This window comes from Capra hircus, chromosome 11, assembly GCF_001704415.2.
Source record: "Capra hircus breed San Clemente chromosome 11, ASM170441v1, whole genome shotgun sequence".
NCBI classification, from domain to species: Eukaryota; Metazoa; Chordata; class Mammalia; order Artiodactyla; family Bovidae; genus Capra; species Capra hircus.
In genome coordinates, this window is record NC_030818.1 from 73,161,239 (window position 1) to 73,232,945 (window position 71,707).

General features: G+C 46.0%; 1 protein-coding gene across 1 annotated transcript; it reads left to right on the forward strand.

Annotated features, from left to right (window-relative positions):
- KIF3C (kinesin family member 3C) lies at positions 11,488 to 47,430 on the forward strand. The gene is made up of 8 exons (XM_005686937.3): positions 11,488 to 13,707; positions 30,418 to 30,519; positions 31,140 to 31,262; positions 32,346 to 32,464; positions 32,936 to 33,052; positions 44,261 to 44,369; positions 44,529 to 44,701; positions 44,941 to 47,430. The coding sequence occupies exons 1-8, from the start codon at positions 12,169 to 12,171 to the stop codon at positions 45,035 to 45,037; spliced, it is 2,379 nt and encodes a 792-aa protein (XP_005686994.1). The 5' UTR covers positions 11,488 to 12,168; the 3' UTR covers positions 45,038 to 47,430.

A 71,707-nucleotide genomic window follows, 5' to 3' on the forward strand; every position in this document is an offset into this window, starting at 1 on the left:
GAAGAAGCTGGAGTGCCCTGGGAACCTCACAGGTAGGCAAAGCCATCGTTACAGCAGCTGAGTGAAGGCACCCCGTGGAAACTCTGTCCAAAATGTCTAGAAATGACCAGTTGGGTGACGAACAAGTCCTGGTATGGACAAGGTGTAAGGTCTGTGTTCAAGGAAAACCACAGGAAGGAGAACTTGGTTTGAGCCTGGGAAAGAAACAGCAAGGTTGAGAACAGAGGCCAGGTGTTGCTGATGCAGACAACGGTGCGAGAAAGGCCTTGTGGCCAGTGACGTTCTCTATAGGACTCGCTTCCAGCTCACACAGGCGCTCCCACCCTAGCCTGCCCACAGTTCCCCTGCGCTTCCCTTCCTTCACTTCAAACTCCTTCAAAGCTGCCTGTGCTCCCTGCTCCCCTTCTCTGCACTCCTCTACCCTCAGTCCAGGCCTACCCTGCTGGCCCTCCTAGAAGCATGCCAGCAAGGTCTCCAAGGACTTACTGGTCGCCATATCCAGGCAACAGATAATCCTCAACTCTAATCTTATTTCACTCATTCGTTGGCCATTAATTCATTTATTCAAAGAATATTTGTTAGGAGCCAACTGCTTCCCTGGTGCTGGGGATATGATATTGAGCAAGACCCATTAGGCACAATTTCCTGACAGAGAAAGTGTCTACTTCTTCCTAAGATGCCATACACTCATGCACACACACTCAGGCATACTCAGACAGGCACATGCACTTGCTTTTTCTGTTTACACCTTCCCTGGAGCCTCTACTAGGGATCCAGCTGCTAGGCATGCAGACAAATGGGAAGGAAGTTGGGCCAGTAGCCTAAGGAAGCTGGGAGGAAGAGGGCCAGACGGCCTGGAGGGGCACCCCAGGATGTTCGCATCATCACTTGGCCATTTGGTAGGGCCTGGGGAGTGTGTAACTCTGAATGGCAGGCACTCGGTGGAGAAGGGCACACAGCCAGGATCTCAGGTTCTGGCCACTTCAGGCAGTTGTCCAGGCAAGGCGCTTCCCAGAGGGCCAGAGAGGAACCCAGGGGACTGATTGCAGCCTTTGGGGAGGCAAGCCATCTGGGCACATGCCTGCTACATCATACTCCTTCACTGAGCCCTGGCTTTGCTCCTGAAGCGTGAAACTCCTAGAACTGTCCCCATGAGGAAGGGAGTCCCTCTGGGAGGGACCCTGGATTCTGGGCTGGACACTGACACCCTATAAATTCGAGGAGCCAGCCTGTCAGGGGCCTGGTTGGTTGAACACTCAAGGGTTCGGGTGATGGAAGGTCCCAGAATTTTCTGCTCTTTCTCTTCCTAGGGAATTATATAAAGTAAGTGAAGAATAAAAAGGAGAAAGAAGATGGGGGAAGGAGAAAAGGAGTAGGAAAGAAAGGAGGAGATGGAGAAGAAAAGCATTTTTAAAAACACTGCCCAAATCATAGTACTAATATTTCTCTGCTTAAAACCTTTAAATAACTTCCCATTGCTCTTTGAATAACTACACCCCTCCCCTTACCCCTCTCCCCCTCCCTCCTCACCTCTTCCAGTCATTGGAGGCCTGCTAGGATGTGTGCACACAGGTCTTATGGGAAATTCCCCCATGTGGCTGCAAGTGAAACAGAAGGAGCAGCTTAAAAGGCTCATCATAAGGAGCTACAAGTAGGGGTTTTAGGGGAACACCATGGCAGTTCAGTGGTTAGGACTTGGTTTTCACTGCCAAGGGTACATGTTCAATCCTGGGTGAGGGAACTAAGATCCCCAAAATTGTGCAGGCAAATAGGTCAGTAGCTTAGTTGTGTCCAATTCTGCAGACATCGACTATAATCCACCAGGCTCCTCTGCCCATGGGATTCCCCAAGCAAGAATACTAGAGTGGGTTGCCATTTCCTTCTCCAGGGGATCTTCCCAATCCAGGGATCAAACCTGGGCCTTGTGCATTGCAGGCAGATTTTTTACCATTTGAGCCACCAGGGAAGCCGGCAAATAAATAAATAAATACTTTTTTTGAAAAAAAAAAAAAAAAAGAAGGGCGCTTTAGTCCTAGATCTGTGACTAGAGGACTATGGCAAAGTCATGGCCTAAGCCTCCTTTTCTTTACCTGGTCAGTGATCAGGGAGGGTAAAACCTGCCCTGCTGGCCTTGCTGGGTTATTGGGAAGCTCAGGTGAGATAAAGAACCTAGAAACCTTTGTGAACTATCAAATACTAAACAAATAAAGGATTGTTCCTGCTACTGAGGAAACTACCTTGAGAAGTGTCAGGCCCACACCTCTTTCAGCTCTCAGTGCTTTCTAATAATCCTTTATCACATTATAACACCTTATGGCTTTCAAAGTACTTTAGTATATACATTGTATCATTTGTTCTGATGCCATTCCTGCACAGTGGCCAGGCAGGGCTGCCCCTTGCTGGGCATATAAGGGCACAGGCTCAGAGGGGTTGAAATCACACGTCACGGGGCATGTCGTGGCCGAGCTAGGCCTGAGCTCGGGTTTCCTGACCACAGTGCAGGGCCTGCTCCCAGGTCCTGGAGCTGCTCTGCTCCCAGCACATACTGATGTTATTCTTTTAAATTCTAAACCTTCACAGAGGGTGCAGGTAGGCTCTTCTTAGAGGATGTATTTCCCCATGGTGGTTAGCACGGCCTTTGAAAGGTAAAGTGAAAGTGTTAAGTCGCTCAGTCTTGTCCAACTCTTTGTGACCCCATGGACTGTAGCCTGCCAGCTCCTCTGTCCATAGAATTCTCCAGGCAAGAATACTGGAGTGGGTTGCCATGTCCTCCTCCAAGGGATCTTCCTGACCCAAGGATCAAACCTGGGTTTCCTGCATTGTAGGCAGATTCTTTACTGTCTGAGCCACCAGGGAAGCCCAGCATGGTAGGGCTATTTTAGGGGACACTTGAGCTTTTGCCAATGAGACAGGTTGGGTTTTGAGGATCTACTTACATGGGTCCCCTAGGAGTTTGCCCAGACTGCTTTGTCATTCCTCTGTGACAGTGGTCAGCCAGCTGTCAGGCCAGAGGTGTGCCTTTTGGACCATATTAGGATCCTCCTTCAGGTGTGATTCTAACCACAAAGGGTGCTGTTGCCTAGTGATGCACAAACACCACTCGATGGCTCATCTTCACAACCAGGGAGTGTCAGCCCCCTGTCGCCTCTGGGGTAGGGCGAGCACAGATACACAGGCCCGCTCCCTGTCCCCGAGTTCTCACAGTTGGAGACACAGCAGCGCATGGGAAAAGAACAGCAGAGGGTGGCGTGAGCATCCTCTCAAGGCAGGGACACTGTGATCCTCCCGGAGAAGACAGAATGAGCTCAGAAAGACCGAGACCTCTGGGGACTGGGAGGCTGGGAGGAAGCTTCCGGGCTCAGGACACCCGGTCCCCCTCCCCTAAGTCGGTCTCCCGGTCAGAGTGAAACATTCTTGCTGTTTGTGAATCACACCAGGAAACCGCCTCTGCAACATTCCAGGATGCGAGAGCCACGCCCTCGGTCTGACTGCTGATTGGCGGTGGCGTGAGTCAGGGGAAAGGGCACCGGACGGGCAGTCTGGAGATGCGGGACTCTGCGCCTTGATCTACAGCAGAGCCAGATCAGCAGAAGAGGTTGGGGCGCGTTTCCTGTCAAGGTCAAATGGCTGGGTGGCCCGGTCTGGCCTCAACCCAGGTCTCCTGAGTTTCTGTTGTAGGAGCCTCCCCCCAAGTCGGTGGTGGTGATGACGAGCATTCCAGAGGGGAGGGGCAGGCAGGGAGGCACGATCTGGAAGGAGGGCGAGGCTGGAATGATAGCCCGCAGGGTGGGCCATGTCTCCCACCCCACCCCAACTCCACTTCCTTTCCCCAAGTCCCCCGAGGGGCTGAATGAGACTGAGAAGAGTGATGGGAGTTGTTCCCACGACATTTATAAGCGTTTGTTTTTTTTTTTTTAATCAGACAATCTAACTGTGCAATATGGAGAGTGATCTGAAATACATTCTAAAGTAACCGTTCAAAGCAAAACTTAGAAAATAGAATGTGTTTGTGACCTTGGGGTCAGTTCAGTTGCTCAGTCGTGTCGGACTCTTTGCGACTTCATGGACTGCAGCACGCCAGAGGAAGAGTTTTTAAGCATAAGGCGAAAAGTGCTAATCATGGAAAAAGATTGATAAATGCTGTCTACATGAAAATGAAGAAATCCTGGTTATAAAAAGGTAACCACTGAACCAAAAGCATGAAATGTCAAGCCACAGTGCCCTCCTGCAGAGGATCTTCCCGACCCAGGGATTGAAGCCACCGCCGCGTCTCTTGTGTTTCCTGTGTTGGCAGCAAGATCTTTATCACTGGAGTCACCTGGGAAGCCCATGTAAGCAACAAAAGGCTCAAAGCCAAAATATAAAAGAAAAATGATGGAGAGACTTGAAGGGAAGATTCACAAAAGAAGACACAGTAGTGCCATATTAAGCATGTGAAAAGGTGCTCAACTTTATTTGGTGTCAGAGAAGACCAAACTAAAACCACTTTGAGATACCAAATATCTAAAACTAAGAATACCAATATTAAGTGTTCTGGTTCTGGTGTGAAACCCCTGGAACCCTTGTACACTGCTGGTAGTGAATATTGCTATTCCCATGTTGGAAAACGGTTTAACATTATTAACTGAAGTTGAAGAGATGGCTTCCCTGTAACCCAGCAGTCACACCCTCGGGTATATGTGCAATAGAAATGTGTCAGGTGTGCACAGAAGACACGAACAAGTATGCTTGAAGTGGCACACTTTGTAACAATACCAAACTGGAAACAACCACATGTCAATCAAGAGACAACGATAGGTGATACATTCACACAACAAAATATTACATAGTACTAATGGATGAATGACAGCCAGACACAACAAGAACATGGATGAATCTCTCAAGTAAAAGAAGCCGGAAGAAAGCCAGACACAAAAGGATACACGCTTATGAGTTTATGTAAGGCTCAAAAAAGGACAGAAGAAAGCCATAATCTTTAGATGGTAAAAGAACAAAAAAAAGCAAGCAAGTGATTACCGTGAAAGGGGAGAGGTTACCTTAGAGAGGAAGAAGGGATTGTGAGTGCAGAGGGTCCTAAAGGAGATTCCTGGGATGCTGGCAATGTTCTGGTCTTGGCCTTGGTAGGGGGTACCTGAATGTTTAATGATAATTCTTCAAGTGGTATAGTCATGTAATGTAATGTTCTGAGTGTGTTTTATAGTGCTGAGTGAACTGTGTGAAAGTGACAATATTCAACCATTCTAACCTAGTGGCTGGCTCCTCTGATGGCTCAGCAGTAAAGAATCTGCCTGCAATGCAGGAGACTCAGGAGACACAGGTTCCATCCCAGGGTCAGAAAGATCCCCTGAAGGAGGAAATGACAACCCACTCCGGTATTCTTGCTGGGATAATTCCATGGACAGAGGAGCCTAGTGGGCTGCAGTTCATGGGGGTCACAAAGAGCCAGACACGACTGAGCAGGCAGCTAACTTAATCTAATGATTTAACCTAACAGTGATTTCACATGGTTCAACCTAATGTTTCATAATTTAAAGTAACACCTTAAGTGAAGCAGTCTTTCAAAATGATGATCATGAAGGCTATTAACAACTTCATTCACTCATTTACCCATCAAACAAACATTTCCTGGGGCCTTGTTGTGAACAAGCCATATTTGTAAGCACCAGGATATAGAATAAAGTTCCGTCCTGGTGCTCACATTCTAATGGGAAGATAATGCATAAGCAGATACTGAAACATCTAGAATGTCATATTGTGATACGTGCTATGAAGAGAAATAAAACAGAGCAAGGAGATAGTGATGGAGGGAGAATTCAGGAAGCATGGTCAGAAAGGCTTCTCTGAGACGATGACATTTGAAAATGCAGCTGAATGAAGTCAGAGAGAGAAACCACGCGCAGCCACAGGAGAAAAATCCTGTGGTGGAGGAAAGAGCAAGTGCACAGGCCCTATGGCTGGAATGTGCATGGCAGGACTGAAGAACAAGGAGACCAGTGTTACTGGATGGGAGGGAGGGCAGGGAGGGCAGGGAGAGCATGAAGACACGAAATGGGAGAAGTAGCCAGGGACCTGTCACAGGAGGCGGACGCAGCTTGGCAAGGGAGTAGGGATTTGACTCCAAGAGTGATGAGAGGCTTCTGGAAAGTTGAGAGCAGGAAGTGGTATGATTTGATTTACAGTTTAGAAGGAAGACCCTAGCTGTGCTGTGGAGGAGGGAGTCTAAGGCATGGATTCCTGTTAAAAGCTACTGGTGTCCAGGCAAGAGATGAAGGTGGCATGGACTAGAATGACTGTGGTGGTGGCACGCAGTACTTTGGAGTCAGGATCAATAGATTTTTGGAGAAAGAACCCAGATAGGAATTTTTTTTTTTTTTTTGTGGATGGCATATAAGGGAAGAGGAAAAGGAGTCAATAATAAATATAATATTTTTCTTAAAAGGCCACGTAGTTCTATAGAGGATCCAAACTCTTCAAAACATGTTCTTAAATCATTTTTTTAATGACAAACTTAAATACAGCAAAGTCTAAGAAAGGCAGCTAGGGGACAGGATATTTTCATAGATGGATGGATAATACCATTTAGAAAAAGCAGAAGCTAGGGACTTCCCTGGAGGTCCAGTGGTTAGGACTCCAAACTTTCACTGCATGGGATTCAGGTTTGACCCTAGGTCAGAGAACTAAGACCCACATTCCACACAGTGTGCCCCCCAAATTTGAAAGGTTACAAAGCAGAAGGTAACTGCCATAGGAGGTAAGGAAAAAAGAGACCCTCTGAGGCCTGGAGGGGGTAGGAAAGTCTTTCACTGAGGAGGCTGAAGGTGAAAGGGGCATTGAAAGAAGAAGAAAGTAGAGTTAGTCCAGGTGGAGCGCAGACTGAGAGCTAAACCTGGGGGTCCAGTACAGGGTGGTGGAGTTAGAGAAATTAGGCTTATGACCCAATACTGCCATTTACCGATTGGGTTAGTGTGAAGGTTAAATAAAACAAATGTAATCCACCTATTAGGTGCTCAATAAATGGTAGCTACTAAGGACAGCTCTTTTTAGTATTCAGATTTTTTAATTTTCAGATTTTTCTTTTCTTTATTTTGGGGGCTAGCAGTTGGCTCAAATTCCATTTACTAGAAATTACCCATGGGGAGCTCAGCTCGGTGCTCTGTGATGACCTAGAGGGGTGAGATGGGGGGTGGGAGGGAGGCTCAAGCAGGAGGTGATACACACATGTAGCTGATTCACATTGTTGTACAGCAGAAACAAACATAATATTGTAGAGCAATTCTACTCCAGTTTAAAAAAAAAGAAAGAAAAATATAGCAGAGACAGGAAAAAATAAGCTTCTGGGAGAAGAGGAGGTATGAGTAATCTAGACTTGGACACAATTGGAAACCCTTGAGTTAAATAATCTCACAGTGATTGAGAGCCCAGAAATTTGCAGCCCATCTAGTGACTTTGTCACATAGTCATATCTCCCTCTGCTGGTAGAATTTGTTTTTGCAAGGTAAACAAATACTGGTTTACTTACATGTGAAAATTTGCAGGCCCCAACCACCCCCCCCCCAACCCTGGTGGGTTACTGAAAAGCCAACTCTGCCTTCTTAACATAGTCTCACTCTGACTGTTACTGAGACCATACCAGAAGAAGATGCTGGCATGGGAATCCCCTGGGAAAAAAGAACTTTCATTGTCAAAGGAAATGCAGCAAAGGGAGCTTCCTCCTCCCTGTAAGGAGATGATGAGTCTGGACTCTGAGGAAACTGTCATTCAAACCAGAACTAAGAAGCAACTGTTCTGCCATCTTCACAGTAAGCTCTCCCCATGACAAAGAGGAAAGACCCCCAGGGTTTCAGTTTGGGAGTCTGAAGACTGACTAGTTACTTGATTAGCCTGAAGCTTAGAGTCCTCACAATATGGGGATATTAATATTTTCTCTTTTCCTAGGGGGTTGATGTGAGGGTAAAGTGAGTAATGTATATGATCATACTCTATTAACTGCAAATCACTCTACAAATACGAGTTTATTACTTTGTCTTGCCTCCCCATTTTCTTGTCCTGAACTCTCATTCATTTGCTTAGCAACTGATACTGATTACTTCAAAAAAAAATTTGTCAGCACCAGATCTTAGTTGCAGCACACAGGATCTTCAATCTTAGTTGTGGCATGTGGGATGTAGTTCCCTGAACAGGGATTGAACCCAGATCTCCTGCATTGGGAGCACGGAGTCTTAGCCACTGGACCACCCGGGAAATCCCAGACAAGTGTTTTTAAAAAGAATATTTTATAGAGAATGAATGGGTAAAGTAAGAATAGACTGAAGGAGACCAGACTAGACACTCCCGTGGGAAGCCAGGCCAGTGAAAATGATGGCTTGGGTCATGATATTGGCTGTGAAAAGGGAGAAGTTGATAGATCTGAGAAATATTTAGGGAGTTGATAGAATTTGGCATTTGAACAGATGTGTTGAGGGTAGGGGAAGAGCTGTTTCTAGACCTAGGGACATTCTTGGAGGAGCAAGTGTGGAGGGGAGAATGATGAGTTTGGTGTTCAGAAGTACAACTTCAGGTACTTGGACCATCCAAGTGGCTGCATGTATTAGAGAACTGGATATATAAAAGTGGAGAATAGAGAAGTTTGGACTGGTAGACATTTAGGAATCATTTAAACACAGAGTGAAGCCATAAGCTATAGTGATCACTAGAGGGTAGCATTGGAAGGAAAAGAAGACTTAGGACCAAGCTTTAGGAAATTACAATATTGAATGTTGGGGTTGAAAGAGGTCAGTTGGTTAAGGACTGCCAAAAAAGGGAGACACAGAATGTGAACAACCTTACATGCAAAGGACAAAAGGAAGGAAAATTACTATTTCATGAATATCTTCTATGTCCTGGGAGTTTTCACATACATTATCTGACTTTATTCTCACGTAAACCCCGTGAATCAGTAAGCGTTCCTATCTTCACTTTCCCACTGAGAAAATAGATGTTCAGAGAAGTCGACTAATTTACTTAGGGCCACACAACTTATAAGCAGTAGTCTCCTCCAGTCTCCCTCCCATGTGGGAGGATCTGGGCGAGTGCCTTGTCAGGTGGTGCATTTGGTGGAGAGAACAGGGCTGGAATCCCCTTTATTCAGCACACTAGTGCCAAGGTTGTAAGCCAAAACATAGAAAGGGTAGTCCAAAAACCACAGCCAAGTGCAACAAGAAAACAGTTCAAGAGCCAAATGGTCCATTCAGAAGTCAGGTTGCCAAAGCCAAAACCTCACCCAGTAATTGGTTCAAAAGCCAAGTTAATCACATGCAGTAGAACTTGGTCAAAGAGAGGGCTGAGGAAGGTCAGGAAACTTCAGAAGTGGGGAAGCCACCAGCTAAGCTTCAGGCTTCCAGCTGAGCTAGCATTTGGGTACTGGGGATTTGAAGATGGGGAGGAGGTGAGGAGACAGGTTTTGTAGAATTGAAGAACTGAGCAAATAGAAAATAATGTGACTGGAAATGTTTCGTGGAAAGATTCTTCTGGTGACTCTGTGAAGAAGGGCCTTAAGATGGGAGAATAAGGACAAGTCAGGCCCAATGCATAGATTCAACTCCCCTCTGCAGAATGAACAGGGGTAGGACACTGGCTTGTTCCCTGGACTTGAGAAATTATACTTGATTTGTATCCTAGAGGAAAAAAAATATGACCCAAAAGTGGAATGCCAAATGTAGACCTGGTTTGTCCAGGATACTTAAGGAAGCAGAGCTGTTGGGCAAGCCAAGCCAGGACACATGTATGTCTTAAGGGCTTTCTTAAAAATGAGTCTTCTCATTGGTACAGTACTTTATAATGAGCAGTAGCATTTGAACTTCACAACCACTTTAAAACCAATGGCTTTAAATAGATGAGAAAACTAAGGCTAGGGCAAGGTAAATTGTATGCCAAAATTCACACAGTTGGGTGGAAATCAGAACTGTAGCTCGACTCCAGGTTTTGTTCTATGCAAATTCTGTGTATTTCTTTGTAAAAGAAAAGAGATTGGTCAGGGAAGGCTTCACAGAGGAGGCAAGGGCAGGGTACCAAGTACAGAAGAGTAATAGGCAAAGGCACAAAGGTGCAACATGGAACAGCCAGAAGGCAACAAAACCTGGTTTCTAGTATTGTAAGGGCCTTGAGGACCAGAAGTGCCAGTTCCTAGAATGAGGCCTGGGGTTTATCAGGCGCTTGCTGTTGTTTGTTGTTCAGTCACCCAGTTATGTTCAGCTCTTTGCAACCCCATGAACTGCAGCATGCCAGGCCTCCCTGTGCCTCACCACCTCCCAGAGTTTGCCCAAGTTCATGTCCATTGCATCAGGGATGCCATACAGACATCTCATCCTCTGATGCCCTCTTTTCCTTCTGCCCTCAATCTTTTCCAGCATCAGGGACTTTTCCAATGAGTCAGCTGTTTGCATCAGGTGACCAAACTACTGGAGCTTCAGCATCAGTCCTTCCAATGAGTATTCAGGATTGATTTCCTTGGAGACTGACTGGTTTGAACTCCTTTTTGTCCAAAGGACTCTTAGGAGTCATCCCCAGCACCACAGTTAGAAGGCATCAATTCTTTGGTGCTCTGCCTTCTTTATGGTCCAGCTTGCACAAACAAATGTGACCACTGGGAAGACCACAGCCTTGACTATACAGACATTTGTTGGCAGAGTGATGTCTCTGCTTCTCTGTTCAAAGGAATGAATGTCTAGAATATAGATTCTCTATAGGAGAGTAGCTGGAAGTGAGGCTGGGAAGTGGCAGGAGTCAGAAGATGGAGAGGCTTTAATACAATATGGAAGGCTGGTGTTGGAGGAGGAGAGGGGACCAGAGTGCATGTGCAGAAAGGATGCTAAGAGAGAATCATCTGGAAGGTGGTTCCAGGAGAGAGAAAAGGAAGGCCAGAAGTAAACCAGGGCAGGGAAAGGAAAAGACAGTCAAGAAGAATTTCTGCGTTAGAATGCCTGGCAACAACCTGAAGGGGAGGTGGGTGACATGTAGGGGTCTGGAGGCAGAAAGGCAGGAGCAGGAGAGGGAGAGGGAGAGAGAGAGAGAGAGAGAGAGAGAGAGAGAGAGAGAGAGAGAGAGAGAATGCTGGCTGTGGAGGAAACAGGTGTGGGCAGTGGATACCCCGCATCCTCCAGCAGCTAGGCTGCAACCTCAACAGTCACTCCGGAGGCTGCAGGCCAGAAAGGGAGGGGCCTCTCGGACTGGAGAAGTCATTAGCAACCTGCCAGAACCGGGTTAACAAAGGCAGGACTACAACTCCCAGCATGCCCCGCCCCAGTGGGGTGACGGCGGGCGGTGGCTGCGCTGCACCCGCCTGGTGGGCGCGGGACCTGGGTCGGCACCGGAGCCTGTCATTCCGGAGGGGGGCGGTCTGCGTGGCGGGGGGGCGGTGCGGGCGGGCGATGCACCCGGGTCCCCAGCGCACTGGCCGCGCCGGGCTCGCGTCTCCCGCCCCGCGGCCCCGCCCTTGCCCCACCCCAGCCGGGCGGTTTAGCTGGGGCCGCAGAGCGGCGGCAACATCACTCTCGCCGCGGCTGCTCCGCCCCATCCCCTTCTGTTTTTCTCTCTCATTCTCCGGTGGCGACGGCGGGGAAGGCGGAGGCAGAGGCTGCAGCAGCCGCGCTGGCTGCAATGAATGATCCCCCAGCTGGGGGAGAGGACTCCAGGTGAGCCTCTGCCCTTGGGAGGGCCGGGACCCCCGGCCCCCCAGAACCTGCAGCACCCTTCCCCCCATCCCCCGCCATGGATCTCTAGAGGAGGAGGACGAGAAGACAGCTCTGCCGCCCACCCCCATCCCATTTTCCTCTTCCTTTATCTCATTGTTGCCGTCGCTGTTTACGGCAGCGCTCCCTCTGCCCCAGCATGGGGCGGGTTCTGGGTACTGCCGTTCGGCAGGCGCTGCTCCCGCGGCTGCCCGGCGATTCTGCCTAATTCTCCCTCCGCAGCCGGTGCAGCGAGGACCGGAGAGCGGTGGAGGCCCGGACTGCAGTAGCGGCGGGGCCAGCTCCCAGCATCTCCACCCTAGGAGGCTGCATGCGGATTGAAGAACGGTGCCTGGGGGCTGGGCCGGCCCCGCTGATCCCGACCTAGGGAGGACAGCAGGACTAACCAGGCTGCGGAGGGGGTCCGGGGGTGGGGGGTGTGCAGGAAGGACAGAGCAGCAAGATGGCCAGTAAAACCAAGGCCAGCGAGGCCCTGAAGGTGGTGGCCCGGTGCCGCCCCCTCAGCCGGAAGGAGGAGGCTGCTGGTCACGAGCAGATCCTGACCATGGACGTGAAACTAGGCCAGGTGACCCTGCGGAACCCCCGCGCTGCCCTGGGGGAGCTGCCCAAGACCTTCACCTTCGATGCCGTGTATGATGCCAGCTCCAAGCAGGCAGACTTGTATGATGAAACCGTGAGGCCCCTGGTAGACTCGGTGCTCCAAGGGTTCAACGGCACCGTCTTTGCCTATGGACAGACAGGCACGGGCAAGACCTACACCATGCAGGGGACCTGGGTGGAGCCCGAGCTCCGCGGGGTCATCCCCAATGCCTTTGAGCATATCTTCACCCACATCTCGCGCTCCCAGAACCAGCAGTACTTGGTCCGGGCCTCCTACCTGGAGATCTACCAGGAGGAGATTCGAGACCTGCTCTCCAAGGAGCCCGGCAAGAGGCTGGAGCTGAAGGAGAACCCTGAGACAGGCGTCTACATCAAGGACCTGTCCTCCTTCGTCACCAAGAATGTCAAGGAGATAGAGCACGTGATGAACCTGGGGAACCAGACCCGGGCAGTGGGCAGCACACACATGAATGAGGTCAGCTCCCGCTCCCATGCCATCTTCGTCATCACCGTGGAGTGCAGTGAGCGTGGCTCCGATGGCCAGGACCACATCCGTGTGGGCAAGCTCAACCTGGTGGACTTGGCTGGTAGCGAGAGGCAGAACAAAGCAGGCCCCAACACCACTGGAGGGACCGCCACACAGCCCACTGGTGGTGGCGGTGGTGGAGGGGGTGGTGGCAGTGGTGGAGAGAGGCCGAAGGAAGCCTCCAAAATCAACCTGTCGCTGTCCGCCCTGGGCAACGTGATCGCTGCTCTCTCGGGTAACAGGAGCACCCACATCCCCTACCGGGACTCCAAGCTGACCCGGTTGCTCCAGGACTCTCTGGGGGGAAATGCCAAGACCATCATGGTGGCCACCCTGGGGCCAGCCTCTCACAGCTACGACGAGAGCCTCTCCACCCTGCGCTTCGCCAACCGGGCCAAGAACATCAAAAACAAGCCCCGGGTAAACGAGGACCCCAAGGACACACTTCTGCGGGAATTCCAGGAGGAGATCGCCCGCCTGAAGGCCCAGCTGGAGAAGAAGGGGATGCTGGGAAAGCGACTCCGCAGGAAGAGCAGCCGCAGGAAGAAGGCCGTGTCAGCCCCAGCCGGGTACCCGGAGGGACCGGTGATCGAGGCCTGGGTAGCCGAAGAGGAGGATGACAACAACAACAACCACCGCCCGCCCCAGCCCATCCTGGAGACAGCCTTGGACAAGAACATGGAGAACTACCTGCAGGAGCAGAAGGAGCGGCTAGAGGAAGAGAAGGCGGCCATCCAGGACGACCGCAGTCTGGTGAGCGAGGAGAAGCAGAAGTTGCTGGAGGAGAAGGAGAAGATGCTGGAAGACCTGCGGCGGGAGCAGGAAGCCACGGAGCTGCTCGCTGCCAAGTACAAGGTAAGAGTCCCCAAGGAAGCAAGGGCTCTCCAGAGGCCCCCAGAGGGATCTGGGCTGGCAGGCTTTGCTTTGAGAATCTGCGGTCTGGCCTGAAGCAAGGTGTCCTGCCCTTCTGCCAAGTGCTCCCCTGGAGAAGCCAGGCAAATTTCTGCGGCTCTGGGCTGCCAGGCAAAGCTGCTGAGGAGCACCTAAAAGGAAACACAGACACACACAGAGCAAAAGCAGGCAGGCAGCCTCGCAAGCCAGTGAGCTTGGGCTGGCCTGACCTGCGGCCTGGCAGTCTCTGCTGGTGGCCTCCAGAACCGGTCAGGCCCATGGACAGCCAGGCAGGCGTTGAGCCTCATTTTGGTGTGGGTTCTCACTCTTGCTTAGCTGCCTCCCTTGTGATGGCCTCCCTTTGCAGCACCATCAGACCTCACGCTGCTTTGATACCTGACATTTGGATAACACTTCACAGTTTCCATAACTGTGTACGTGCTCTCATTTGATCCTTATGGTAGCTATCCGGGGTCCTGGTTGTTAAATCCCTATGTTTACAGATGAGGGGCTAAGGCTCAGAAAAGTGACATGAGGTTCCATCCTACAAAGTAGCAGAGCCAAGCTGGAACCAGTGGCCCTTGGGCCCTTTCAATTCTTGAATGGCAGGGTGGGACTATAAATGGGTCCTGCTCCCTGTGAAGGCAGTCCAGCAGTCCACAGGGCCTATTGCTTGAAAGTTTAGGGAGGAGATCATGCTGAGGGTAGGAGAGCACCTCCGGCTCTACACTGGAAACCTGGAGTCTAGGGCTAGATGTACTGTAGCTCATTGAGTGACCCTGTGTTTATTGTGTCTTCCTTTCCTCAACCCTCAGTTTCCCTTTTTGTAAAATAGAGGGTTGGCCTGGGTGATCTCTGAGGTTCTTCTAATCTGAGCAGCAAACCAGCTAGCTCCCAGTAAGACCCAATTCCCCATTACCCTGAGAGACCTCAGGGCCTCAGCATTCCCACAGCCCAAGGGACACCTCCAGACCCCAGTGGAGCTAAGCTGCAGAGGTCCCCCTGCCTGGCTGGCCACCGACCTGTTAAATTTTATTGTCACAGATGCCAGGAGTCCCTGTCCCAGGCGTTTCCAGGTCCATAGAGTCCTTAACTGTGGATTGGAGGAAGGGTGCAGGGAACCATGAGCTGATGTCTTGCTGGGGAGAGCAAAACACTATCGTTTCTTAGTCCCTCTCAGGAGTGTGGGCTGGGGCTCCGGGAAGCACCGCCTGGGAGGGAGCATGGCAGCAGCTGGAGGAGGGACAGTTGAGCTGCACACCATTGTCTGTGTTATGAGAATGTGCTGCTGCACCGGGGGGTTCTGGCCTTGCTTCTTTAATATTTAATTCACCACCAGGAGCTCAGCAAGGGTTATGCTGAGCCGCTTCCTCAAAGAAAGGATCAGGGGCCTGGCACATTTGGGGCCCTCCTGGAAGAAGCAGGATGTGAAAGGCAGGACAGTTAGACTCAGCTCTTCCAGGAGAAAGGAAATCTGGGCAGTCTAGTGCTTTCCACCGGGAAATCTTACAGGGGTGGTGTGTCATCAGTTTCATCACCAAGAGCCTCACCACTACCCATTGCTCTCCACCTCCACCCATCCTTAAAGCCAGGGGGCAAAAGAGGCTAAAAGGGTGCTCTTTGCCCCTGAAGACATGGGTAGAAGGGATAGAGCAAAGGATCCACTGGAATCCTTTCCACTGGGAACAATGGATCTCCCACTGCTGCCTACTCCTTGGCTCCCTCCATAAGATTCTTGGAGCACAGATAATGGGGCAGTCAAGAGATCAGTGGCAGAATTCTTACAGTAGAGGCATAGCCCACTGAATCTCCCTTCTTACAACTGCCAGAGGCCTTGGGAAACTGAGGCCCAGACTCACCTAGGGCCACACAGGTGAGTTAAGGAGAGCCAGACTCTACACTTGGTCTAGCTTCTTTCTGTTACAGTAGAGTCCTGCTGTTGTTGCCTTGCTACTTGATAATCAGAGTAATTCATTTTTATGTAACTCTTATATTTTGATCTCATGGCATCCTTGCAGCTATCTCCAGAGATGAATATTACTATTTCCATTTGACAGTGATGAAAGCCAAGGCTGCTGACAGTCTCAGTGACCTGGATTGATAGGTGGCAAAGTCAGGACTGGAACCCAGGTCTATGCTGTGCTGTTTCCAAGTCTTCACAAATCCCTCCATGTGTGCTGTCTGTGTGACTCGTGACGAAGGCCTTTGCCTCTCTAGGCCTTGGGTTTCCATTTGCCTAATGAGGGGAAGTCTGACGCAGCTCCTTGGGGACTGGGTGACATGGTCATTATGTGCCAGGCTTTCGGATATAAGCAAAGGGGGAGGGGCATCTGGGAAATTCCAGGAGAGGAATGATTCCACATCCTGTGACTTCTTGTCACACCCAGCCCAGGACCAAGAGCAGCCAGCAAGCCCAGAACAGAGCCTGGACAGAGGACCCCAGGCTCCCTAAGGCACTGCTGGTTCAGAGTTGGTTGTTTGGAGGATGGAGGAAACAATTTGAGGGCCCTTGAGGGATCCACTGGGTAATGAGGGGAGGAGCATGGCAGAGGTCCTCCCAGGCCTGCCTGGTTCACAGGGTTGTGCTGAAGATGAAGTGAGGTCATTAGTGTGAGGGCATTTGAAATAAATGGAGGGCATTAACAGCCGCTGGGTGGCTTCTGTCTGCCAAGCAGGGGTCCAGTGATCTCCAGGACTGACATCTTTATTTCTGGCTTAAGGTTTTCTTTCCCCTGCCATTTCAGCTGCCTTGCCTGCAGCTGTGGGAGCAGAGCCAGGCGAGAAGGATCTAGGAGCCCTCCGAAGGCAGGAGCTCGGATCCCTCCTGGAAATGAGTTTCTGCTCCCCATGTTCGACACACTCCAGCTCCCGCTTTCTGAGATATGACATCAGCTCCCCTTCTCATCCCCCCCTCCCCAATTCCCTTCTTCCAGTTCACACTGCCGCTGGGGGCAGTTGAGCAGTAGCTGACACGACCCAGTGCCCTCATTCATTCTCTCTGACTCATCTTACAGTCTGTCTCACCCGTTTTTCCTGCCCACCACCTCTGGGGTCCCCATTCCCTTTGTTCTCCCCTCACTGTGTACAAACACAGTGCCTATCTCCTAGGAGTCTCCTTTCATCTCCTCTCATATTTACCTTGAGCCTTAGGGGGTTCGAGGTGTGCAAACGTGTGAGGGTTGGTGATTGTCATCAGCGCCCTGTTTCTGGGTAGTCATTAGCCATCCACACTGCCACCATGTCTCCGGGGGGCTTGAGCGCGTACCAGACCCGAGAGGTAGGGGGAGTTGGTCAAGCCACAGGCCAGACCCACGACTGAGGTTACGGCTCTGCACAACAGCAATTCCAGTGTCTGTACACAGTGCAGTCTCACTACCTTGAGAATATGCAATGTGTGTGGGTGGATCGAGAGAAAGCCCACTTTCATTGTGCAAGGAACATGTTTTAATAACTGTTTTCATTTTGAGCTTAATTTTTTGAGGGCTTGGACTAGATGATTTCTAAAGCTTTGCTTCTAGATCTTTAGAGGGAAAGAAGGGTGTGTAGGGGAGGCAAGGGCTGCAGATGATACAAAATGCAGGCTCGAAATGAAGAGAGGCCTGGAAGAGATAGAAACAACACACTGCTTGTTGATCCCCACGTAAGTAGGTCTGGAGGGGGTGGAGGGAGGGGGCTGCTTGGCTAGAGCCCAACTCTCTCTGTAGTGGGTATGGGAAAGAGACCCTGCAGAAGCCGCCCCTGAAGCCAGAGGGATGAGGTCACTACAGAGAGTACAGGCTGCTTGAATTTTCATTGTCTCTCTGTCAGTCCCTCTTCTTCCTCCCACTTCTCAGCATTGGGGTTCACCATAAACAGTTTTGCAAGAGAAGGAGTCTGACGCTCGAGAAACAACAGTAATAGCAAGAACCATGCCATTTACGTAGCACTTGTCATGTGCCAAGCCCTATACCATATATTGTATCCAGATTATCTCATGTAATCCTCACAGACACCTTCCAAGAAGGTGTTATTACTGTTTCCATTTTATACTTGAGACAACCCAGATTTTGTGACTTGCCCAAGGCCTCGTGGTATGTATACGGCAAATCTAATTAGGTCCAGGTCAGTTTGACACAAACTCTGATCCTCTCTTGTGCTTAAAGAATTATGAATACCGGGACTGGTTGCTGGGGAGGTAGTGAAAAATGACAGCAGTGAGTGTAAATGTGTTGAATTTGAGGTGACAGAGTCCAGTGAAAAGCGGGAGATGGAGAGGGGGAGGTTTGTTTTTTTTTTTAATGGTTTTTTAGTTATAGATCATTTTTTCAAAGTCTTCATTGAATTTTTTTTACAATATTGCTTCTGTTTTATGTTTTGGTTTTTTGGCCACAAGGCATATGGGAAACCTAGCTCCCGGACCAGGAATCAAACCCACACCCCCTGCATTGGAAGGCGGAGTCTTAACTACTGGACCGCCAGGGAGGTCCCAACAGGGGAGTTTAAAAACAAGCACAGGACTGGAAATGGAGTTGAGGGGTCATCTGTAGAAGAGGGCTCAAATGAGACCCTTGGCCCTCTGTTCTTGACCCTCCCTCCCTTAATGTAAGTGACTCACAAATCAAGATCTCCTGTCTGGGTCTTTGCTGACCTTTTTTTGTAGAATGCTGCATTCAGAGGTGATGTCAGAGTCAGGCAGGCCTGATTTACCAGTTCTGAGACCTCAGTTTCCTCATCTATAAAGTGGGATAATAATAGTACCTATGTCATAGTGCTCTTGAGAAGGTGACAGTCAACATTAAAGCATTTTGCACAATTCCTAGCATGTAAGCGTTCATAAATAATAACTTCATTACTGTTATCTTCAGTTACCTAATGGATGTCTTCACTTGGCCATCTTTCTGATATGTTAAACACATCACATTTTGTTGTGGCATTCAAGACCTACCAGAGCCTGGTTATCTCTCTCCAATGTCACCTACCTAAGAAAGCGATAGGAGAACTTAACAGCCAACTCCTCTACCCCATACTTTGAACTTAGGATGTTTCTCACTGCCCTTCTGCTGATTGTACTGTTTTTATATCACAGGTTGTCCTAGTAACCAGGGAGTGAGAATTATGGCAGCAGGTTAAACTCAGTGTAAAGAGCTTCTTGATAGTTAGGATTGATCTGCTTCAAGAGATAATGTCTCCAATCCCTGGAAGTGTCCAAGGAGAAGCTGAACATCACAGTTGCTCTAAAGGGATTCAAAAGCCAGAAAAGTCATTGAACTAGGTGATCTTTAAAGTTCCCTCCTCTTCAAAGTCCTTTATTGTTAAAAGTAGCATTTTTTTAAGCAAAATATAGAGTGTTCAGTTCATCTTTTTGAAAATTAAGGTGATAAGATTTAAATGTTAATGTATGAATTCAACCAATAATGGAAGATACTTTCAGCTTTCTATCATGACTGGTTAGAGAAAGACAATGAGAAGAAAAAAATGGGAGGAAAGACAGGAAAGAAATAGAGAGGAAAGACAAATGGAGTCAGAGCTGGGGAGACAGATGGGGAGAGAGAGAGAGTGGGTGAAGAGATGGACAACAGAATTTCTGGGGAGAAGAAAGCCCAATTGGGAGAGAAAGTGCTTTAGAGGAGAGCATGAAGGAGTACTGTTCCGCTGGCATGATCTTGAGGTTAGTCTCCAAACAGAGGTGTGTCCAGTCTCTAAAGAATCCCCAATAATCCAGGGAGCGCCTATGTTCCCAGAGCTGGTCTGGTTCCTTCCCCATGTCCCCAGGGACACTAGCCGCATGCCAGACCCTCTGAGATTTATAGGGCCAGGAGATCAGGGAACTGTGTACACTGCCCTCCCCACCCCCCACCACTGCCACCACCCATTCCAGCTGAGTCCTCTGTGATCCTTGAGAGAAGCAAGTAACCAGAGCTCCAGGCTGGGTCTGGCATCTAGGTCAGAGTCCATGGCTTCTTGGCACCACTGAGAGCAGTGACTTACATTCCTTCCTGTCCCTGGCGGTGTGATCAGTTAACAGAATTGCCGTGAGCTGGGAGCATTTTGTAATATAAAGATCTGACCTGCAGGAAGTATGTAAGACATTGCCATCAGAGGTTCAGTGATTCAAGTTATGTTGGGACTCAGCAGGCCTTTTGGTCCAGTCTTAGGTTTCTCTTTCTGTGCGTTGGCTAGAGGAGTGTATTATCATATTGCCCTTAGTCATCTCCAGCCCCCAGACAGCACAAGATTGGATGAAGTGGCTATGATAATGTTCTTATTGTGCTTTGAGGACTAGGAGGAAGGGCCTGGAATTCAGCAGAAGAAGGGCACGCCCTCCCATCTGTGCCCTGCCAGTCTGCTGCCCCTGGCCAGTCTGGGGGCACTTCTGGGGCTGACTGGGCCTGAGAGCTGCTGAATCAGGTAGCCTGAGTAGATAAGAAATGGTCTCACTTCCACCCAGTCTAACCCTTCAGCCACGACAAGTCTGCGTAAGGTGGATTCCAGTGCTCTGAGCTTGTAGGGTCCCTGCACTGGGGGGTTGGTGTATATCTAGAATTTTGAATATCCTGAGAAATTCCTGGACATTAAATCCTGGTCAGATTCAAGACTTACTTTCTAGTCATCTCCCTTTGCTCTCAGATATACTCGGCTTCCCTTGTAGCTCAGTCGGTAAAGAATCTGCCTGCAGTGCAGGAAACCTGGGTTCAATCCCTGGGTTGGGAAGATCCCCTGGAGAAGGAAATGGCAACCCACTCCAGTATCCTTGCCTGGAAAATCTCATGGACAGAGGAACCTGGTGGATTGCAGTCCATGAGGTCACAAAGAGTTGGGCACGACTGAGCGGCTAACACACACACATACTCAATTGAGGGGTACCAGGCCCTGGGCTGAACTGTGTGTCTGTAATGGTAAGGAATGGACCTGCAGGCTTTCTCTTTCTTCAGGTGAGCCAGCAGAATAATAACAACAATTGGAATAATAACAGTAGCCACCATTTCTTTACTGCATGCTTAATGTCAAGTATGGGCTCCCTGGGTGGCTCAGTGGAAAAGAATCCACCTACCAATGTGGAAACACAGGAGACATGGGTTTGATCCCTAAGTCAGGAAGATCCCCTGGAGAAGGAAATGGCAACCCAGTTCAGTATTCTTGCCTGGAAAATTCCATGGACAGAAGAGCCAGGCACGCTGCAGTCCGTGGGGTCTCAAAGAGTCAATCGTGACTGAGCATGCGTGCACAATGTCTAGTACTCACTGTATTCTCGAGTTGTTTTATTTAGTCCTCACGCTAGCACCATGAAATAGTAGTGTTTTAATCTCCACGTGACAAATGAGGATACTAAGGCACAGTAATGAAGGAACAATTTGAGGTCACATGCTTATGAATGTTAGCCAGGAATATGAACCGGTATCTGCTTGATTCCAAAGCCCACGATCTTTCCTCCACCCTGTATCACCAGCTCAGAAAGGGGGCTTCATGCCAGATCCCTGGCTAATAGACCCCAGTGGGAGCTGTTGTCTGCTGAGATGCTTAACTCATCTCTGTCCTTACACATGATGCAAACCCCAGCCTCAGACCTCCGTCTGGGACCGTTCATTCATATAATCAACAAATCTTGAACACTATGGCCAAGAATATAAATCAATAGGTAGGGTTAACTTTGTCTTTAAATTGTTTAAATTTCTGGAGTGAATCACAGGAACTCACTAATAATGGTTATCTCTAGGGGTTTTATTAATAATAGGAAGGAGGCTTTTTTCACCTTTTTTTTTTTTTTTTTTAATTTTAACAGCAAGCATATAGGGCTTCCCTTGTGGCTCAGTTGGTAAAGAATCCTCCTGCAATGCAGGAGACCCTAGTTCAATTCCTAGGTCAGGAAGATCTGCTGAAGAAGGGATAGGCTACCTACTCCAGTATTCTTGGGCTTCCCTTGTGGCTTAGCTGGTAAAGAACCTGCCTGCAGTGTGAGAGACCTGGGTTTGATCCGTGAGTTAGGAAGATCCCCTGGAGAAGGGAAAGGCTACCCACTCCAGTATTCTTGCCTGGAGAACTCCATGGACTGTATAGTCCATGGGCTCATAAAGAGTCGAGTGAGCGACTTTCACTTTCACTATATTACTTTGTTAAAAACAAATCTAGAATTTTTAAGGGAGAAAAATATGTAAAAGAAATGTGTTAACACATGGTTGGAAGATTGGCTTAAATGAATAATTGAGGGAGACCCAGGGTCGAGAATAATTCTTAATGGTACTCAGTTTTTGGTAATCCTGTGACTTGGACAAGTCAGTTCCCCTTCTGGTTCTATAAGAAACGATCAATCAATGATTCCTTGCTTTCTGCACTATTTGCTGATTCACGGTGGAAGCAGCAGGTCAGGAGCCCAGGTTTAGAGACCAGCCTGGATGAGGAACAGTAAGGGCTGGAAAGGAATAACCAAGCATTGCCTGGAAGCTGGAGGCTGAATGACCCAGGGTCTGTAAACTACGGAGTCTACACTTTATGCATCCTTAGGTCTCATCCAGTTCTGACATTGTATTAATAGCGTCCTTTTGTCTGGCTGGGTTTTTTCCCCAGTGTTGGAGAGAAACCCTTTAGGACAGTGCAAATAAGTGAACGAAGTAGAGGAGAAAGACAAAGTTAAGGATCAGATCTGAAGTGATCATGCTTTTCCTACTCAAGCAGATGAGCTGATTTTTTTCTTCCTGTTTTTCTCCAAGGTGGACTGAAGCGTTTCTGGGCATTCGTATCTTGTCCAGTGCAAGACTGGAAGTGGAATCCAGCTCATCTCATTCTCTGGCCAATATGTTTCCTGATCTCTTAGTTCCTTCTTTTTTTGGCTGCACTGGGTGTTCGTTGCATGAGGGCTTTCTCCAGTTGCAGTGAGCAGGGGCTACTCTTTGTTGCGGTGTGAGGGCTTCTCATGGAGATGGCTTCTCTTGTTATGAAGCAAGGGCTCTAGGCCCATGGGCTTCAGTAGCTATGGTGCTCAGGCTTAGTTGCTCTACAACATATGGAATCTTCCTGGACCAGGGATTGAACCCATGTCCCCTGCATTAGCAAGTAGATTCTTATCCACTGTACCACCAGGAAAGTCCTAATTTTTTCTTCTTTTGGATGAGAAAATTACTAGCATGTAGTGTTTTGAGGCATCCAAGGAGACCCAAGGCAGGAACTCAGACTCAGTTTCCTGATTTATGTTCCTGAGGGCAGAGAATCACTGAAAATAGCATTCTTCCCCTCGCCATTGTTTCTTTCATTTCTTTTTCCCTTACTGCTGGTTCCTCAAGATCTATAACCAGAGGCCACAAAAGGAGAAACAGGTTTGTGACTGTAGGCGTGGCTGTATTCCCTAAGAGGTGGGACCCAGGATTGCTGCACTGGTTGTTTGTTCTGTGTGATGAGTGGTGGATAGGTGTCAGGTACTGCAACAGGAAGTAACCTCTGACATTTGATTGTACATTATCATTTACTAGGTATTTCTTCACCTGTTCTCCAGCTCACCATTCTTACCAAAGCCTGCAAGGTTAGTGAATATTTGCCCCATTTGACAGATGAGAGAAACAGAACTCCAAGAGCTAATGCCCTAGATTTCTTAGCAAATAGGATGGCAGAGTGTGTGCCAGGATTCATGTTCTCTAATTGACAGGCCTGGTGCTCTTTGTTTCTTTCCACTATGGAACTTGTGAGGTGGCCCTTCCTGTGAGCATTGGGGCTTCACCCTCTCTCAGGGACCCTAGTGATACTGATGCCCTCCCCACAAGCACACACTTAAGAGCCCTATCCCACTCATCTCAGAGGCCCCCATAAGAACTTCACACAGGCAGAAGCATCTTCAGCAGAACCCTGCCTGTTTCATCTGGAAGAGAAAGAAATGGTGCCCTGAGCTTTCCTGATGATTCCTGAGTTGGCAAAGGTGCAAAGACCAAATGCTACTTTCCCCCAAGGCGCTTTCCTGCTCAAATCCAGGAGAAAACTGTGGCACAAGGACTTGGAATCAGGAGGCTGGTGTTTAAATACTACTTCTGCCATTTACTGTCTCCATAACCGTAATCTAGTCACCTCACCTGTCTGAGGATGGGATCATATTCATTATCTCGTGAAGTTCTTGTGATGATTAAATAGGATGATAAATGCAAAAAGGACCCAACCCAGGCATATGGCAAATGGCAGCCAGGATTCCTGTCTCTCGCAGAATGTCATAGGTTAGCTGGCAGTCACAAGGCAGAGCCTGTTTGGCTTCTCTGTAAAATCATACTTGATGGTATCTCCTCAGAGGGTGGCTGGCTGCGCCTGGCTGTCTCCTTGCTGGTTTTCCAGACCAGCGTTTAATGAGCACTGGGCCTCCTTTGTACTCCTGATTTTGCACTTTAGTTGCTCCTGGGATGGGAAGAGGGCAGCTTCTGAATATCCCAGGCTGTATCTGCAGGCTGGCCTGGTCCCTGTGGTGATCTTTGCTATTAACTGGGAGAATTTTGCAGGAACTAATAATGCCTGTGGCCGGGGATTTGTTATGTAAGTGAATTTTGAAACACTCCAGTCAGTAACATTCGGGTAACAAAAAACGTGTTACTATGTCTCCGGTCAGTAAATTGCTAATTGTCACAGCAGCTGACCTGCCTCTAATACCCTAAGCAAAGGCCCTAATCAAATTGGGAAATTATTTGGAAAGTGTGTAGTCAATATAGGAACGGATATACATGTGCATGTGTGTGCTCAGTCACTTCAGTCGTGTCCCGCTCTTTGCAACACCATGGACTGCGGCCCACCAGGCTCCTCTGTCCATGGGGTTATCCTGGCAAGAATACTGGAGTGGGTTGCCATTTCCTCTTCCAGGGCATCTTCCCGGCCTAGGGATTGAACCCACGGCTCCTGCATTGGCAGGCAGATTCTTTTATCACTAGCACCACCTGGGAAGCCTCAACAGATACACATACCGACTCCTTAATTATGAGTTCTAGACTTAGAAGTCTTCATCTCTGGCCTCAGTTTCCTCCTCTGTGAAGCACAGGGCATTGGGGTTGATGATTCCCTGAGGTCACCTTAATTGTCTGGTGATTTGTTTCCCTCTCACAAGAGTCAGACCATGTCCTTGCAACTCCCTGCCCTGTTTTCCGCCCCCACAGCCTCTGCTGGCCTTTAGTTACACTGGACATATTCAGAACCAGTAGAACCAAACCCAGCCCTGTCTACAGGCTCCACCCACCTGGACTCTTTTTCCCTGAGAAATCGCAAAGGCAGCATTAACTGGGGCAGCTAAGAGCTCTGGGGAACTTTTCCTGGGAACTGGAAACCCCATATTCTGCTTTGTACCCTTCCAGCCTGAAGTGGGCTTAGGGATTTGAGACATCCTTGTCCCCTGCCCTCCTTAGGTGATAAAGGCAGAGATCTCTGAGGAAAAGGAGGAGATGGTTACTGGTATCCTTAGAAAAATGAGAAAAGCAAAGAAGAAAAAAACCACCACAAAACTGTTTCAAAGCGAAGAACCAAAGCCACGTATGACATGTCTCAGAGCATGGGGGTGATGCAGGCAGCGATGGACTGAGGCTGGGGAGAAGAGGGAGCTCAGACTCTGCACCTGGATTGGGGCCCACCCCCAGGTTTTTGTGCCAGGACCAGCCCCCTTTTCTAGCACAAGACAAGTTCTATCAGGCTGGCTTGAGTGACAGTGTAGGCTGGGCCAGTGGACAAGACTTGGCAAGAAACCAATAAGGCACATTTGGCTGTCATTCAGACCATGTCTGTGCTGGGTCCTGGCGGGTCAGGCAGAGACGTGTAGGAGCAGTGGACGAATGGAATGGGGTGATACGGGCAGTCAGGCATCTCCCAGAAATTTTCTGCCTGGAGCCCAGGCCCTGGCCAGAAGGAAAAACCCTGAAACAGAGTTCCAAGGAGGAGGCCTAACACGAAGTCAAATGAGCAAGAACCAAGACAGAAACCAATCCGGGGCACGATGGCATGAGGGTGGCAGTGGGAGGAGCCTTGGGACTTGGCGGCCCTGGTAGCCTTGACTGATACATCAGATTCCAGGCCTCATGGGCAGCCTAAAGTCTGCCTGTGTCCAACTTCTTGAGCTGGGTGTGGGTAGCCGGAGAAGGTGGGGGCTGAATAAACAAAGAATTGTTTTAAGTCACGTCCATCTCCTCACTTTAAAATCACCAAAACACAAAAAAGCAAGCATAAAAAAACGCATGTTGGAAGAGGGGAGAGCAAACCTTTGCAAGCCTACCACAGAGCTACAGAGAATATAAATAGGAGACTCAATTTTATATCTATTGTTAAGCCAAATTTAAAATCATGATAATACTTCATGACTATGAATAAAAGCGGTTCCGTTATTTATTGCCAGCAGTGGTTTTAAGTGGTAAAACTGTTAGAAAGGTAACTTGACAGTATGTTCTCAGATATACAAAATGTTTATAACTTTTTGTCCACTTCTGTAATTTCCTTCTAAGAAAATCATCTAAAAGATAAAAAATTGGGAATTTTCTGGCAGTCCAGTGGTTAGGACTCCATGCTCTCACTGCTGTGACCCAGGTTCAACCCCTGGTCTGGGAACTAAAAGCCTATAAGCCGAGCAGCATGTCCAAAAAAATTGTATGCATAAGAGTGTTTCTTGTAAACATTAACCAGCCAAACAAAATTTCTTATAATGGGGTTTATATTATAAATTATCCACTCTAAATATTATGACTCCTCTGTCCATGGAATTCTCTAGGCAAGAATACTGGAGTAGGTAGCCATTCCCTTTATCAGGGGATCTTTCTGACCCAGGTATTGAACCCGAATCTCCTGCATTGCAGGCGAATTCTTTACTGTCTGAGCCACCAGGGAAGCTCAAATATTATGCAATCATTAAAGTAACAGAAAATTCTTTTGTTTTTAAATTTTTGTTGGAGAATAGTTGATTTACAGTGTTGTGTTAGTTCAGGAAATTCTTGAGCTATTTGATAGAGTGGAAATAGCAAGATATAAACTTATATTTTGGAGAAGGAAATGGCAATTCATTCCAGTATTCTTGCCTGGAGAATCCCAGGGACAGAAGAGCATGGTGGGCTGCTGTCTGTGGGGTCGCACAGAGTTGGACACGACTGAAACAGCAGCAGCAAACTTATATTTATCCTATGTCTATAGATATGAAAAATGATGTGTGCATATGGAAAAATCTGGGGTAAAAAGCTAATTTATATGATGAAGAATATGTGAATTTTTTTTCCAGTTTGTTTTATTTCTGTGCTTATTTTGACATTAGTGAATTTTTTTTTTCTGAAAGCAGAGAAAGACAATAAAAGGTTAAAAATATGTCCCCAGAATCCCTTGATGAACTGTGAGTTATTCAATCCAGTACTCTTGAGATATCACATTCCATAAATATATTATCTTCTGTAAAGATGAACTTCCCTTTGTCCTAAAAATTCAAGGAATAAGCTCTTATTCTCCCTACCACAGGTTGATTAGAAAAGCCTAGATCTTTGCTTTTCACACCTTTTGATGGTGTTGTTTCCAGGTCCATTCTCTTAGCCTTTCTCTGTCTTTGCCATCTGAAGAGTCCTAATTTTTTTAAGCCCTTGCATGGTTTTAGCCGCCCTTTTCTGAATCTTCTCTCTCCTTCAAGTCCCCAGAGAAGCAGTGAGAGAACTGTAGACAGTCCTCCAGATTCAGCTGCATCATGGTTTTATATTAGGGTAGAATGATTTTTGCTTTGTTTCCAAAAAAGCCTTGGTGATGGTACCTGGCCAGATACTATTGGCTTTTTTAGCTGTGGCAGCATATTAAGCCAATGTATTCTGGGAACCGTAGAGAATTACTCCTCGCTTTTCCTCTTTTTGTGGTTTATAACTGACTGCTCACAGCTATCACTTAATGAAGATTTAGGATTACTTTTTTCCCCAATGTAAAACTAATTGAAGCTCATCTGCCATTTTTTGGTCCTTTCACATGGCCTAGAAATTCTCCTGCTCTTTCCCACCTGCAGGGATTTGGGGGCATCTGTGAAGTTGGCATTTCACCCTGTGCACCCTTTCTTGCATGACTTCTGACATTTCAACATTTTTCCATCTGGAGAGATGCCTGTTGGTTTCCTTCCCCTCCCCTTTCTCTGTTCCCTCTCCCCCTCCCCCATGGAGTAACCGCTGATGTAGGACCGTGCCAGGAGCATTTTAACCTCTTAAGTTCTGGCCATTGGCTTCCTCGTGGACTGGAATAATCTAGTCTGTCTCTGTAGAGTAGTCAGACATGATTCCTCTTGCTGGAAAATGCTGCTTTTCTATTGGCAGGTTCTGCTTCCTAAAACACTGCACAGTGTCTGTGGTAGGAAGAGCCTGGGCTTGGGAATCAAGCAGACTTGGGTCTGGAGTCTCCGTTTATATGCAACCGCCATGGTGTGACCTTGGATGGATTACTTAACCTCCCGGAGCTTTCATCAGAAAAATGATGGTGCTTATAGTTTGTCCCTAAAGCATGTCACACAGGTTACTGGAGGGGGTCTCAGATGCTGATTCACTAGGCCTGTGGAGGGCCGGAGATTCTGCATTTCAAACAAGTTCTCAGATAATGCTGGTTCTGGGGACTGCAGAAAGCAGTGATTCTCCAATTTGATTGCACCCCCAAATCCCCTGGGAACCTTTAAAATCCACCGATGCCTGGACCTCAACATCTCCCTGCTGCTGCTGCTGCTGCTGCTGTTGCCGCTAAGTTGCTTCAGTCGTGTCCGACCCTGTGTGACCTCATAGACAGCAGCTCACCAGGCTCCCCCTTCCCTGGTATTCTCTAGGCAAGAACACTTGAGTGGGTTGCCATTTCCTTCTCCAATGCATGAAAGTGAAAAGTGAAAGTGAAGACGCTCAGTTGTGTCCAACTCTTAGCGACCCCATGGACTGCAGCCTACCAGGCTTCTCCATCCATGTGGTTTTCCAGGCAAGAGTACTGGAGTGGGATGCCATTGCCTTCTCCCCACCACCTCCCTACCCTCCTCCATTTCCAGTTTAACTGGTGGTATGGTATAGTCTGGGATTTCCCTGGTGGCTCAGACTGTAAAGAAACTGCCTGCAAGGCAGGAGACCCAGGTTTGATCACTGAGTTGGGAAGATCCCCTGAAGTAGGAAATAGCAACTCACTCCAGTATTCTTGCCTGGAGAATTCCGTGGACAGAAGAGCCTGGAGGGCTACAGTCCACAGGGTCACAAAGAGTCAGTTGGATACGACTGAGCGACTAACACTTTCAGGGTGTAGTCTGTTCATTGAGCCTTTTAAAAGCTCCCTAGGTGATTCTAATGTACACCAAAATCTTGAGATCCATTGCTTAAAGGGTTATGAGCAGAAATAAGTGTGAGACACCTGGCACATAGCAGGTGAGGAGAAAAGAATTATTTTCTTTCTCTTGATTCCTTGCCCTGTGCTTCTCTCTCCACCCTCATCCCCAGTCTTTAAATCAGGTAGAAAAAAGCAGGGCATCAGCTGTGGCCCTGTGCCTCCCTTACTCGAATCTTCTCTAGAGCATCTGGTTTGGGAGAAGCCCCACCTCTGACCCCCTCCAGAAGCCACCTTCAACCCCTGTCCTGCTCTGTCATCCATGATGTATGGGATACAGGGACCCCCTGCTCTCTTGCCAGCACTCCCTGCTTTGAGAGCCCTCAGTCGATCAGCAACTTCCACTGGGAAGAATTCCAGTGGGGAGGCAGCCAGTTTCTTTTGGTGGCTCAAGGTGATTTCAGCCTTCCAGGAGGCCTGGGATGAAATCAGAGAACAGCTGGGCAGCACCCTCAGACTAGCAACAGTGAAAATGCATTTTATGTAGTCACAACTGGCACAATTTATCCATGGCTGTTATTCTTTAAGCTTCAGATTCAGTGAGCACCTACACAATGTCTGTGCCAAGCACCAGGTGAGGGGCTGCGCATAGCACAGGGCTCAGTGGGGAGACTGGTTCACCTCTTTATTAACCAGCTGCGTGACCTGAAGCCAGTTGCTCTTAGCTTCCTTCCTTATTGATTGAGGTCTCTCTGGGGGTAAAGTTGGAGGCACCTGGCCAGTAACGCTCAGCGGATGTCTGTTGGCTGTCTTTCTCAGAGCAGGGGTGGCCCCAGGGTTACAGATGTGAGAGATGAAGGGTATTTGGGCTGAGACCTTGCAGTGAGTGGGTGGAGCTCAAGTCTTTCTGGCCATCTCCAAACGCCGGCTGCTTCTGGGGCCCCAAATGCCCTTCAGTGCTGGGGAGTCTTCTCCCGATGTCTTTTCTTCTGTTTTCCAGCTGAAGAGCAGACCCTTTCCTGCTGCCTGAATGAGAGCCCCCTTCCTGAGTCAGGAGCCAGTTAGCTAAAGGGCCAGGCTGCTCAGAGACTATATCCTGCATCTCCCTGCCTCCTGAACACCAGCTGGTCCTGGTTGCCAGGATTAGATCGCCGCCCGCATTCCCTTCCCCGGGCATGATGAACCAGCCTTCCTTCCGTATCCAAAGCAAACAGATCAGGTGCCCTGTATTCTCTGAGGGCTTCCCTGCCTTGTCTCACCTAATGGTCTTGCTTACAATGGGAGCCTTGTGCTGGGGCCCACGAGGCTAGAGGGGAAAACTTCCTTCTTGGTGAGGGTCATGAGCCCCCATCTGGGACATATCTTCTGTTCTCGCCCTGAAGGGCAGGGAAGCCAAACCTCTCAAGCTGGGGCTGCTCTGGCCCTTTGAAAACCCATCTCTTTACCCCTCTGTGTCCCCAGGCCATGGAGAGCAAGCTGCTCATCGGGGGCAGGAACATCATGGATCACACCAATGAGCAGCAGAAGATGCTCGAACTAAAGAGGCAGGAGATTGCCGAGCAGGTGGGGCTTCAGGTCCCTGGGGGGTGGTGCATGGCCTTGAGGTCAGGTCTGGGGGGCTGAAGGCAGTGAGTCATCATGAACTCAGGGTCCCTGGAATTACAGGGCTGAAAACCTAACTCTGTGCATCCTATGGGTCCACCTGCCCAGGTGCTGGCTCTCCATGATGTCAGCTTCTACAGGGCACCCGATCCTAATTCCCAAACCTTCCACAAAGGTGTGAGTTCTTCACCAACTGTTTCCGAAAGCATCAAGAACCACAGTTTGTTGGTCTTATCCATCAGCTGTGATACTACACAGGAGAGGCTGAGACAGCTGAAAAGCCAGTACCTGGGCATCAGTGGATGTGGTAGACGGCCCTGGAAGCCCCAGCGGTTAGGGGCGGGGTCTCCTTCCACGTGGGGCAGTGCCTGCAAAAGCATGGCCCTGTGAGCTGGGAAGAAGGTCCAGAGAGGCCTCCACTGAGGATGGGGTGGGAGCGATGGACCTGGGCTGTGAGAACCTCTCTGTGTCCTCCTGGCTCCTGTGGCCACAACGGAGCCAGGTTCCATGACAGGCAGAGCTCCCTTGGGTCTTGCCGGTATGTGCTGCTCCTCTGAGCCCTGTCCCCTGCCCCCACCTAGAAACGCCGTGAGCGGGAAATGCAGCAAGAGATGATGCTCCGGGACGAGGAGACCATGGAGCTCCGGGGCACCTACACATCCCTGCAGCAGGAGGTGGAGGTCAAAACCAAGAAACTCAAGAAGGTAAGTTGGCACAGCAGGACCCTGGGTCTGGGTGTGTGTGAGGGCCTGGCAGTCACCTGCCCAAGGCAGGTTGTGCTTTAGCGACCCCTCCCCACTTTGCTTGACCGCTGACCCCTTGAGTTACGTTGCCTGGGTGCTGGGGTGAGGAGCCAGGGGATGCAGGGGTCTGGGTGGAATAGAACCTTTTCTCTTGCTTCAAGAGGGGCCTGAGAGGCTGGGAATGCTTTCACTTCCACTCTGCAGGTTTGCTGCCCTCGTCCTGGGTCACTTGCCCCTGTCCTGCAGTGTCACCAGTGAGTCACTGTTTGGATAGTCAGGCACTGAGCAGGCCAGGGGAGTGGAGACTTGAGCCTGGGAAAGCTCAGAGAGGAAGCACAAGGCCCTCCAGAGATGAGAGTATTGGCCACCAGGACCCTGTGAGGTCCATGGCCAGGGAATGGCAGGCGCATGAGCTGAGGGCCTAGGGCAGGAAGCCGCAGATTCCAGCTTGGATTCTGGAAGAGCCTGGAAAGCCCTTGCATTGCTGAGGTGGCTGCTCCAGAGCAGGCCCGGCAGAGGCCCAGCTCCAGTGGCAGTTTCCAGTTTCCATACCTCGCGGTGTGTTAGGAGTGGGACAGACAGTGGGGTCGGGGTTGCCCTCCCCACACCCCTCCTTTTGAGAGCCTCTGGAGAGGCTGGAGTGGGATAGGCCACCTTGCAAACTGGCTGAGGCTCCCCTGAACCCTGGACCAGTAGTCCTGATACTTGGGTCCTGATTCAGGCTCTTCTGCACCTTGTGTGTGACCTTGAGCAAACCTGTGCCTGAGTTTCCTATCTATAAAAAGAGGGTGTTGGACCAGAAGATTCCCCAGGTCCCATCAAACTTGAGCATTGTACGATGTGGACAGCAGCTGAGAGTGAGCGGTGTAGGAGGGACGAGGCAGCCCTTAAAATAACCCGACCTGATGGATGGAGGGACATTCACACGGGGACCCTGGCCTCATCCTGGACTGAGCTGATGGACCCTGAGCCTGCAGGCTGGGGGAGTCAAGCCTCGTTGGGTGCCACTCCGTACCGCCTCTGAGCTGCACCTTCCCTCGCTAGCTCTACGCCAAGCTGCAGGCGGTGAAGGCGGAGATCCAGGACCAGCATGACGAGTACATCCGCGTGCGGCAGGACCTGGAGGAGGCGCAGAATGAGCAGACCCGGGAACTCAAGCTCAAGTAGGGCCCCTTCTCTTCCCAGCTGGGGCCCGCACAGCCATCTCTCAGGCTCCGGGCCTCTCCCTGACAGGCTCCTCTCTTTCCTGAAGGCTTCAGTTCTGTCTCCTCACCCATGTCCATGACCCATAGGAATGGAAGGAATGAATGGGGGAGGGACCCACTGGAGTATCTTCTACCTCCTGTTTTCTCCTTTCTGTCCTCTGCCTGCATTAGATGAACCTTGTAAAGTGCATGCTGGGTGTTGCCCAGAAGTAACTCCTAAGGCCCTGAGTCTATAATCTTTGCTTGAGAAACTGATTTCCAGGCTCCATTGTTTCTCTAGGGACCCCCTCCCCCCGACTTTTTGGTTTTTCCATTTTCTCTGTTCCCTCTGCCTCTTTGTATCTTGCTTGTCTCTTCTCTTGCAACCTTCACCTACACTGCGTGGTCTCACTCCCCAAACCCCCATCTCTACCTCATTCCTGCTCCCAGGTACCTGATCATCGAGAACTTCATCCCCCCAGAGGAGAAGAACAAGATCATGAACCGGCTTTTCCTAGACTGCGAGGAGGAGCAGTGGAAGTTCCAGCCCCTTGTTCCTAGTGGAGCGTGAGTCTCCCATCCCACTGTCTGGGCCTAGGGACTCTCAAGCTCACCCCTGGGTAGGGGTGGCCAGGCGCTTGGGGGAGATGGAGGATGGGTTTTTTCAGGACCAAATACAGGGATCTCCATGAAGGAAGGAACGTTAAATACAGTGTCTCGTGGGTCCAGAAAATACTAGCTGGCTAACATTTGGCCAGTCTGGTGAATATTCGTTTGTCAGATGCCCAAAACAGCATCAATAGATAATATTGCCAAGCACTTACTGTGTGTCAGACACTGTGGGAGACTCTGCAGACAGAAGGTCAGTAAGACACAGTCAGAGCTCACAGTCCAGTGAGGAATACAGAAAAGGAACCGGATCAAGAAAGGACAGACAGGTGAGGTCTTTGTAGCCTTACTCAGCGGGGTGATTCAGCATTTCCACCTGTTTCCACGTCCTAGCTCTTAGTCTGCATCCATTGGCTGGGTGTGTAGCTCCCTCTGCTGGTGGCCCTGAAGAACAAGACTGGACAGGCACACCCAGCCGAGTGACTGCCTCACCCAGCCGAACCACTGCCCCTTCGTTGAAAATCTGTGTACAGGGGTGCTCCGGAGGCAGGACACCAGTGCACTCCCCCGGCAATTCTTTATCTATCCTAGGAATATTAATACCAAGTTAGGGCAAGAGTCTCCCCAAAGCTGGAGTGGGAAGCTAATTTTAGAGATCTATAACTCCTCACTGGAGCATCAGATTGCCTACTTGATTTGCCTACTTTCTGAAGGGCTGATCCTGCCCAAGTCCTGCAATCAGTATCTTTGCTTACTGTTGAATTATTGCATCTCCTAGCCTAGTAAGGCAAAGAGAAAGATTCAGTGTTTTCTTTGTCATTGGGAAGCCTGAAAATTTGGCTCATTCCTCAAAACCTGCTTGCTTTAGCTTACTCTGCAGTGTTTGCATCTCCATTACTCTTTGGGAAGAACCGGTCTTGACATACATACCCCATGTGTAAGTTGGTAAGCAGCCAGTTCATGAGTAAAGGACTTTTCAATGGGGTCAGTTTGGAGTTAAAATCCACCTTTCCAGTCTAAGTAGAGACCTGTAGTAGTATATCATTTATTGCAGATGTTCTCCACCCTGGCTGCATCTAGAATCGCCTCTGAGCTGGGCTCCAGATAATCTGATTTAAGAGGTCGTATGGGTGGATCCCAGGACTTTTTTTTTTTAATTGTTTTTTCAAAGCCTCCAGCTGATTCTACTGGGAAGCTAGGTTCAGATACTACTGTTTCATTGCCATCTACTGGAGGAAGATGCTGGTGAGGTTTTGTAAGGTTATTTTGTGCTTACAAAGTTCTTAAGGTGAAAGTTTGTAGGTAGAGGAATTTCTTTACATTAGACAGAGATGGATGAGAGAAGCTCTGAAAAGGTTTTTTTTTTTTTTCTTACTGGCTAACTTTATTTTAAAATTTTTTATTGGAGTATAGTTGATTTATATTTGAATTTTTAATTTTGAAAATCAAGAATAATACAAAGAATTCCCATGTGCTTTTCACCAAAACTCCCCAGTTGTTAGCATCTTGCCACGTCTTGCTTGATTAATCCCCTGCCCCCAACAATTTGAGATTAAGTTGCAGTCAACCTTTTACCCATATTTCCTAAGAACGAGGACATTCTCTTACATAACCACAGTACAGTGATCAGATTCAGGAAATTCTGTATTGACACCAGACGAATACACAACAAACAATATTCAATTTTAGCCAGTTAGCTCAATAATATCCATTAAGGCAATTCTTCCCCACCCACACCAGCCCACCTGTGATGGTGCATTGCATTTAATCATGCCTCTTCCTTTAATCTGGAACTGGAAAGGGATCTTGATTTGAGTTTTGAAAATTTCATGCTTCAGAGGAGTTTATTCGTTTCTCAAAACATTGTCCCTGCAATTTTTACTTGACTGCCTAAGCACACAATTCAGACTTCAAAGCATGGTGGTACTTTGCCTGAAGCTAAAATACACTTTCTGCTTAATGTGTATGAATTTCCATTCTTTATTCTACTTCTTTTTTAAGTTTGCTTTCTTCCTTTTACTCAAATAACTTTAAAATTTTTTTTACCTTTTAAAATAATTTCTCTTTTTGTAAAAATAAAGTGGTGTGCATACACTGAAAAACCATACACAGACTTAAAAAAATTAAAACAGCTATCTTAAAATAGCACATGTTAAATAATATTTAGAGTAGATACCAGTAACAGCTTGTAAAATAGAAGTCCTCTACTTGGTATCTTTGCTTACTGTTGATTTATTCCCTCTCCTGCCTAGTAAGGCACCTGGAGAAGGACATGGCAACCCACTCCAGTATTCTTGCCTGGAGAATCCCAGGGACAGAGGAGCCTGGTGGGCTGCTGTCTATGGGGTCGCACAGAGTTGGACACAACTGAGGCGACTTAGCAGCAGCAGCAGCAGCAGCAGCAGCCTAGTAAGGCAAAGAGAGAAAGATTCAGTGTTTTCTTTGTCATTGGAAAGCCTAAAAATTTGGCTCATTCCTCAAAAGCTGCTTGCTTTAGCTTACTCTGTAGTGTTTTCATTTCCATACCTTTTTGGGAAGAACCAGTGTACATACCCTGTTGGCTTAAATCTGTATACAGTTGTTCACCAGCCCGCATTTGTATGTCTCCGTTAGCAGCTTTCTGACTGGATCCCAAAAGGACTGTGTTCCCATAAAATTTTATATTAAAATTATAAACATATAAATACTTTCACAAGCTTTTTCAAAGTTACGGTTAAGTATATTCACAACTTAACCATGCTATTTCATACAGAATCTGTATGTCCCTCTTCGGAATGCAGAATATTTATTTTGTGTAGAAAATAATCTGGGTAAGGGTAAAAAGTATTAAGGTAATTGTGACATCCCAGTGTTCTCCACTGTACTTAAATACAGTTGATATAAACAGGTATTATAGATTTCTTTAAGAAAAAATTCCAATAAATAAATTACTTCAAAAAGACTTGTTAATAAATAGCAGGTAGTCAACTACATGCTATTCTGAATTACTCCTCCAAAAATTATTTTCTTTTTTAATGTCACCTGTCCGTTGTCTGATAACTGCAATAAATAATATTTATCTCAGAACTTTTTAAAAAACCACAAAAATACAACAGAGAAGTAGTAACAGATCTAGGAAGATTTTTATGAAAGCAATTTTTTTTCCACAGCAGTTGGTGGTTAAAGTAAAAACACTTTCCTCCTAATTGGAATTTCCAGGTGAGATAATGAGTCAGCACAGAGCGCCCCAGCGTAGCATCCTGGTGTCAGAGTCACTGGCCTGGATCTGTGCCCCAAACCCCTCCTTTCACAGCCAGAGAGGGGAGGGCCTTGGATGCAGCTTCCCCCATTTCTGGGAGCTCTGGGGCCTGAGACTGTGGAACAAGCTGCCTCTCTGGGAGGATTGGGTCCCACTGTTTGCAATATAACTTGATCAGGGCTGAAAACCTCTTCTGTCCCCAAATATATTTAACGAATGAAGGCATTGTCCTGTTTGCTCAATTCACCTGTGGAGTATTCTGCTTCACTTTGGCCTGTGGTGTTCTGGGGATGAGACACTGAAGGCTACTCAAAATGAGAGGACAAAAGCCTTGTTGGAAAGAAATTACCTAAAGTCATGCTGTCCCTCTAGAAAGCTTTTGCTGAAAGAAACATTTCCTCTCCTCCTCTAGCTGCAGGCATCTACCCCCACACTCTTCCCTGCACTTCTTTCTAAAACAAGGAGTTATTGTTGGGGAGCCCTTGAAACACACTCATATCAACTTATTTTGGAAGTCTGTCCCTTTTCTTTTCTCTACTGTCTCTCGCTGATATACAGTAACTTCAGGTGAGGTCTGTTCCACAATCGCAAATAATTTTGGTTAAAGTTACTTTGAAAAGAAAATATTGGCAGCTACCTTCAACCATCACAGTTTTACAAGTAGGACCTTTTATGTTTGGCTTCTCATAATAGACTTTATTTTTTATTGTATTTATACACAGCTGTCTTCTAAGGGTTGTATATTTGGTAGTATCTAGAGCCCATGTTTTGCGGTTCAGAAATCCTATTTGTAACTTTAGCCCTTTGCTCTTTGCATTCCTGGCCACTCCAGATTCTTTTCAGAGCATCATGGTGCAGTAGAAAGAGGCTGGATTTGGGATGTAGAACATTTGGAATTCTGGTCCCTGCTCTGCCTTGAGAAGGTTTCTTAACTTCTCTGAACCCAAGTTTCTTCACCTGCAAAGTCAGGATGATGAAACAAAAATCCCTGCAGGACTGTCAAGATTGAAATGAAATAACACGCATGTGTCTGTGTGTGTTGGGGAGGTGGGGGCCTGTTCTAGGCCACTACCTCGCACAGAGGAGATGGTCCATCAATGGTTGCTGTCATACCAATAAGCCAACATGATAATTTTGGGGACTCCAGAGAAATCAGTTTGTCATCATCCCTTACAAGTGCCATAGAAGGACAGTTTGACTTGTTGCTTTTGTTTTAGATTTTGATTTTTAAATCAGGCTGCCTCCAAGTTTAGAGAGAGCATTCCTTGCTCTAAACAGAATAAGGATAGAAGGTTAAGCTGGTTTTGTTACAGAGGCAAAATTTACCTCAGTCAGAACATTCTCAGCTCTGGGTTGAGTCCCTAGATTTATTCCCAGGCCTGTGAAAACTGAAAAAGAGTCTGAAACTAGGAGAAGTTTTTGCCTTCCCGGGCAGGCGGTGAGCCATGCGGAGGGGGCATGGGAAGGGGGTGGGGCAGTTCAGATGAGCCAAGGGATGCTGCAAGGTGGACAGCTGACCTACAGGGACGGGGGCACCTGATCGATCATGGAGAAAAGTCAGATTTGCTGTGGTGGGTGCTTGTAAAGGACATGGAATGAGAAAACACACCCTGTGATGTTGGCTGCTGGTTTTCAGAATAGAAGAAAGGTATGGTAAGCAGACAGCTGGCAATGAGATTGGGATCAGCCTCTGAGATGGGACTGATATTTTTAATATTAAGGGGAGAATATTATATAATCTTGTGATAGAAGTGATGTGGAGAGAGGGTCCTAAGAGAACTCTGAGGATCTGCTAAGCACAGGATAACTGCTGTGGCTCTCTGGGTGGATACTCCAGAGCCAGGCCTTCATTCTGGGCTGTCAGCCACAACCTGCTTACTACAGAGGGATCAATCATGGAAAGTAGGCCTGGGGCAGAGAGAGAGGAGATGGAAGTTTGGTGTCCCAGTTACAGACTCCCCTCCCCCACCCTCTTCTTCCCTCCTGCCACCCAGAATAGCCCTGGCATCTTTACTGGGTCAGGCTGCCAATTCACACTGATCCACGGCTCTGCTCGTCCAGCCCTGTTCGCTTGTCCCGTTCCCAGAGCCTGCAGCCTTCGAGGCACGCTGAGGCCCAGACAGTTGTGTGTGTGCTCCTGAAAGACAGCATGGCATCTAAAAGGAGCATTTGGGAAAGTTCAGTTCCCAGTCTCTTTCTAGTTGTATGACCTTGGGCGCACAAGGCATTTCACTTTTCTGAGCCTCAGTCTCCTTTTCTGTCCCATCTGAACCTCAGGAAGTTGTAAAGTTTTAATGAGATGCAGAGATGCACCTTATAAATGATAAGCTATTATTTTACTAATTTCCCTGCTCCTCTCCGCCAAGAGCCGCCTCCCCACCTCTCAGAGGGTCCACAGCAGCAGAGCAAGCTGGGGCTTCTTCAGCTTCCTCCTTCCTTCCTTTTCATCTATGAAGAGGGGTTGGTGGGAACCCTAAGTGGAATCCAGCATTCTTTAAGATAAAACCTGAGACTGTGGTTTTTCACTACTTGCTGTGGCAGAAGGCTGGCATTGTTCTGTCAGGTCCTGCACGGCTTGTTCTCCTAGTCAAGGACAGAATGTCCTATCTCTGAGTTACTCAGCCTGTTTTTTCTTCTCTTCTATCTTCTGTCTGCCTTTTGGCTTTTTTCATTGCTTGTTCATATCCCTGTTTGAAATTAGCAAGTGGAGCTGAGAATAAATAATCATCACAGCTGCCACGTATTGAGCCCTTGCGGTGTATTGTGCTACGTGCTTGTCTTGTTAAATCTCAGCAGTTCTGTAGGATGGTGAGATATCTGAAGCTCAGGGATAATAAGCTGCTTCCCAAGGTAACAAAGCCTAAGGCGTAGAGCCAACATTCAAACTTGGATCTGCCTGACTCTAAACCCTGTTAATTTTTTAGTGGAAATAACTGTCTTGTTTTCTTTCCTATTTTTATTTGTTTTGAATAATCAAATACCTCACGCTCATTAAGTTGCTGAGAGTATAAAAAGTCTAACATACTGTGAGTTGGCCAGAATATAAAGCAATGGGAACTTTCTTGTAGGTATATAGCCACTTGGGCAATATCTAGTAAAACTGAAGATGCACGTTGGAACCATTCCATTCCTGGGTATATACCCCAAAGAAACTGTTGAATATATACTTAAAGATACCTATACATACAGAAGTCTTTACAACAGCACTGTGTTAAATAGAAAGGGAGAGAGAAAAAGGAATTGACCTAGATGTCCATCAACAAGAGAACATATAAAAAACATAAAATGCTATATTGAAACCTTAAGATAATCAATATAGTTAAATTGTAATCATCTAATCTAGAGCAGCATGGATAAATATAAAAGACATATTTGGGCACACAAAAATGTATCTGTACTATACAGTACAAAATTTAGAAATAGGCATATAATACTATATATATTGTTTTTCAATATATACATATATAAATATTAAAACACGCCTGACGTTAATAAACACCAAATTCAAGAGAGGGATTAATTCTGGAGAAGGAAAGTCTTAAAAACTGTGCCTATATTTTACTTCTCAAAAAAGATTTGGTGTTAAGTATAACAAAATGTTAAGATTTAGCAAAACTGGATGGTAGGTAAACAGATGTATATTATTTTCTGTGCTTTTCTGAGTATTTGAAATAACTTATTAGATATAAACTTATACATTTTAAAAATTGTAAAACCATCCAAAGACAATTACTGTTAACATTTCGTTGAATATCCAAACTTCTTTCTAAGCATCCACACATGTATACACACTTCTTTAAAATCAAAGCAAATTTCATCTTTTTATTTGCTTTTTTACTTAATATGTTGTAGAAATCTTTTCATGGCTACATGAAGCCAAAAACAATATGACTGCATAATATTCCTTCACATGACTGAATAATTTAACTTGTCCGTTCTGGTGCACATTTGGTTTGTTTCTAATTGTTTGTACTTGTAAATAATATTGGAGCAAACATCCCAAATTTTTGACCCCATCTCTGATTATTTCCATAGGGAAATTCCTAGGAATGGGAATTTGGGTCAAAGAATATGCATGTTTTAAAAGCAAAGCCTGAGTTTTGTTTTATAAGTAATAGCTTTATTGAGATATAAACTGTACATAAAGTTTACCATTTTAAAGTGTATTATTCAGTGGATTTTAGTATATTCACAGTTATATAACAACACCACTGTTGAATTCTAGAACATTTTCGTCACTCCGAAAAGAAACCTTAAACCCATTTGCTCCCTAGTGTCCGCATCCCTAGAAAACCACCAGTCTATCCACTTTCTGTCCCTATGGACTTGCCTATTCCAGATAGTTCATATAAATGGAATCATACAACATGTGGTCTTTTATATCTAGTATCTTTCACTTGGCAAAATGTTTTCAAGGTTCTTCTACGTTGTAGCATCAGTCCTTCATTCCTTTTTGTTGCTGACTAATATTCCATTCTATGATATTCCACATTTTGTTTATTTTTCATAAATGGATAGTCATTTGGGTTATTTCTACTTTTTGGCTATTATGAATAATTCTTCTTTGAACATTCATGTATGAGTTTTTGTAGGGCATATGTTTTCAGTTTTCTTGACTATGTACCTCTAGTAATGGAAGTACCAGGTCATATGGTAACTCCATGTTTAACTTTTTGAAGAACCGCTATACTGTTTGCAAAGAGGCTGCGTCATATTATATTCCCACCAACAATGCCTGGAGGGTCCAATTTCTCTGTATCTTCACCAACATGTGTTATTATCTGTCTTCCAGGATTATAGTTATCCTAGTAGCCAATGAGATATCATGAAGTGGTATCTCACTGTGGGTTTGATTTGCATCTTCATAATAACTAATAGTGTTGAGCATCTTTTCATGTGCTTACTGGCCATTATATATTTTCTTTGGAGAAATGGCTATCCAGATCCTTTGTCCAGTTTTAAACTGGATTATTTGTCTTTTTATTGTTGATTTATAAGAGTTATTTATAGATTCTAAATACAACTCAGAATAGCAAGGAGAGATAAGAAAGCCTTCCTCAGCAATCAATGCAAAGAAATAGAGGAAAACAACAGAATGGGAAAGACTAGAGATCTCTTCAAGAAAATTAGAGATACCAAGAGAACATTTCATGCAAAGATGGGCTCAATAAAGGACAGAAATGGTATGGACCTAACAGAAGCAGAAGATATTAAGAAGAGGTGGCAAGAATACACAGAACTGTACAAAAAAGGTCTTCACAACCAAGATAATCACAATAGTGTGATCACTCATCTAGAGCCAGATATCCTGGAATGTGAAGTCAAGTGGGCCTTAGAAAGCATCACTACAAACAAAGCTAGTGGAGGTGATGGAATTCCAGTTGAGCTGTTTCAAATCCTGAAAGATGATGCTGTGAAAGTGCTGCACTCAATATGCCAGCACATTTGGAAAACTCAGCAGTGGCCACAGGACTGGAAAAGGTCAGTTTTCATTCCAATCCCAAAGAAAGGCAATGCCAAAGAATGTTCAAACTACCGCACATTGCACTCATCTCACACGCTAGTAAAGTAATGCTCAAAATTCTCCAAGCCAGGCTTCAGCAATACGTGAACCATGAACTTCCTGATGTTCAAGCTGGTTTTAGAAAAGGCAGAGGAACCAGAGATCAAATTGCCAACATCTGCTGGATCATGGAAAAAGCAAGAGAATTCTTGAAAAACATCTATTTCTGCTTTATTGACTATGCCAAAGCCTTTGACTTTATGGATCACAATAAACTGGAAAATTCTGAAAGAGATGGGAATACCAGACCACCTGACCTGCCCCTTGAGAAACCTGTATGCAGATCAGGAATCAACAGTTAGAACTGGACATGGAACAACAGACTGGTTCCAAATAGGAAAAGGAGTACGTCAAGGCTGTATATTGTCACCCTGCTTATTTAACTTCTATGCAGAGTACATCATGGGAAACACTGGGCTGGAAGAAGCACAAGCTGGAATCAAGATTGCCAGGAGAAATATCAGTAACCTCAGATATGCAGACGACACCACCCTTATGGCAGAAAGTGAAGAGGAACTAAAAAGCCTCTTGATGAAAGTGAAAGAGGAGAGTGAAAAAGTTGGCTTAAAGCTCAACATTCAGAAAATGAAGATCATGGCATTCGGTCCCATCACTTCATGGGAAATAGATGGGGAAACAGTGGAAACAGTGTCAGACTATTTTTGGGGGCTCCAAAATCACTGCAGATGATGATGGCAGTCATGAAATTAAAAGACGCTTACTCCTTGGAAGGAAAGTTATGACCAAACTGGATAGCATATTCAAAAGCAGAGACATTAGTTTGCCCACAAAGGTCCATCTAGTGAAGGCTATGGTTTTTCCAGTAGTCCTGTATGGATGTGAGAGTTGGACTGTGAAGAAAGCTGAGCTCCAAAGAATTGATGCTTTTGAACTGTGGTGTTGGAGAAGACTCCTGAGAGTCCCTTGGACTGCAAGGAGATCCAACCAGTCCATTCTAAAGGAGATCAGTCCTTGGTGTTCTTTGGAAGGACTGATGCTAAAGCTGAAACTCCAGTACTTTGGCCACCTCATGCGAAGAGTTGACTCATTTGAAAAGACTCTGATGCTGGGAGGGATTGGGGGCAGGAGGAGAAGGGGACGACAGAGGATGAGATGGCTGGATGGCATCATCGACTCAATGGGTCTGAGTTTGGGTGAAGTCTGGGAGTTGGTGATGGACAGGGAGGCCTGGCATGCTGCAAGGAGTCAGACACGACTGAGCGACTGAACTGAACTGAACTGAAATACAACTCATATCGCACGGATGATTTGCAGATAATTTCTCCCATTTTATAAGGTCATGAGGATTTACTCCTTTGTTTTACCTAATAGTCTTATAGGTTTAGCACTTACATTGAAGTCTATGATTAATTTTTAAGTTAGTTTTTTATATATGGTACAAGGGAAAACTCCAACTTCGTTTTTTTATGTGTGTGGCTATCCAGCTGTATCTGTGCCATTTGCTGAAGAGCCTGTTCGTGCCCCATTGAATAGTCTTGGTCCCCTTACAGAGAATCAGTTGCTTGTAATAAATATAAGGGTTTATTTCTAGATTCTTAATTCTGTTCCATTGATCCTTATGTCTTATGCCAGTATCACACAGCCTTCATTACTGTAACTTTGTAATTTTTAATTTTTTTATTAATGTATAGTTGAATTACAATGTTGTAATAAGTTTTGAGGGGCTTCCCTTATAGCTCAGTTGGTAAAGAATCTGCCTGCAATGCAGGAGACCCGGGTTCGAACCCTGGGTCAGGAAGATCCCCTGGAGGAGGAAATGACAGCCCACTCCAGTATTCTTGCCTGGAGAATCCCATGGACAGAGGAGCCTGGTGGGCTACAGTCCATGGGGTTGCAAAAGAGGGACACAACTTAGCAACTAAGCCACCACCAATAAGTTTTGAGACTGAAAAAATGTGACTCTTCTCCCTTTGTTCTTTTTCAAGACTGTTTTGGCTATTTTGGAGCTCTTGCATTTCGAGCCTGAGTTTCTAATCATTTTATTGTATTAAAACCTATGAAAGAAAATGAAAAGCAGAACCACTAATTAATGGTTTATTGTAGTATGTGAAGCCAGTCTGTGAGTCTGACAGCTAAAATAAGATTGGATTGCCTTTCTTCATTCCAGTCTTCAGTCAGACCTTTTCACTGTGGAAAAAAATTGAAGCAACAAAAGTGAAGAAATGTCTTCTTGTGTTATTACTCTTTTGAGTTGTCAGATTGTATTAGAGCAAAGAGAAGCAAATTCCAGCACTCGCAGTCTGTGCAGCCTCCTGACTACCTGAATGATACATAACCCTTCATGATATCATTCTCCCTATGTGTTCAGAGGAAATTGATTTAAAATATAGCCTCTTCCCTACAGCAATAGCAGCCAAATGAAGAAGCGGCCAACGTCTGCAGTGGGATACAAGAGGCCGATCAGCCAGTATGCTCGGGTTGCCATGGCAATGGGGTCCCACCCCAGGTACAGGGTAAGAAGCTTGGAAATAGAAAGGGTGGGTGGATGCCTGCAACAGCTGCTTCATCTATCTGCCTCATCACCCTTGCTACTCCCATTATCTCCCCGAGTGCCCAGAAGAGGCTGGCCATCAGGCCCAGGGCTCACCTCTGGCCTGATATTCCCGCCACAGGCTGAGAACATCATGTTTCTGGAGCTGGATGTGTCCCCGCCAGCGGTCTTTGAGATGGAATTTTCTCATGACCAAGACCAAGACCCCCGTGCACTACACATGGAGAGGCTGATGCGGTTGGACAGCTTTCTGGAAAGACCTTCCACGTCTAAAGTCCGGAAGTCCAGATCCTGGTCAGTATCATCATGGTCAGAGTGGGCAATGGACTTGGCGCGGAAACTGCAGTTGGGGAGGTGGGGGGCTGGTGGACGTTGAGGAGGGTTGTGGTTGTACCCAAAGGGCGTGAAGGGAGACTGATAATTGGGGCTGTGGGGGCTGAGCTCCTACAGCGACAGGATGAGGGAAAGAAAAGTTCTCACTTTTTTCCGTTTCCTGCACCCCCAACCCCCCAACCTCATCTACACCCCTGCAGGTGCCAGAGTCCCCAGCGGCCTCCACCTCCCACCGCACACGGCTCGCTGGCCGCCGCTGCTGCTCTGCGCCCCACGACAGTGCTCGACCACGAGTGACAACCTTCCGTCGGGCTTGCCCCGTCCTCCCCCCGCCCAGACCCCTAGGGACGGGGTGGCCAACCCTGGCTCATCTCGCTGCCGCTCGATGTGCGTGCGTGCGTGTGCGTGTGTGGGCGCATGTGCGTGTGCGTATGTTGGGGGAGGGACCCCGGCAGGCGTGCTTCTGCCGGCTCTTAGCCTCTTTTATTTAATTAATGTTATTTATTCGTGGAACTCAGTTCGTGTGGGAAAGGAGCCCTCGCCTGACCCTGCCGTGCTCACCGCCCAGCCACCACCTCCTCTTGCCTTTAGACCCCACCCCGCTGCCCCAGTCAGCCCTCACTCTCCTTCCGGTCAGCTGCGCCCAGAAGGGAAGACGCAGGTGCCTGTGTGTGTGTTTTTCTACCTGGCTTGTCCCGGAATCTCCCATCTCCTGTGCCGCCGGTGAGCAGCTGCTGAGCGCTTTCTGGGACTAGAGAAATAGAAGATGTGTGCTGAGGCCAGAAGACATCCATCCTGCCGATGGTGAGCGTGTGCTTCGGGTGGAGGGAGAGCCCCACTCTCCGCTTTCCGGGCTTCAAACAGCCTCGTTCCACTTCTCGGGCTCCTTACCAAGGACTCCAGTGACCCCATCTGCGCAGCCCATGCTTTTCAGCTTTGGCAAGAACTCATGGCTTCCCGAACTGTTTCCTGCCCACCTTCCCAACTCGGGGAAGGGAACTGTGAACCGACCAGTCGCTGCCTCCTCGGGACCTCCGGGATATGGAACAGTAATGGAGACAGTGTGGACAGTCATCAAGGGACGTCCATTTGTTTCCATTCCCTCTGAGAAGTCACTTTGGCCGACAAGGAATCCGGCCAACTCTCCATCTTTGAGATGCTGCTGCTTCCAGCCCTCATCATTCCCTGCAGCTGCCTGTATCCCCGCTACTAGTGGGAGGATCAGTGTCCTCCCTCTGGCTAAACAAAGGCAACGGAATCTGATGCTTCTCCCCGCTCATGGAGCACAGGAGATGGAGACCCAGGCACAACCTGCCAACTCTGCCCATTGCCCCTGTTCCTGAATCAGATTTGTTGGGCACTGTTTTGTTGACAAGACTGACCCTTCAGCATTGTGCAAATTGGTCCCTAAGGAAATCCTTTCACTTCCTTTTGTGACATCCCAAGATGTCTCCGGGTATCTCGGGTAAATTTCTACCAAAAAGAAAGATAAATTGTCATTGACTTACCTTTTAAGTGTATATTTTGGTGGAAGAATGAAGAGGTAGTCATGAATGAAAACACATAGTTTGGGACTGAAAAACGACCTAACATGGAGTCTCCAGTTACTAGAATATGAGGAGTTTAGTCACTGGGGAAAGGCATGAAGCTGACAGGGCTGCCTGAAATCTGGTGTGTGGGAGGTGGCGGTGGGGAGTGGCTACCTGGTTATTCTCTTTCCATCAGGAAATGAACCCTTCTTGGACACAGCTCAGTTTCTGCCCTGAAGACCAAACTGTGGTTTGGTTTACTTCAATGATGTTGTCATTGCTGCTGTAACTATGATGCCAGGTGGTTGGGCCATTCATTTTCCACTGGCTCCTGTCCTTCAAGGAAACAACATTTTTCATCAGAGCCCAGAAGATGGTTTGAGACTCAGGATTCAGATCAGAGATTCGGCTGTGGCTAGGATAGGAGTGGCGTGTAGAAATTTTCCAGGTGGCCTGGGCGCAGAGGGACCTCCAGGCCTGCATTGAGCAGCCTCTCCCAGTGATCTCTTTCTTGTTTGTGGATGAAGCCTCATGTGTTACCCTTATTCATCACTTGGACACATCGACTGCATTGTCTGCTCACTTGACCCTCACAGTCTTATAGCACAATGTACCCAACTTCCCCACCCTCAGTTGGAGGCCTGGGCCCAAGGTGTGGTCAGAGGAGGAGTTCCTGCCTGCAGTTTGTGTATGTGTGTGTGTGTGCGCGTGTGTTTATGTGTGTGTGTGTGTTTACCTCCACAGGGGACACTTTACACTCCGTGTAAGATATGCTGGGAACAGGGCCACCGGGGTGGCTGGATCTCAGTCTCTCCGTCTCTCTTTCTCTTCTTTTCCTTTTGATGTATCCAACACTTGGTTGACAAAGTAAGGGCCTTGATTAGGACCAAATTTCCATGTCTATTGCTATGGTCTTTATTTAGGACAGCGATTAACAAGGCAGTGGCCCATTCTTTTCACTCTATACAGCTGACGATACAGGACATATGTAATATATAAATATATATATAAAACATTACCCTCTGTCTCCTTGGCTTAGGATGAGATCTCTCTGTCAAGCTGAAATGCACCTGCAGCTCAATGCTGCCAGCAGCCTGCAGGCCCCAGCCCTGTTCAAATTAACACAGTCGATAATAAAGGAATGAGTATCGTTACAAAGTTGGTTGCCTGCCTTCTCTTCCCTTTGACTCTTTCTGCGTTTCTTTTTTATGGTCTCCCTTCTTTCTCTCCCGTGGTTTTTTTCCAAGAGGGGTTCAAGAGTACTTGGAGCCCAGCGGGAGTGATCAGCACCTGGGAACACTGGCTACTTCATAACAGGGGCTCCATCTGAGCAGTGGGGCCAAAGGGGCAGGACTTGGGCTCTAGGCTGAAGCCTGTGCCCGAGTTATGGCAGCAGCTGTTCGTGTTCTAGGCTAGCAGTCCCCTTCCAGTTCGTTTTGAGCTATGAGCAGATTTCAGAACTGCCTAGATGCTGTCCACATTAGCTGTCAGTATCATTTCACAGCTCTGCCCCTTCTGTTTCTCTGTTTATCAGCCAAGAGAGATTAAAACGGGCAATAATGTGGGAAAAGCACATCCGTATGCCTGGCACATGGTCGGTACCGAATTATAATAATTAAAAACTAGTTTCCTCTCACCCTGTCTTCCCAAGGCCTCTTTTCCTCCCTCTGAGTTCGTCTGCTGGCTCCCTGTAGTGTGGCAGTCTTAAAGGAAATGAGAAGTAGCTGCTGCTAAAAAAATGTAAAGCCCAGGGAGTTGCCTGGCAGTCCAGTGGTGGGGCCCAGGTTAGATCGCTGGTCAGGGAACTAAGATCCCACAGGCCCCGTGGCACAGCAAAAAAATATAAAATGGTGATACTGATGGTTTCCTGGAGGGGCCTCCTTCCTTTGCTCTGGGCTCCAGCCCTGAGATCTAAGGGGGTTCTGGGGCTCTGCTGCTTTAGGGATTTGTCAGGTATTTTTTGGTATCAATAATTTGCTACCATGCTAAGTCGCTTCAGTAGTGTTTGACTCTTTGTGACCCTATGGACTGTATCCCCCCAAGCTCCTCTGTCCAAGGGGTATGGACTGTAGCCCGCCAGGCTCATCTGTCCAAGGCATTCTCCAGGCAAGAATACTGGAGCTGATTGCCATGACCTCCTCCAAAGAATCTTCCTGACCCAGGGATCGAATCAGCGTCTCTTATGTCTCCTGCATTGACAGGCAGGTTCTTTACCACTAGTGCCACCTGGGAAGCCCAATCTTTATACACCTGTAGTTCTCCCAGGTAGGAGTTATTGTCCCTAGTTTACAGAAGATATAGGGAAACTTGGCTAAAGATGTGGGCTTAGTGATGAGGCTGTGAAGCCTGTAATTTTTGACTCTGTGCCTCATCTCACTAGCCCATCTCTACCTCGGAACTGATAGGCACCCTACATGTTCTACAAGTGGTGCAAGCCTGGGACAAAAGCAAAGAGTGGTGGGAATAAACCAAATCTCCGGGCCCTTATTCTTGAGATCCTATTTTAAAGCCAAGCATTCCTCCTATTAGCTGTGGGCTCACTCGAGTGGCTGAGCTAGGTGGTTCCAGAATTCCAGTGAAACAGCCAAAGGGCAGAAGCTTACCCTTGGCTGGGGTCTCTTGTAGACAGCTTTGTTGTTGATAAGGCAACTGCCAGGTTTCTCTTCTTCCTGGGCACCTGATCTCCACAGAGTCACTTCTTTCTGTTTTCAGTTGCCTAAGGCTAAGTGTGTGTTAATTAGAACTCTTCCCCACGACCAAAGGTTCTCTTAAGCTGGCCTGAACAAAATAAGGACACTCAGAAACATGCTGTGGACCCCCAAGGACAAGGACAGACTACGTTCTCAGGAACAACCTAGTACCAGGGACTCAGACCCCACAAGGACCCTCTTTATCTCACTGCACTTCTGTCTGTGTGAGGTGCATGATCTTTCCTCAGCTGCTCCAGTCCGTGACTTAGAAAATACATCTGCCAACAGCTGTGTTTACATGACTCAGTCATTCGGAGAGACTTAGAAGTCCCAGTGCCAACTTCCTGGGAATGTGATTCCAATTCAGTGGTTTGGATCCGATGGATGGGAGCATGATATATGAACGTGACCTCCAAGAGTCCTACTTCTGTAACCACACGTATATGGGGTAATGGTGGTAGAAATATATTCCTCAAAAATGTTGGTGGGGCCAGCAGTAGGGGTGGAGTGTGCTCCGGGCAGTCAGCAAAACAGATGTTCGCAACCAGTGTATCTATCACACAGAATGGCTTAAGAAAAATTTGCTCTGGGATCATCTTTTTCTTTTTTTTTCCTGGCCATTTTTCTTATAACTTGCACTAAAATTGCCACCCTCAGAGGTTCTGCCTTGTTACATCTAGGATAGATCTATGTGGTGGACACTGCACTTTGCCTTTCCAATATCCATTCTTCCCTTGTCTTTATTTACACAGTAACTTTGTTCAAGGAGGGCAGTGCACCTAGCTGAAAATACTCATATTTCCAGACTGTGCAGCGATGACACCCATAGGGCATAGTGTTGGCCAAGGAGATGTAAGTGGAAGTCAGCTAGGGATTTCTGGAAATGTTTTTGCTTTTCCTGAACACTCAGTTTCCCTCTTCCTGCCTAGAATTCAAACACACCTCCTGAAGTACATTCTTCACTGAAAAAAGAAAACAAACCACATGTTTTGAGCGCCTGTTACCCTTGTATTCTAAGTTCTGTTCCAAGTGCTGGGTGTACATCAGTGAACAGGGCAGACAGAAGCCCCTGTCTTCATGGTGCTTAACTCTAGGATGGGGAGAAAGACATAAACAAGAAAAACCTCTTGTAGGTTCAGATGACATTATGTGTGACCCCAAAAATCAGAGAAAGGAAATGGGGAGCTCTAGATGCTGATGGTAGTGGTAATGGAGGTGGTGATGGTGGATGGTAGCGATTCCCTTAGTAGTCACTTACCAAGAAGGTGACATTGGAATAGAGTCTTGAAAGACGCAAGGAAGTGGACTCCAGGAGAGAGAAAGCAAATGCAAACTTCATAGATGAGAGTGTGTCAGACTTGTTCAAGGAGCAGCAGCCACATTGCAAGCTCGAGGCAACAAGCATGCCAAGTAAAGATTTATGGAGTGGAGAGACCGTGAAACCAAGTCCTTGGGTGGCGGGGGAGGTGAGGGGGTTGTGCTGCTGCGCCAGCTTGAGCCTGTCTATTTCTAGACTTCCAATGGTGCCAGACAAACCCCCAGAGGTTTAAGCCAGTGTTGGAGGGATTTGCCAGGGATCTGCTTGTGAGAAGAGCACCTCCAAGTGATTCTAGTGAAAATTCACTCAAGTCCGAGAAAGGTGGCTGAAGCCATTTGTGATTCTGAGTCATGCTCTGGTGGGGCTGCCCTTCAAGCACCAAGTCCACCTGCCTGCATAAACACCAGAACTGCCCTCAAGGATGGTAAAGGCAGAGGACACAGAGGGCGCTTCAGAGCCCCTGTGCTCAACCACATGCCCCCTCTTCAAAACCAGGTGGAGTGAGGTCGTGAGGGGCTGCTACCTTGTTTGGGCTAGAAGACCAAAGTGATTATTTATTAATATCCAAAACTCCCTTTTTGCAATAAGGAAAAGTACACCCAGAAAAGGAAAGTAATTTCCCCAAAGTTAATGAATGGTGTGCAAGCTGGGCCTGGGGAGCATAAGGACTTGTTTTCTAGACACACTATTTATGTTTTTTTGTGTTTTTAAAAAATAATTTAAAACTTGCAGAAAAGTTGTAAGAATCACACTAAGAACTCCCCTCTACTCTTAGCAATAGCAACCCACTCCAGTACTCTTGCCTGGAAAATCCCATGGACGGAGGAGCCTGGTGGGCTGCAGTCCATGGGGTTGCTAAGAGTCGGACACAACTGAGTGTCTTCACTTTCACTTTTCACTTTCATGCATTGGAGAAGGAAATGGCAACCCACTACACGGGAGCCTGGTGGGCTGCCGCCTATGGGGTGGCAGAGTCGGACACAAATGAAGCGACTTAGCAGCAGCATATTCTTAGCCCAGAGACCCTGTTCAAGTTTTGCCAGCTGTCCCAAGAATGACCTTTATAGCAAAAGGATCCAATCCAGGATCATGTGTTGTATTTAACTGTCACGTCTCTTTAGTCTTCTTCTTGATCTTTACACCTACCTTAACATTCTTTAATGTTACAGGCCAGTCAATTTGTAGACTGTCCCTCAATTCAGATTTGTCTGAGATCTCCCTTGATTAGAGTCAGGTGATGCACAGAAGTGATGCTGTGGTCCTTTCATCGTATCCCGTCAGGTGGAACATGATGACATCGCTTTGTCCTGTACTGGTAATGTTCAGTTTGATCACTTACTAAGGTGGTGTCTGCCAGGCTTCTCTATTGGAAAGCAGTCACCCTTTACCCATTTGTAAGTAATAAGCATCTTCTGAGGAGGTACAGTGAAGTTATGTAAACATTCCACTGCTCTAAATTTCACCCACGGTTGGTTTTAATATCCATTGATAATTTCCTGCTTGAATAAACTATTGTTATAGGGTTGACAAACAGTGGCCTTTAAATTCCATTATTTTTCCTACATTTATTAGTTGACATTAATGTGTTAGAAAGAAACTTGCTTTCTCTTCTCCTTGTTTTTTGTTTATTTATATCAGTATAGACTCATGGATTCTTTTGATATTCAAAGATTTGTAATCCATCATTACTATGAGGTGTTTGTTTTTTTTTTTTACTATGAGTTGTTTTGACACTCAGATTATCCCAGATTTGATCAGTGGCAGTGCTGTCAAGCTGGCTTCTGTGTCCTTTTGAAATTAATGTTCCTGTTATATATATATATTTAAATTTATTTATTTACTTGGCTGTGTAGTGTTTTAGTTGCAGCCTGTGAGCTTAGTTGCCCTGAAGCATGTGGGATCTTAGTTTCCCTAATCAGGGATCAAACCTTCATTCCTTGCATTGGAAGGCAGATTCTTAACCACTGGACCACCAGGGAAGTCCCAAATGTTCTCACTATGTTTTAAATACATCCTTTTAGTTCAGTTCAGTCGTTCAGTCGTGTCTGACTTTGCGACCCCATGAATCGCAGCACGCCAGGCCTCCCTGTCCATCACCAACTCCTGGAGTTCACTCAAACTCACGTCCATCGAGTTGGTGATGTCATCCAGCCATCCCATCCTCTGTCATCCTCTTCTCCTCCTGCCCCCAATCCCTCCCAGCATCAGAGTTTTTCCCAATAAGTCAAACTTTCTGGTAAAAAAAAAATGTTCCAGATTTATCACAAGAGTCCTGATTCCTTTTAGTGAATGGTATGCTGCTGCTGCTGCTGCTAAGTCGCCTCAGTCGTGTCCGACTCTGTGCAACCCCAGAGATGGCAGCCCACCAGGCTCCCCCGCCCCTGGGATTCTCCAGGCAAGAACACTGGAGTGGGTTGCCATTTCCTTCTCCAGTGCATGAAAGTGAAAAGTGAAAGTGAAGTCGCTCAGTTGTGTCCGACTCCTAGCGACCCCATGGACTGCAGCCTACCAGGCTCCTCCGTCCATGGGATTTCCCAGGCAAGAGTACTGGAGTGGAGTGCTGTTGCTTTCTGGAGAATGGTATACTTACTTCTAATGGCAGTCTCTACCACCAGGCTCTCTCTATGCTCAGGCTCTCTTAATAGAGAGTGAAAAAAAAATATATATATATATAGTACATACATAGCTACACATACACACACACTTTACAACTGTATTGACTTTGCCTCTATGAGTTCACACCAATTTCTCCAGTTCCAAAGAACATCTAGAGTTCATTCCACCATTCCTGTTTTTCATATTTATAACTCTTTCCCCTGACAGTTAAGAAACCTGACCCCTATTAACCTCAATATATTTATTGATACTTATTTGCCTAATTCCTTTGTTTGTGGCCAATTTCTTGACCCCCACAGGGCCTCCCCCTAGTGGCTCAGTTCAATTCAGTTCAGTCGCTCAGTCATGTCCCACTCTTTGCGACCCCATGAACCACAGCATGCCAGGCCTCCCTGCCCATCACCAACTCCCAGAGTCTACCCAAACCCATGTCCATTGAGTCGGTGATGCCATCCAGCCATCTCACCCTCTGTCGTCCCCTTCTCCTCCTGCCCTCAATCTTTCCCAGCATCAGGGTCTTTTCAAATGAGTCAGCTCTTCACATCAGGTGGCTTAAGTATTGGAGTTTCAGCTTTAGCATCAGTCCTTCCAAGGAACACCCAGGACTGATCTCCTTTAAGATGGACTGGCTGGATCTCCTTGCAGTCCAAGGGACTCTCAAAAGTCTTCTTCAACACCACAGTTCAAAAGCATTAATTCTTCAGTGCTCAGCTTTTTTTATAGTCCAACTCTTTCATCCATTCATGACCACTGGAAAAAACATAGCCTTGACTAGACGGACCTTTGTTGACAAAGTAATGTCTCTGTTTTTTAATATGCTGTCTAGGTTGGTCATAACTTTCCTTCCAAGGAGTAAGCGTCTTTTAATTTCATGGCTGCAGTCACCACCTGCAGTGATTTTGGAGCCCCCCAAAATAAAGTCAGCCACTGTTTCCTCTGTTTCTCCATCTATTTGCCATGAAGTGTGGGACCGGATGCCATGATCTTAGTTTTCTGAATGTTGAGCTTTTAGCCAACTTTTTCCACTCTCCTCTTTCACCACAGTGGTAAAGAATCTACCTGCAATGCAGGAGCTGCAGGAGACTCAGGTTCGATCCCTGGGTTGGGAAGATCCCCTGGAGAGGGAAATGGCAACCCACGCCAGTATAGTTGCCTGGAGAATCCTATGGACGAGGAGCCTGGTGGGTTACAGTCCACAGGGTTGCAAAGAATCAGACATGACTGAGCAATTTGTCACATAGCACACAGGGCTGCCACCCTGCTCAGTTGTCCTTTTCACATGAGCGCCAACATCTCTGGGAGGCCATGGTCTGCATAGCCATGTTTAATGACCAGATTGCCAAGGAGGGAGGAAGAAGGGGAGGGAACTGGGAAGTGTGGAGGGAGAGGGAGACACATATTTGAAGCAAAAACCTTCCTGTACTTTATATTTCTCTCTGTGTGCTGCAGCAAATTTAGAAAAGCACAGGAGGATGAGAAAAGAAAGGATGTGAACTGTCCCTGCTCTACCAAGAGTCACTCAGTCGTGTCCGACTCTTTGCAACCCGTGGACTGTAGCCCACCAAGCCCCTCTGTCCATGGGATTCTCCAGGCAAGAATACTGGAGTGGGTTGCCATTTCCTTCTCCAGGGAATCTTCCCAACCCAGAGATCGAACCCAGGTCTCCCGCATTGCAGGCAGACGCTTTAACCTCTGAGCCACCAGGGAAGCCAAATTGAGTAGTTAGGAAGAAATTCTTTTTTGAATGGTAAGAGGGGAAACACCCAGTGTGCTCACCACCCAGGAGCACTGCACACACATCTGGCTTCCAGTGAGCACTGGGCCTCATGGGTGAATTGGCTGTAGCAGGGCCCCTCTCCTGTATGCCCCTAGTCCTGTATCCGTCCAACTCCCTAGGGCATCTAAAATGATGGCTTTTACCCACTCACCAGCAGTTTCTCACGGTAAGAGACACTGTAGAATTTACAAAGAATAAAGAGCCCTGTAAGTGTAAGGGGTTATTATTATGGTTGTATCAGGATATTAGATCAGTTGCTTAAAAGGGCATCCCAAATAACTGGGGTTTAAACAAAACAGTTTTATTACTCTCCCATATGGTAATATTGGTATAAGTGGACCAGGGCTGGTTTGCTGACTGATAGGGCTATTCCATGGGATTAGAAACCTACATTCTCTCCACCTTGTTGATTTAACATCTTTAGAGTGTTGCTCTTGTCCACAGGGCCAAGACACTCATCACTACATCTGTGTTCCCGTCCCTGGAAAGGGAAAACGGAGGAGTAGAGGGAGTAGTGCCCCGATCCTTAATGGGAACTGGAAGTTGCATAATCCTAGTGGCCAGAACTTTGTCACGCTCACCTTCAAGGTGGGGGTCTGGGTCTTTATCCCAGGTTGCTAATAATCAGAGATTTTATTATGGCACAACTGTGTGGACTGGCGCTGTTATTTGGTCACAAGGTGAGCCCTGTATTCTCTAGATTCCTGCAAATTCCAGATGTGTGTTTCTGTCACGGACAGCAGAGCCAAGACTTGCAGGACTTGGACCTTTTACAGTTTTGGGGAGAGAAAGGAGAGCTCTAACCAAGAAAAAAGAACAAAATTAGCTACAGAAGTGAATAGGTAAAATGAGAAAACATAGCACTAATTATACAATTTAAAAGCCGACAAATATCACATCACAAAATTCAGAAAAATAGTATGATATGCTTACTGTTTAAAAACCTGATAGACCTCTCTAAAATTTTTCCCTGCATTTTCCGACTGTGCACTTTTGGATGCGTCTGAATACACCATAACTTTGCAATATCTTCTAGCCAGAAAAACATACAAAAACCCCAGATGCATAATTAATTCAGTGTCTCTTTTTAAAAATAATATTATTGAGAGTTTAGAAAAGTTTCTTTCTGCTTCACTTTATTATTGGCGCGTGCATGCTAACTTCAACTGTGCCCAACTCGTTGCAACCCTATGGATTGTAGCCCACCAAACTCCTCTGTCCGTGGGATTCTCCAGGCAAGAATATTGGAGTGCGTTGCCATGCTCTCCTCCAGGGGATCTTGCATACCTAGGGATCGAACCTGCATCTGCCTCCTCTGTTGGTAGGCGGGTTCTTTACCATTAGCACCACGTGGGGAAGCTGTCATATATTATTTTAGAACTATGATTTAATTTGGGAAAACCTCTATCAAATTTCTTTCATATATGTGCTACAGGATTTCAGGGCATTTCAAGTTATTGGTATATGTGTGCAATAACTAATCTTAGATACTGTTTGAAATAATAATACTCATTGACAAGTTTGTTGATGATATCCTAACTGTGATGGTTTATTATTAGTTTTTTATATCTTCATATGTCAGCATTGGGGGGATGCAGAAAACATACAACATACACACAGATGTATTAGCTGTTTTAGTACTGCTGCAAGATTGTGTCTATAAACACAAGAATTCTGATAAATTCTCTTTGGCACAACTTCCATCAAAAAGAGGAAAATGAACTGTGTGTTTATGATTAGAAACACTATGTTATGTATATTCCTGACAGGAGGGAATTTTCATTTTGATCAGGGATTGATGAGAACCAAATCGTCTGCTTATACTATTTTGCATGTCTGAAAACTGGAAGAATTTTCTACAGATGAGCTTTTGGCTCTGTAAATTTCAGACCTTGTCTCTCCTTCACTATTCACCGATGTCTGATGCCAGGTACTGGAGGACTCTTTGTTACCAGTTTATGGTCTCTGGCCCTGCACTTTAATATTTTGCCACCTGAGTGAGTGAGTGGGCAGAGTGAGTCATGAGGGGACTCTTGGCAGGTCTTCCTACCCTAGGTCAAATAGCAATATTTATCTATGCATTTAGAATGTGCACCACATAAATATATCCCATTGAACCAAGCTAAATATGTCCCCAACTCAACTTCCTTTTAGTTAGGTCTAAAATATACACGTAGCCATGACTTGAGGGTGTCAGGGAATTAGGAGTGGAGACAGTGGTTTTAAGTGACTACAGTAAAAATATCTTAGTTTTAGAATTCTTTTCCAATTTTATTTAATTAATTTTTGGCAGAGGGGCTTGCGGGATGTTAGTTCCCTGACCAGGGATTGAACCCAGGCTGTGGCAGTGAAAGAAAGTGCCAAGACCTAACCACAAGACCACCAGAGAATGTCCCCAATTTTATTGAGAGATAATTGACATATAGCACTGTGTAAGTTTAAGGTATATAGCCTGACTATTTTATTTATATCCATCATGAAATGATTTCTACAATAAGTTTAGTGAACATTACCTCTTATAGATACAAAAATTGAAGAAACAGAAAAAAAAAAAGATTTTTTTCCTTGTGATGAGTGTTCTTAAGATTTAGTCTTTATGGGCTTCCTTGGTAGATCAGTTTGTAAAGAAGCTGCCTGCAATGCAGGAGACTCCGGTTTGATTCCTTGGTAAGGAAGACCCACTGGAGAAGGGATAGGTTAACCCCTCCAGTATTTTTGAGCTTCCCTTGCGGCTCAACTGGTAAAGAATCTGCCTGTAATGCGGAAGAACTGGGTTTGATCCCTGGTTTGGGAAGATCCCCTGGAGAAGGAAAAGGCAATCCACTCCAGTATTGTGGCCTAGAAAATTCCATTTACTGTATAGTCCATGGGGTCGCAAAGAGTCAGACATGACTGAGTGACTTTCACTCTCTTAAAAACTTTGTATATAATGTACAACAGTGTTCATTATATTTACCCTTAGTTCTTACTTATCTTCTAACTGGAAGTTTGTACCTGTTGACTGCCTTTATCCAACCTGGTTCTCGCCAACTTCCCCACCCCTTTACAACCTGTAACCACAAATCTGTTCTCTTTTTCTAGGAGTTTGTTGGTTTCTTCATTTTGTAGGATAAGTGACCTACCTCACAGTATAAGTGACTTACTGCATATTACTTCCTGGTACATAGCATAGTGATTCGATATTTCTATACATTGCAAAATGGTCACTGCAATAAGTCTAGTTAGCATTTACTTTCATAATTTTTTAAAGAAATATGTGACTATATGATTACATTGTCAGGGCCCTCATTGGCCCCTGCAAGCAGGGTGTCCTGGGGTTTAAGCTTCCATATCTTCATAGTATGGCTTCCCTGGTGGCTCAGTGGTAAAGAATCTACCTTCCACTGCAAGAGACACAGATTTGATTCCTGGGTTGGGAAGACCCCCTGGAGAAGGAAATGGCAACCCACTCCAGTATTCTTGCCTGGGGAAATCCCATGGACAGAGGAGCCGGACACAACCCTGTTGACTGGACAGCAACAATAGCAACATCTTCATAGTAAATCCACCTCAGTACCCGTAGGTGTCGACAGAGCTTTCATGGCAGTGATTCAAGGTAGAAACCAACTTTGCATTCCCCTTGGTAACCTAGCCCTGCTTTTCCTTTTCCGGCTCTCCTCTTCATACCACTTCCCTTCCAACCCACGTTCTGAAGACTTCTCTCTTCCTGATAAAGAGGATAGGCAATAATACGCAAGTATCACCAGAGATAAATTTCTTAATGTGAACCTTTTTTAACTATAAGATTAATACATGCCTAGTCAGAACAGTTATAAAAGAAATAAAAGAACATATACACACATGTGTACACACATTAGAAACTAAACAACATGTAGATAAATAATCTTAATAGTTTTATCTATGTAATTAGGCCACTATTAACAATGGGCAGCTAAGAGCTGTCCAGCCCACCCCGGGACTGTGCCCAGGCCCTGTTCAAAGGCATCATTCATGGAAGCCTGAACTTGTGCAGAGTGTTGCTTCTTAACCTGTGGTGTGTGTGTGTGCGTGTGTGCATATGTGTACTCATATGTGTACTCATATGGGCACACACAAGTATACACACCCATGCTACACAGCAGGTACTGTGGAGAATGTGCTCTCTCTTTGGTTGGCAATCCTCTCTTTCAGAGATGCTTGTTGAACATGTGCTTCCTCATACAGCCCTGTGTTTGGTCTCTCTCCAAAGATGAGGAAGAGTTTCTAGATCCCAGGTATTCACACAGACATTCATTTTTAATGCCAAGCCTGTGTGACCACCATTTCCAAAGCCAGGGCCGAACCTGGAATGCAGCTGATTAGAGAACATCTTTATTTTAAAATAGGAGTAAAGTCTGATGAGACAGGCTGCTCTCACTGTAGGGAATTTAAGTGCTTGGGGTTGGCCTTCCTTCCTTCCTTCCTTCCTTTTTTACCACACCTCTCCATCTGTCTGTCTGTTTCTCTCTGTCTCTCTGTCTCTAGATCCAGTGGCCTACAAAAGGAAAATCAGTACTTTAAAAAGAAAACATGGCGGGAAGGGATAAATTAGGAGTTTGGGATCAATGCATACACATTACTATCTACAAAATAGAGAAACAACAAGGACCTACTGTATAGCACAGGAAGCTATATTCAATATCTTATATAACTTACAATGGAAAAGAATCTGAAAAAGAGTATATTTATGTACATGTTAGGGGAAGCACACTGACTGAAACTGCCCACCCTGGCCAGGCACCATAGTAACCATTTGCATGAGTTGTGTTAGGAACAACGGAGGTAAGGAACCTGGTAAGGAACACAGAACTAATAAGCCACCACCAACCTGAAGAGTTCGGGAAAGGTCAAAAGGAGACACCACATGTCCGACCACCTCCCAGAATCCTTCTTGCTGGCATCCATCTTGGCTGAACAGGCGTGCACCACCAGGAAGCACTCCGAGTCTGAATGATTGGCTAAAAACAACTCGGAAACTAATCCCATCACCATAAAACCCGAGACTGCAAGCCATGTGACAGAGCTGTTCTCCTGGGTTCCCTTACCCTACTGCTCTCCACCGGACTGCTCTTTCCCAGTAAAATCTCTTGCTTTGTCAGCACATCTGTCCCCTTGGACAATTCATTTCCGAGTGTTAGACAAGAGCCCAGTTTCAGGTACCCCTTCCTGCAGCATATATGTACAACTGAATCACTTTGCCGTGTACATGAAACTAACACAACATTGCAAATCAACTATACTTCAATTAAAAAAAAGAAAAAAATCCTCAAAAACAAACAAACAAAACAGGATTTTTAAATATTTTTTTGAGGAAGAAACGATAATATATTTTACCTGTCTACATTTTTAATGAGGAATGAAGAACTAACAGTTTGTACGTTTACATATACAACGTATGCTTTTTAATGTAAAACTAATAGTCAAACATATAAAAAAAGTTAAGTTCTACAATTCAGCTGGTTTTGTACTTGGCTGGTTAAGATACTCTTAGAAATAGAATGGAAATGGGTTTGCAGGAAAGAGAGAAAGAAAAACGTGAGGGAGCTGTCCTAGGCTGTCATCTAGAAAACACGGTACCAGGAAAGGACCACGTACAAGAGCGAGTGATGAAGTGATGGGGAATGAGCAGGAACCAGCAGGAAGAGCTTCGGTTCATGCACCAGATTCTACCGTCCAGGATCCTGGGACCTAAAGCAAGTGGAAGCTGACCTTTGAGTCCTTTTGACGTCTTGCAAGTATTTCAATGCCATCTTTACAAAGAAAAACAGATTTTCTGCTTTTATGATTACATGTTTAACTTTTGAAACTTCATGCTGAGAAAAAGGGTTTATTTCCCCAGGGAATTCTAAAAGTTTTGCTAGCACTGGAAGGCACGACTTGTGTTTCAGAGATCCTCCTCCCTACTGAACATGGCTGTTAGCGGAGCGGTATGACAGCTCCCTTTGATCTGCAGAAGCTGCTTGACTCATCTTTGTTTTTGCAGAGCTCAGGGCTGTCACACGCCACAGTAGTTGTTCGTGGCCCTTTCTCCTTGTGAAACTCAACCCATATTTCGATTGGATTTCATTCTAGTTGCAAGAGATGCAGTAGAAACAGTAATAAAAGCAGTTCAATGAAAACGATCCAAAGGAATAAATGGATTTCTGCCCTAAGTGCAGCAGGGAAGAAGCACTCCTCACCCCCAGCCTCTCCCAGCAACCAAAGTCTCAACTAACTCCTTCCAGCTCCCAGGGGAACTGCAGAGCTCCCAGGCAGCCCCCACTCAATTTGCTTTACAAAGGGAAAATAATTCTTAAGGAGCTGTTGGAAACCTGCATTATATCTGAAAAAGGGGGGGAGGGTAGCAGTGAAATATTTAAAAAGAGAGTTGGAGAATGGAAGGGGATACGATATCCAAAAATACCCAACTAACACGCACTCACATACACCCACACACACTTAGCCAAAGCCCCGTTCCCAACTAGAAAATGGAATCTAGCTCAGGAATGATAATTTACCATATTCTTCAATTCCTCAGAGAAGTGAAGGGCTGTAGTCACGGTGTTTTAGAAAGGGAGTTTCATTCATTCATTCATGACTACTTACTGAATACCTGCAAGGAGCAAGGCTTATGCTAAGCCTTTAGCAATTGTTGATGTCATTCCCGTCAACAATTCCTCACCACCCACATAGCTACCATTTCTCCCCATTTCCACTGCAACTTCCCCTCCCCCATCAAATCCTACAAGTCTCCTAACTGGTCTGTCAGCTTCTATCTTCCACCTTTTCTCCCTGCCCCATCCCCATCCCTATCCGCATGGTACATTCTCCACACAATAGCCAAAAAGATATTTCACAGCAAAGAGTTTATATTTAAAATGTAAAATAAAATCATAAGAATCCCCTACTTAAAACTCTCCGATGGTTTTATGTTACCCTTTAAAAACTGTTTTTTTGTTTTTTTTCACAACTGCCTTCAAGGTCCTACACAAACTGACTCCATCTATACTTTTATTACAATCTTATATCACATCCCCTGCCTCAAAACACGCAGTATTGACACTGGCACTTTTAATTATGTATATGGTCCCTCAGCTTTGCTATGCTTGTTTCCTGCTCAAGGCCTTTGCACTTGCTATGTCCTTGTCTTGGGACACCCTCCCCCAGAGTTGTAGATGACTCCTTTTCACCATTCAGATCTCACATCAAATGTCACCCTCTCAGTGAGGTTTTCCCCAAATGTCACCTTCTCAGTTAGGTTTTCCCTGGCCACTCAGTCTAAATTGGTTGCTCTTTCTATACCATTACCCTTTTAAATTTATTTTCTAAAAGCATAGCACTTACCACTATCTGAAGGTGTTTTATTTGCTTGATTTTTGACATAATAGTTTTTAGTGTGGTCCCAGGTTCATAAGCTTTGGCATCACCTGGAAAAACATTAGAGGTGCCTATTCTCAGGCCCTACTCTAGACCTACTGAATTGGACATTCTGGGGGTGGGATCCAGAGATTTGTGGTTGTACAAACCCTCCAGGTGATTCTGAAGAGAATTAAAATTTAAGAACCGCTGGCCTTTAGTAATTACTGCTTCTCTCCCTCTTCCCCCTCAGAATGTAAATCCAAGAGAATGGAAGTCCATCTGTCTTATTCAGCACAGAGCTACCAGCACCAAATATATAGCAGGCACTCAATAAATTGTTGAATGATGACAGAGTGAATGAATGATTGATTGGTGTCCTGAATTCTGTGTCTGGGGGTCACATGGGAGGGACTTGGCAGAGAGCCCTGTGGAACCAGGCACCAGGAATCTGCTTTTGTCTGTATAACATATTGATTTTGCAGCCTAGATAAACCCAAACAGGGAATTCTGAAGTTAAAGAAATGCTTGAAAACTATTGTTCAAAGTGTTATTAACTACAGTTTGGAAACTAGGAGCATATTCCAAGGTCCTTCTCAGAGAACCAGATGGTTTGTAGATTGTATCCGATTAGAGGACAAGGATAATATCTTTTTCTTTCAATTCTGTACAGTTCTTACTACGTAAATCCCAGAGCAGGCTGCTGATTGACAAAGTGGCTTTCTCTTCCCTCAGTCATTTTGCTTTATATCAATCCTGGAATCTAAAAAAAAGAAAAAAAAATCTCTAAACCAATTAATTCTGCCTCCAGTGGTTTCTAAAAGCTTTCAGATTGAAACACCAGGTCAACCTCCAGCCCAGATGAAGGAGGAAAAACACCATCTTTGCAAAAGACATTGAACTTTAGAAAAGGTTAGATCAACAAGGAGAACAATAGAAAGGCCTTGGGAACCTCTTCTTAGAAATAATCCGCTGGCTTGAAGCAAATACTAAAGGGCAGATGCCATGCTGGGTACTGGGGTTACAAAGACGGAGAGAGTAGGGTTCATGTCTTCAAGGAGCTCACAGTCTGAGGAGAGAGACAGGCACGTACACAAATAGAGCACAGAGTCAGTGCTGGAGTGATGACTAACTGTGAAGGTTTGCAAAGGAAAATTCCTGGAGGAGGTGATATTTGAACAGATCTGGAGAGCTGTTGTCTCATTGGGTAGGCAGGAAAGGGCAGTCCAGGCAGAAAACACAAATGTGAAAGCACAAAGATGAAAAAGGGCAGGGAAGAGTTCAAAAATGATTACGAGAAATGACTGATTGGTTACAAGATATATAGAGATATTTAGAGAAATTTAAATACTGACTGATATTAAAGTTTATTCTTAATTTTTAAAGATATATTAATGATTTGTGGCTATATAGGAAAGAGTTCTTATCTTTTGGTGATGCATATTGAAATATGATTTCTGGTTAAAAGAATATGGTATTTGGAATTTGCTTCAAAATAATATGGGAAGGGCAAGAGAGGGTAGGGATAAAGATGAAAAGAGGTTGGCCTTGAATTTTTGTTGAAACTAGAGGATGGATAAACTATATTTTATATGTCTGTCCATTTGGAATTTTTTATAATAAAGAAGTTGAGTGTGGTGAGAGAGACTGCCTAGGGCTGTAGCTACTGTCGTAATAAGCATTCAACAAACATTTATTACTTTTCTCGCTCTCTTAAATGTGTCATTAGATGTGATAACCATATTTCTACTTATAGACACAAGCTGGAGGAAAAAGCTAAGTAAGTCACTGATGCTTTTTCTAACCCAAGTCCTACTTCCCAGAGGTTGCGTTGCCCACTGTTTGAAGCAATGGCCCCGCAAGCGTTGCCCTTGCTTACTGTTATGCATGGGAGGGGTGGTTGGTCTCCAAACTGAATGCAGGTTTGTTTCCAAGGGCTCCTGCTGAAGGCCACCCTGAGAGATGAAACACACTTGATCAGGGCTCAGCTGGAGCTCCAGCTCCCAGGTTCACAGAGGGGCAGACAGCTCAGCCTCTTCAGGGTCTGCCTCTCTCTTTTACCAAGGATTGAGCTCAGGCTTCCCTGGTGGCACAGATGGTAAAGAATCTGCCTACAATATGGGAGACACAGGTTCAGTCTCTGGGTCAGGAAGACCCCCCAGAGGAGCAAACGGCAACCCACTCCAGTATTTTTGCTTGGAGAGTCCCCATGGGAGCTTGGGGAGGAGCCTGGGGGGCTACAGTCTATGGGGTCCAGAGTTGGACACAACTGAGCACATAGCTAATGCTCGCATGAGCTCAGGCAGGCGAGGAGCATCCTGGGGGAGTCTTCTGCACATGGTGTAGCTAGGACACAGGCCTTAAGTGAGGAAAAAGTGAGTAGAGCATAGGCAAAAGGGACACTTCTTATCTAGACTCCAGGGTCTATGACCTACCATTTAGGGAAAACCAAAAAACAGAAAAAAAGGTTGTGGGAGAAGGTGGATATAGAATACACGAACTGCTGTTTTCTGAAAGAAGTCTCATTGGAAAATTGGAATACCCAAGCAGGGCTGAACTGCTTTACAGGTAGGCTAGATGACTGAGCCACTCGTGGCTGATTTGAAGGGACCTCAGAATAGACTCTCTGCAAACAAGTCCCCTAAACACCACAGAGACTAGAAACACTATCATTAGAGAGTATTCCTTTGGTATTAAAATTCACAGGAGGAGAAATACATTGTGCACATATTAGTTACAATTATTATTCATAATTTTCTGCTAATAATATCTTAAATTCATGTAGTATCTTTTTTAAAAAAATGTTGTTTTATTTTATTGCTGTGCTGGATCTGTTTTGCTGCGAGCAGGCTTTCTCTAGTTTTCTCTAGTTGCGGCAAGTAGGAGCTACTCTTCGTTGAGTGTGGGGGCTTCTCATTGTGGTAGGTTCTCTTATTGTTGGACACAGGCTCTAAGCACTCCGGCTTCAGTAGTTGAGGCAGGCGGGCTCAGTAGCGGCAACTTCTGGGTTCTAGAGCGTAGGCTCAGAAGCTGTGGCACCTGGGCTTAGTTGCTCTGTGGCATGTGGGATCTTCCTGGACCAGGGATTGAACCTGTGTCTCCTTCATTGGCAGGTAGATTATTAACCCCTGGATCACCAGAGAAATCCCAGACTCTCGTTTGACGGGAGAAGTGGCAAGATATATTATAAAGTGGTAGGGACACAGGGAGAAATGATTCATTAGGGATTATTTTTCTTAATTTTTTTTTTAATAAAGCTTTTTTAAGCACAGATTTAAATAACAGAATAATTGTGAAGATAGTTTGGAGAGTTTTCAGATACTCTATACCTACTATTAACATCTTACATTATTAATATGTTTGTTATAATTTATAAATCAATAGTAATACATTATCATTAGCTAAAGTCCATTCTTTATTCAGATTTCCTTAGATTTTGCCTACTTTTCTGCTCCAGGATCCCATCTACAATGCGACATGACTTTTAGTCAGCTCGACTCCTTTGACTCCTTTTGATTGTCACAGTTTCTCAGACTTGCCTTGTTTTTGATGAACTCGACAGTATTACTGGTCAGGTGTTTTGTGGAATGGTCCCTCTATTGGGTTTTGTTTGATGGTTTCCTTATGACTAGACTATGGGGTTTGGGGAGGCTGAGGCTATGGGGTTTTGGGAAGAACACCATAGAGGCAAAGTATCATTGTTATCACATCATATTAAGGATACGGTGTGTGTGTGTGTGTCTTAGTTGCCCAGTCACGTCCGGCTCCTTGAGATCCCATGGACTATAGCCCACCAGACTCCTGTGTCCATAGGACGTCTCAGGCAGGAATACTGGAGTGGGTTACCAGTCCCCTTTCTAGGGGATCTTCCTAACCCAGGCATCGAAACCAGATTCCCTGCATTGCAGATGGATTCTTTACCATCTAACCCCACCAGGGAAGCCATATACATGTCTGTACCACACAGCACGTGGGATCTCTAGTTCCCTGACCAGGAATCGAACCCACAGAAGCCCAAAGTCTGTACCACTCTCGTCTGCCAAGCAAGTCCCTAGGGTACATACTACTACTAACATGATTTATCACTGTTGTTTTGACCTTGATAACCTGGCTAAGGTAGTGCTTATCCATTGTGAATTTACTTAAAAAAAAATCTATTTATCTGGCTGCCCTGGGTCTTAGTTATGGAATATATACTTTTAATTGTGGCATGTGGGATCTAGTTCCCTGACCAGGAATTGAACACAGGCCCCTTGGATTGGGAACATAGGTCTTTGCCACTGGATCACCAGGGAAGCCCCTGAAATTACTTTTTTTTTTACTTTCTTTCTTCTGTGTTCTTTGGAAGAAATCACTACGTACACCCCACATTTAAATGGTGAAGAGTTATATTCCCTTTCTTTGAGGGTGGAGTGTCATCTACACAAATTATTCGAAATTCTTCTACATGGGAACTCTGTCTCTTGTCCCATATTTATTTATTTTTTAATCATTTATTTATGTCAGTGTATACTCACAAAATTTATTTTATACTTTGGGTTATTAATTTTGTTGCTCAAATTATTGGAAGCCATTTTTTAAAAATTAATTTATTTAATTGGAGGCTAATTACTTTACAATATTGTAGTGGGTTTTGCCATACATTGACATGAATCAGCCATGGGTATATATGTATTCCCCATCCTGAACCCCCCTCCCACACCCCTCCACATCCCATCCCTCAGGGTCATCCCGGTGCACCAGCCCTGAGCACCCTGTCTCATGCATCGCACCTGGACTGGTGATCGATTTCACATAGGATAATATACATGTTCCAATGCTATTCTCTCAAATTATTGGAAGCCATTTTGAATCATTTATGTCACTACACTACAGAAATAGAATTCGAGCTGTCCAGAAGCTCCCACCATCGTGTCTTCCAGTCACTATTCTGAACTTGTGATGACATCAATCCCTGGGGTCTGCTGTTGCACTTTATACAGTTGGAATTATGTACTCGCCTGTGCCTGGTTTCTTTCACTCAGCATTATGTTTGTGAGATTTACCCATGTTGCTACACTTTGCTGTGGAGAGGCCTTCTCACTTTGTAGTTTTCAACTTTAGACCCAAGATTCTGAAATGGGGCACACTTCCCAAACTTACTTCGTTGCAGTCCTAGGTGGAGGTTATCAAAAACAGGCTTGAGATCAGAGCATAAGTCCACTGGGAATTGATTTCAGGAAGCCCTGGTGAGGGCGTGAGGAAGGAAATACAGAAGGGAGGAAGCCAGGCAGAGGAGTTAACAAGTAACTCAGTGGAGCTCAGTCTCACAGGGTCCTCCACTCAGTGGGGGGGTGGTTCTCCAGGGGATCCTCCTTGGGGGTTCTCCATGGGGGCCCTCCACGGGGTGGGGAGTGGTTCTCCAGGGTGTCAGGGGGTCCTCCATGGGGATCCTCCCTGGAGGTTCTCCACAGGCTGGTGTTCTCCTGGGGGTCCTCCATGGGATCATTCATGTGGGGGTTCTCCACTGGGTCCTTCCTGGGAGTGCTCCACAAATGTTTCCGTGGATTCTCTGGGAGACTGTGCAGAATTTGTTTCAGAGCTGTCCTGCAGAGAAGCAAAGAAACTTCAGGTATTTATAAGCCAATTCCTTTCAGTTATTGTTTGAAAGTTGAGTATATTAACACACTAACAATTGCAGTCTGCCCCCAGTGTGGGTTAATATGCACCTGTGTCCAGAGAAAGCTCTTAGGTAGGCTCAGGGTTACAGGTACCAGCAGGAAAAAGCCATCAGAGCGAAGGAGGTCTAGGCCAAGGCAATGGGTGTATCACTACTGTTAACACCATTTCCACCCTGATCTATTTGGATCACACATTAAGTCTATTTTGTCATGGATACTTTATGCTGGTAGCCAGCAGCAATAACTAAAATAAAAATCAATTGACAGATATAAGGCACCTGTCAAAATGATACAAATTTTTAAAAAGTGGCAACCACAAAGAGTGATTTGGAGATATGGAATGAGTATTTTCATACTTTAATGGTAGAACTCTAAATTGTTTATTTTTTGCAGAATGAAATCTGGCAATATCTGTTAAAAATAAGCATTCTAGAGATGATGGATGTTCATTAAATCTGTTGTGGTAATTGTTTATGATGTTTGTAAGTCAGAGGATTCTTTACGTTGTACACCCTAAACTTATACAGTGCTGTGTTGTCAGTTATAGCTCAATAAAACTGGGGATAAAATAGGTATTCCATTGCAACTAGTGTATAAATAAGTTCTGGAAATTTAATGACAACACAGTGATTATAGTCAACAATACTATACTTTAAACTTCAAAATCACCATGAGGTTAAATCTTAATTGCTCTCAATACAAAAAGAAGCAATGATTATATGACCTTTGAAGGTGTTAGCCAACCTTACTATAGTAATCATAGTGCAATATACAAATGTAGCAAACCAACAAATTCACACCTCAAATTTATAATGTTACATGTCAATTATAACTCAATAAGAAAATTTTTTCAATGAAAAAAGAAATGAGGCTAGTTAATAGAAGCAGTCTCAGTTCCTGTACTGCACTGGTAACGTGACTATAGTGTTATTTTACTTATCACTTCCCTCCTCTGCCACTCATTCTGGATCCCCCTCACCTTCAGTCAATGTTTCTGCCGGTCTTGGTTGCTTGCCTCCATCCTTGAGGAGTCTTGAATCTTGGTTACCCAGCCTTCGCTTGAGAATCTAGTGCTCCACCCCAGTAGTTCCTCCAATAGGGTGCCATGCTGGTGTTTTGAGACTCTTGGTATCAGAGTGAACTATGATCTCTTGAAAAATCTGAATATCCCCTTCCGCCATTGTTCAGTTATTCTAGTAAATGACCATAAGTCCTTTGGGGAAAAGACTATAAGGGAACTGCTAGTGTTCTGTTGCATCATTTTAGGGTTCATCCTCAAGGGGACTTGGTATCTCCTTCAATTGATGAGCTCTGGGTGTGAGAAGAGGCGCATGTCTGGAAATCGTAAGGGACTGTGATTTTTCCATCGTACTGGGAGAACTCAGCTTTCTAGCTGTATTAATTTTATATTCCCCCCAAACAAATCACCACAAACTCAGAAGTTTTAAAAACAACCCCCATGTTATTACCTTATAGTTTCCCTGTTTCAGAAGTCTGGGTATGGCTTAGCTGAATCCTCCACTTAAGGTCTTACAAGGTTGTAATCAAGGTGTCAGATGGGCTCTGTTCCTTTCTGGAAATCTCTTCTGGATGGAGCTTCCTTCTAGAGCTTAGAGTACTCTTCTAAGTTGACATGGTGATTGGTTGAACTCAGCTCTTTGCAGTTGTAGGACAAAGGGGGCTGCTCTTGGCACAAGGCCCTCTCTCTTTTAGGCTGCTGCTGCTGCTGCTAAGTCACTTCAGTCGTGTTTGACTCTGTGCGACCCCATAGATGGCAGCCCACCAGGCTCCCCCGTCCCTGGGATTCTCCAGGCAAGAACACTGGAGTGGGTGGCCATTTCCTTCTCCAGTGCACGAAAGTGAAAAGTGAAAGTGAAGTTGCTCAGTTGTGTTCGACCCTCAGCGACCCCATGGACTGCAGCCTACCAGGCTCCTCCGTCCATGGGATTTTCCAGGCAAGAGTAATGGAGTCGGATGCTGTTGCCTTCTCCGCTCTTATAGGCAGTTCACCTTTCATCAGCTTGCTTTTTCAAGGCCAGTAGGAGAATCTTTAGTCCAGTTGGCAAAGCCTTTTATCAGTTCAGTTCAGTCACTCAGTCATGTCTGACTCTTTGCAACCCCATGAATCGCAGCACGCCAGGCCTCCCTGTCCATTACCAACTCCCGGAGTTCACTCAGACTCACGTCCATTGAGTCAGTGATGCCATCCTGTCATCTCATCCTCTGTCGTCCCCTTCTCCTCCTGCCCCCAATCCCTCCCAGCATCACAGTCTTTTCCAATGAGTCAACTCTTCGCATGAGGTGGCCAAAGTACTGAAGTTTCAGCTTTAGCATCATTCCTTCCAAAGAAATCCCAGGGCTGATCTCCTTCAGAATGGACTGGTTGGATCTCCTTGCAGTCCAAGGGACTCTCAAGAGTCTTCTTCAACACCACAGTTCGAAAGTATCAATTCTTCAGTGCTCAGCCTTCTTCACAGTCCAACTCTCACATCCATATATAACCACAGGAAAAACCATAGCCTTGACTAGATGGACCTTAGTCAGCAATGTAATCTCTCTGCTTTTGAATATACTGTGTAGGCTGGTCATAACTTTTCTTCCAAGGAGTAAGTGTCTTTTAATTTCATGACTGCAATCACCATCTGCAGTGATTTTGGAGCCCCCCAAAATAAAGTCTGACACTGTTTCCACTGTTTCCCCATCTATTTCCCATGAAGTGATGGGACTGGATGCCATGATCTTCGTTTTCTGAATGTTGAGCTTTAAGTCAACTTTTTCACTCTCCTCTTTCACTTTCATCAAGAGGCTTTTTAGTTCCTCTTCACTTTCTGCCAAAAGGGTGGTATCATCTGCATATCTGAGGTTATTGATATTTCTCCTGGCAGTCTTGATTCCAGCTTGTGCTTCTTCCAGTCCAGCATTTCTCATGATGTACTCTGCATAGAAGTTAAATAAGCAGGGTGACAATATACAGCCTTTTATGGTGCACTCCTTTTCCTATTTGGAAACAGTCTGTTGTTCCATGTCCAGTTCTAGCTGTTGCTTCCTGACCTGCACACAGATTTCTCAAGAGGCAGGTCAGATGGTCTGGTATTCCCATCTCTTTCAGAATTTTCCACATTTTGTTGTGATCCACACAGTCAAAGGCTTTGGCATAGTCAATCAAGCAGAAATAGATGTTTTTCTGGAACTCTCTTGCTTTTTCCATGATCCAGCAGATGTTGGCAATTTGATCTCTGGTTCCTCTGCCTTTTCTAAAACCAGCTTGAACATTAGGAAGTTCACGGTTCACGTATTGCTGAAGCCTGGCTTGGAGAATTTTGAGCATTACTTTACTAGCGTGTGAGATGAGTACAATTGTGCGGTAGTTTGAGCATTATTTGGCATTGCCTTTCTTTGGAATTGGAATGAAAACTGACCTTTTCCAGTCCTGTGGCCACTGCTGAGTTTTCCAAATTTGCTGGCATATTGAGTGCAGCACTTTCACAGCATCATCTTTCAGGATTTGAAACAGCTCAACTGGAATTCCATCACCTCCACTAGCTTTGTTCGTAGTGATGCTTTCTAAGGCCCACTTGACTTCACATTCCAGGATGTCTGGCTCTAGATGAGTGATCACACCATCATGATTATCTGGGTCGTGAAGATCTTTTTTGTACAGTTCTTCCGTGTATTCTTGCCACCTCTTTTTAATATCTTCTGCTTCTGTTAGGTCCAGACCATTTCTGTCCTTTATCGAGCCCATCTTTGCAAGAAATGTTCCCTTGGCATCTCTAATTTTCTTGAAGAGATCTCTAGTCTTTCTCATTCTGTTGTTGTCCTCTATTTCTTTGCATTGATCGCTGAGGAAGGCTTTCTTATCTCTTCTTGCTATTCTCTGGAACTCTGCATTCAGATGCTTATATCTTTCCTTTTCTCCTTTGCTTTTTGCCTCTCTTCTTTTCTCAGCTATTTGTAAGGCCTCCCCAGACAGCCATTTTGCTTTTTTGCATTTCTTTTCCATGGGGATGGTCTTGATCCCTGT

Bases quoted from the DNA above. Each gene is read 5' to 3' on its own strand.
- KIF3C (XM_005686937.3), top strand. From the start codon at position 12,169: ATGGCCAGTAAAACCAAGGCCAGCGAGGCCCTGAAGGTGGTGGCCCGG. The intron at 30,520-31,139 runs GTGGGGCTTCAG...GCCCCCACCTAG, and splicing joins GGCAGGAGATTGCCGAGCAG to AAACGCCGTGAGCGGGAAAT. The intron at 33,053-44,260 runs GTGAGTCTCCCA...TCTTCCCTACAG, and splicing joins CCCCTTGTTCCTAGTGGAGC to CAATAGCAGCCAAATGAAGA.